The 70165-nt window shown below is 51.9% G+C and overlaps 1 protein-coding gene across 6 annotated transcripts; it reads left to right on the plus strand.

Moving 5' to 3' along the window:
* The first annotated feature begins 1609 nt into the window (after positions 1 to 1609).
* Positions 1610 to 54551, plus strand: Adcyap1r1 (ADCYAP receptor type I). 6 transcript variants are annotated; one of them, XM_071608361.1, is made up of 18 exons: positions 1610 to 1950; positions 11949 to 12069; positions 13571 to 13676; positions 26703 to 26810; positions 29092 to 29112; positions 30152 to 30193; positions 32537 to 32646; positions 33194 to 33291; positions 33704 to 33836; positions 34653 to 34806; positions 35160 to 35220; positions 35792 to 35861; positions 39321 to 39412; positions 42206 to 42289; positions 46513 to 46596; positions 49680 to 49809; positions 51411 to 51452; positions 52917 to 54551. In XM_071608361.1, the coding sequence occupies exons 2-18, from the start codon at positions 12019 to 12021 to the stop codon at positions 53103 to 53105; spliced, it is 1575 nt and encodes a 524-aa protein (XP_071464462.1). In that variant the 5' UTR covers positions 1610 to 1950; positions 11949 to 12018; the 3' UTR covers positions 53106 to 54551. The 6 variants fall into 6 exon arrangements, with proteins under 6 accessions (XP_071464462.1, XP_071464438.1, XP_027795452.1 ...); XM_071608337.1 differs by lacking the exon at positions 46513 to 46596; XM_027939651.2 differs by lacking the exons at positions 42206 to 42289; positions 46513 to 46596.
* Positions 54552 to 70165: the final 15614 nt, after the last annotated feature.

Consider the following 70165-nt stretch of genomic DNA (forward strand, 5'->3'; position numbering starts at 1 on the left):
CAGGGGCACTCAACTACTGAGCCACATCCCCAGCCCCCCCCCCCTTTTTTTTGGTATTTTATTTAGAGACAGGGTCTCACTGAGTTGCTTAGCATCTCAATTTTTCTTTGAACTCAATCTCCTGCTGTCAGTCTCCCGAGTCACTGGGATTACAGGTATGCACTACTGCGCCCAGCTGACCCATTGTTCCTCCAGGAAGCTTTCTTGGACTGAAGGGATATGAGACATGCAGACAGTGTGGTGTGGCATCCTGGGCCAGTGTTGATGGGGGTAAAGAAAAACCTTCAGCTTGCTGCCTGCACCTAGGAAACTCCATGCACCTTTCTGGGACCTCAGATTGTCCCCCTAGGTTTCTGTATGGGCTCATCTCCATTCTCCAGTCCTCTTCTGGGGCCCTTAAGGGAAATCTCAAGTGTCTTTTTCCTTCCTTGGGGTTTCCAGTTAGGTGGCCACACTCAGGACTTGGACCCACAGGGAGTCTGGCCAAGAACATACCTGAATGGGGTAAGGACAGACCTGGTTGCAGAACTGAGGTTTGGGGTATGGAGGAGGCTCTCAGGATGCATAGCCTAGGGTAGTGACCACAAACTGAGATCAGACCCAGGCAGCAACAACCTCGTGGGCCCACGGATGGAGCAGAGAGTAAGTAAGTACTCATTTGGGAGTATAATGGCTTTGTTAGGCTGTGGCTCCACTACCACTGGCTCTGCAAACTTGATCTGTTTAGTTCCCTGGATTAAGCCTCAGTTTGCTCATTCGTATTAGGAGACTGTGGAACAGGACTACAGTAACAGTAGCAATAGTAATTTATTCAGCATCAGTGAACCAATGAAAACTACTCTGCTATGCATATACTATTCTAATTTACTGCTGTTGTCATGAACTTGGGAATTGATACTAACATTCCCTTATGCATATGAAGAAGTTGGGTCTCTGAGAGGTCAAGCCACTTCCGCACGCTCACAAAGCTGGCCGGCAAGCAGATTAATTTAAATACACCTCTGTGATGTAAGCACCCCGACCCCTTTTCTGGCTATAGAAACTTTCTCCAGAGCATTACATTTGAGGGCATCCAGGTTGGTACCGCAAAACTAGCTAACTCCCCTCACTCCCTGTCATAACCGGGGATGTGAAGTGAGAAAAGAGCCCAAGGAGGATCTAAAACATGCCCAGGGGACACAGTAAGGAGAAAAGGGCTTTCCCCCGCTGGTGTCATGCAGAGGGTGGAAAGGAAGGAGGCGAGACAGGGAAAGGCCCCACTCAGCCCCGGAAGCTCCGAGGCAGTTTTTTTTTTTTTTTTTTTTTTGGGGGGGGGGTGGTGTAGATGGGAGAGGATGGTGGTGGGATGGAATGGAGGCTGTCACCTCTGCATTCGCGCCCAGGGCGGAGTGGTCCTGGCGCCACAGCTCCAGCTAGGTCTGTGCGGCCGGCAGGGTCCCCACCGCGCTCAGTACGGGCTCCCCTCGGCCTAACTCCGCCCCGGGCGCTCATTGGTCTGCACCCCATCCCCAGCCTGCGAGCTCCGTGGAGGGAGGCGGTGGCCGGTCGCCTCCCTCCGGTCCCCTGCCTGGCTTCGCGGCGGAGGCGGTGCCTCTCCCGCAAGACCGAGCCCCGCTGGGCGGCCGTGAGGCGCGGGGCCGGCGAAGGCAGGCGGGGGGCGCCGCGCTCCGGCACCGGGCGGTGACTAACGACCGCGGCGGCGGCGGCTCCAAGGAACGCGGTCTCCGCGTGCGCACACGCACACGTACCCGCGCAGGGACACACGGACCCCGGTCGCCCGCGGCCACACGGACGCGGCGACTCGGCTCCGCGCGCGCGCTCCTCGGCGCACACGCTCCGCATTCCCCGGCGGCGCCGGGCGCGGACTCGCCGGTTGCGCGTCCTCCTCGCGGAGCCTGCCCTGGAGGACCCGCAGCCCCCAGCCCCACGGCCAGGCCCCGCAGTGAGCAGGTAAGGACCGCCCCGCCGCCCCTGCCCCTCCACTCCCGGCAGCCCTCTCCCAGCTCCAGAACCTTCGCATAGCAGGGACCTGGGACCCCCTCCTCCAGCTCGGCGGTCTCCGCAAGTCGCGTCCTCCAGCGACAGAGAACTGGCGCGGGCCAGCGCGGGGCAAAGCTTCGGAATCGGTGAAGCTCTCCAGCCGCTGCTTGTTTCCTGCGCGTCAGTCTCACCCCTCTCCTAGTGTCTGGGGCCGTTGCTTGGGGGGCCCATTCCTGCAGCTCACTGGAGTGGGGGTCGGCCTAGCCATCGAGCGTCCATCCTGGTGCCAAGAAAGGACAGTGAGGGCAGGGATGACACAGAGGCCAGAGGGTCCCCAAGGGACCTGTCCCCCTAGCCCCAAGGCGGGCGGACGCGCCTACACGGATTCCAAAGGCCACGCTGAACTGTCCCCTGGGGCTAGGTGCCGCAGTCTGCACGGGGTTTGAGGGGTGGGCAGGTGGTGTGCTGGAAAGGGGTGGGGTGGAGGCCAGTGGAGAATGTCTCCCTACCGGGGTACATTCGGAATCATTCAAAAGAGCGTAGTAGTCTCCGGTTTCCCGCGGCACCAAAGGATGGGATTAGGAATGCCAGGGCTTTCGTGGTCCCGCAAGGAAACGCCCAAAGAGGCCTGTGGGACAAACGCGCGTGGCCCCCCGGGGCTGAAGTGGGCCCATTCAAGACCCTTGCCCGCAGTCTTAAAGGCCCAGGCTCCTGCGCCAGCTGCCGGAGTCGGGGGTACATCCTCATCTGGAACTGAGCGGGTTGGGGACTCAGAAAGGACCAGGGTGCCAAAGAATGGAGTTAAATCTTCAGGAAGAAGCCCCGGCGGGAAGGTGATGGCATTTCACACGTGGAGCTGAGGAGGGGGGGCCCTGAAAGGAGCTTAGGCCCCCTTCAGAAGATTCTGGGGGTGGGGGGTGGGAGCCCTGCTCATTTTTCAGACCATTTCCGTCTTTCAGTGCAGGTGCGTCAGATTCCCTTTCTTTACCTCCCCCAGCCTCCTGGTGTGTACCGCAAGCCCCCATCCTGGAACAAAGACAAAAACAAGACAGCATTTGGCTTTGCCTGTGAACAGCCCTGGGGTGGGGGGATTGTAAGGGACTAAGCACAGTATGTGGAGCGCAATTTGCCCAGACTGCAGTTGGCCAGAGGCACACTGGTACCCTGAAGGTCAGGCTAAAGGCTTTTGGTGGCTGTGGGCTTCTGAAGGGGATTGGGAATTGTGTTGGAGCCATGAGGGCCAGGGCAGTGACAGCACCAAGGTTTTCTCTGGAGCCACATCTGAGTTTGGTGCTACGTGCATCCAGGCAGTGGAATGCCCAGTCCCAAGCTGAGTCTGGGGTTCCTGCTCCTCACTGACCTTGGAGAAGGCAGGCAGGAGCATCAGTCTGGGCACAAGCAGGAATTTGAACAGTATAAACTAGACAGAACTCACTAGGGTGGGCCCTGAGCCAGATCCTCCAAAGAATTCATCAACAAGTGTGCGTGGTGTGACCAGGAGCCAGATGCTTCTTCTGCCATCAGAACTGGCTCATTGGTGGTGGGGTGTCTATGACAAGACCCCCAGGAGTCTGCCCTGAGTGTAGTGAGGACGGTGTCTGTGGGGAGCCTCTAGGACGCCCCTTTCCTGCATGTTAAAGACTGATCTGAGCAAGCACGCATTAAAGCCCTGCTTTGTGCAAGGTTTAGGCTGCCATGGGATTGACTGGAGAAAGACTTTGGGACCCACTCTTTTTCATATGGCCACCTCTCTTTGCCGTCCTCCTACTTTGGGACACTTCATTAATTCGTGTTGAATAAACAGATCCATACAACGAGTGTTTATAGGTCAGGGTATATGGGAGAGGCTGAGAAAGACAGCAGCTAAGGCCACAAGGTGGCTTTCCTCCTGGGGAGGCTTGAGTGCCCCACGTTGCTGGCCTCCCGGGATGGACATCTCCCTGAGCAAGGGCTGGCATTGTTTAAGTGGAAGACACACTGTGCTGCCTGCCAGAGGACAGGACCAAGGTGTGCCAAGTGCAGTGCGCCAGCTCTGCTTGTGCCAGGCTGGTTTTGCTTGCCTGACAGCCCCTCACTGTGGAGCTGATACCAGGGGTGACAGTGAATTTCCTGTCCTGAGGAGGCTTGTGATCAGAGATCAAATGCTCCAGATGGGGGCTACCCGGGGGCTTTCTACCCTGAAAGGCCTACAAGCCTCAGGAGCCCTCTGTCACCTCTGAATAGAAGAATCCAGGGGGTCTGAAGTGTGGTCCAGCTGCCCGGCAACATGGAGGCTGGAAACTCCTCAGCTGTGATGTGTTTGTACTGAGCTCTGGATGCCGTCAGAGGCACACAGTGACAGCCACCCCCACAGTGACACATAGAGAGGGAGTGACACACAGCCAGGGAGGCATGTGGGCTTCCCATGACACCTACCAAGGAGTCTGGACAAAATAGTAAGGGAGATGAACAGGGAGAGTCTTCACACAGACCTGGGCAAACCTGGGGACTCAGGCATTTGCCCAAAGACCACAAAGAAGGTCCAGATGCATGTTGAGCTGAGTGGAGAAAGTGTGTGTGTGTGTGTGTGTGTGTGTGTGTGTGTGTGTGTGTACACTCTGTGCTGTATGAACCTAGAACGAGGGTCAGCAGCTTTTTTTTTTTTTTGTAAATACAGTCAATATTTTAGATTTTGTGAACAATATTCCCTGTTGCAGTGATTTCTTTTGTCTGATGTAGCCTGAAAACAATCGTAGACAACCGTCGAAAGTATGTAAATAAAAACAAAGCCTCACAGGATATGTTCTGATAAACTTTATTTGTGGACACTGAATATTTTAATTTGGGGTCACTTGCATGTATCAGGAAGAATGCTTCTTTTAATTTTTTCCGGACCATTTAGAAACGTACAAACCATTCACTGGCTGGCTGTACAACAGCAGGTGACAGGCTGGATCCAACAGGCCTCAAGGGTTTGCGGACTCCCAGACCAACAGTTAGAAAAGAGAAGGCGTCCAGGAGAATGAGGAAGGCAGGCGATTGGTGCTGGGAACTCAGGACACCCGAGGGCACCGTGGTGCTTCACGCAGTGTACATGGAGCTCACAAGAGCCCGCCCCAGGGCAGGTCCTGCCTGGCCTCTGCCCTCTATCCCAGTCCAGCCCCCACGGCATCCACACAATAAATTTCTACTCTGAGGACACTGATGTCACCTGATCCCCAAGGGGCTCCTGAGCCCCTTTTCCTGTGTACCCTCTGTGCCCAGCTCTAGGTGCACCCCCACTGTGAGGGATACCACCCTCAAACCTGCAGGCTCCTTGTTTCCAGATACAACTTGAACCTCACCGTGAACATGATAAGACCCGAAGCAGCCTGGGCAGGAAGGAGAGAGTTTTCATCCCAGGATTGGGGGTTCTCGGAGGAGGATGAGGTCAGAGGGGGTGGGTGCAGCCCGGGCGGGCTTCCTGGAGGTGGTGTAGGAGGTTAGGTTGGCCTTGAGGCATGGCTGGGCATGCTCCTCCTGGCTCTCTAGACTCCATGCATGGCCCTGGCTGTCCTCACCTTTCCTCCTAACAAATGGGCGCTGCAGGGGGCTGGCAGAGAGTAAAGCACAGAGCTCCTGTGCAGGCCTCTCGGAGTCTCCCAGCTTCTGATTTATTAGTTTGTGGAGTGAACCTGCCCTGCCCTCTCTTTCTTCCTCCCCCTGCTGTCCCTTTGGGACATTTCTTTCCTGCCACCTCCCCCAAGATGAGCCAGGGAGACTTTCTGTTTTTCTGAGTCTCTGGATTCTGTCTCCCCATTCTGTTCCAGCTCCCCCTCAACTGATCCAGAGAGGGGCCTCGGGAGAGCGTCCCCCTGCACCTCCCCCTCTGCTCTGCTCACCAGCCTTTGGAGGGCTCTTCTCTAGGGGGCAAGCAGAGCCCCCCACTCCCCTGCTAGCCCTCTCCAGGGCCCATCCCTGCCTGTGTTCCAGCCCTCTAGTGTCCCAGCTGGTCACCTTCCCAGGCCATCCAGCAGGCACTCATGTGTGCACTCTGGGCACACACCTGTGTGTGCAGGGGCCAGGAGCGCCTGCACAACGGAGTTGGGGCTAAGGGAAAGTGCAGTCAGTGGGGCTGGTCACCACTCTCCTCCTGAGCCACGCCCCCTGCCTGGCGGGGAGCTCAGTGAGCATCCTCCAAAGCAGCGCCCGCCCCCCCCCCTTCCGGGGTTCCTGTTCCCCTCCCACTCCCGCCCACCCTTCCTTCACCTCTCAACGTCTTTCCGCTTTACCCCAGCTTTGGTCTTCTGCCTCCTCCTTTAGCCTGGCCTGGGAGCGGGCAGCTCCCCCTGACCCTGCAGGACAGGAGGCGCTCCTGCACTCTCTTTTGTGGAAGGGGTTCCTCACAGGACATGGTTTTTTTTGGCGGGGGGGGGGGGTAAAGGACTTCACAGTGTGACCTTGGAGAAACCTCTTGGGACCCCCCACCGTCATTGATGGAAGGGGTGATTCTGCCAGAGTGCACCCCAGCCCAGCCCTTCCCCGTCCTGAGCCCCAGTCCCCAGTCCAGCCCATGTGAAATGAAGGGTGTGGGTGGAATCATTCCTGGGGCCTGTCTGGTGACCTGGCTCCTGTGGCCGACTGTGGACAGAACCTGAGCAGCTCTGAAAGGATGGTTTGGTTTGATCACCAAAGAGGAGAATCAGTATGCATGATTGATCTTGTGATTGCTAGGAAGCTTCTCACCCAGGGCTCAGCCTTCATCAGCTCGGGCCTTACTAGGAGGAAAGAGGTGCTCGAACTCCTCCCTCTTCCCTGAAGCAGCTTCTGTCCCTTCTATTGAGGGGAATGGGTAGGAGGAAGTGTTTCCTCTTTCACCTTCCCTCTACGTTTCCAGTCCTAGGAGGCAGAGGAGCAAGTGGGGTGGGACCTGTTTTGGTCTCATTAACAAAGGCAGCATGTGGAGAGCAGGGGAGGTGAGTGATGCTCTTTTCCTGGCCGTCTTTGTCTGTCTGGTGTCTAAGCTTGACACTGCTGTATGAAAGGAAGGGCTTTCCTGTGGCCGGACGAGAGGGAGAGGATGGTGCAGTCCTCACACCGGCCTAGGGGCATCTGTAGGGCAGAAGACCCAGTGCTGCTTAGGGCTGGCTGCAAGGAGACCTGGAGACATCGGAGCTTCCCTCTGAGGTCCTGACCAGCTGCTAGAGAGGGACAAGAGACGCTGGCCAGGAGCCTGGCCCGCGGCTGGGGTGCTGCAGAAGGGCTCCCGCTGGATCTGGTGCAGCGAGGGGGCGGCTGGAGGGTCTCTGAATCTCCTCCCGCTCAGATGTGGAGAGCAGCGCCCCGTGAGTCACCGCCTGCTCCTGTGCTGACTGATGACGTGTCTTCCGTGTGCTGGGCCACCGCTGCCCGAGCCGCGACTCATAGGAGGACACGGCGGCTGCTGCTGCTGCCAGTTCCAGGCTTCATCACTGAGCTTAGGGGGCTGGAGGAGGTCAGGCTAACCCCAGTTAAAGGGGGGATGGTGTGCCACTGGGTCCCCTCAAACTCCTCTTGGCTCACTTATCTATTACGCATCCCATTCCTGCTAGGCTAACCTCCAGGGTACCACGCTGTGTGACCTTGGGAAGTGTCTCCCCTTCTCTGACCTCAGTTTCCCCAGCTGGACCATGGGGAGGTGGCCTTTCAGGTCTGCTTCAGGCCTGAGATGCGTGCCGATCACTGACTCTTCCTAAGGAGGGAAACAGATAGAGATGGGTGGGCAGGGGGTCACAGAGGGCCTGATCAGCCCTGAGGGTCAGGGTCACCCTGGGGCACCCGAAGGCTCTGAGCTGTCTTCCTTTGCCAGAAGCAGAGCAGCAGAAGCCCAGGATGCACAGACTTGGGAGCCAGACTGCTTGGGCTCACTTCCCTGGTCCGCCATGAATATGCAGTGTGACCTTGGGGGAGTCGCTTAGTCTCCCTTGGTCGCCTCCTCTGTAGAATGAGGAGGGTGCTAGGAACTACTTAAGAGGCTTCAGGAGGTTGGAGGAGTTATTGCACATTTATTACTTGGAAGACAGCCTGGCACAGACTGAGTGTTTGATAGATATTAGCCATTGGCCAATAACGGTTGGTTTAGAAGGCTGTTGGGGGTGGAGAGCCGCCAGGGTGCGCAAAGCCTGCCCAGGAAGCCGTGAGTCAACAGTACTGATAACACAGAGAGCCCCCACTGGGGGCCAGAACCCTCTGCAGTTTTTGTAAATCGTTGAGGCCTTGAAGTAATACCCAGGAGACAGGCACTACGGTTACTCCCATTTTACAGAGGTTACAATGGAGGCACAGAAGGCTCAAGCCACTTGCCTAAGATCCTGAGGCTAAAAACTCTAGCAAAAAGGATTCCTTTGTCTGCCATGTTAAATGTCCCGAGGCAGAGTTTGTCCTCAAAGCCCACTGCCCTGCAGAGCCTAGACCCAAGAGCAATGTCATGGGACATGGATAAACAAATCATCCTGAGACATTTTAAGTGGTTGGGTCCAGGAACCTGATGACCGTCCTCAGAGCTGTGGTGGCTTGGCCCTTATGGAGTGGGTCACCTGAGGAAGAGGCAGTGGAGATGGGGTGGAGGAGGAGCAGCTGATAGGGTGGCAGACTGGGGTCCTCAGAAGACTGTCCTTGGGCAGCGGAGCCACACAAGTACCTGGAAGAACACTGGTTTGGGGACAGGACAGGTGACCTAAGTTTGCAAATTCTGGGCTCTGCCCATCAGGTCCAGTGCAGGGTGTGGGCAGGGACAGAAGCGCCTGGAGGGACTGAGGGTATTAGCACCCTGGGGAGGCTATAGAAAGTGATCTGAGGTCCCCAGAGGTGTGTGATTGGGAAATCAAGGCCCTGGAGCCCCAAGTCCTCTCTCCCTGTCTTTGCTGGGGAGTGCCTGCCCGGTTGCACAGGGAATGGGCTGTGGCAGGGATGCAGGAGAGTGCAGCATTGGCGTCAAGAACTCTGGGTCTGGTTCCAGAGGAGGTGCTGTGTGGAGAGCCCCCAGCTCCCTTACCCCGTGCTACTGGACTGGGACATCTCTCTGCTGGCTCCTGTGGTAGCTTGAGCAGCCTGGTGGTGATGCAAATTGCCAGGAAGGGAAGGGAAGGGCTCTTCTCAGTCCACTGAAGCGGTGGTGGAGGAGCTGCCTGCAGAGCAGGGCGCGCACCCTGCCAGCCCAGGCCTTCCCACACTTGTGTGCACGTGCTCATGTGTGCCTGCACTCGTGCCCGTGCCTGCACCCAGGTCTGCATTCATGAGTATCTCGATGCCTTGATGTGTCTGGATGACTACAGACAGAGCATGTGCATCAACATACATGTCCTGTTTGATAGATGTGTCTGAATGTCCCAGTCTCGGCTGCTTGCTTCTGCACGTGACTTGGTTCTAAGAGTGTGTGTCTGTTACCATGAAGGAGTGTGTGTGTGTGTGTGGCGTTGTCTGCTTGGTCCTCAGGGGGTTCCTGAGGACCAGGAGCTCTGTTTCCCTGTTTTTGACCTGTTCCGCAGTGTGTATCCCATCTTGGGAGTTTGTACTGAGACTCTCAAGTGGGAGCCCTGGGGATCCGTGTCTCTTTTGTCTCTGTGAGGTTGACATGTCTTTATTGTCATCTCCGTGGACCTGTTTCTGTGTATTTGTGCGTGTGCGCACAGCGTGTGGATCAGAAAGAGAATTTGAAGATCAACCAGCCCTCACGTGCCCCTGCTGCCGTACTCCTCCTGCTGGAACCCTTCAAGCCACAGCTCTGTGTGCACACTTCCTGGCCTCTACTAAAGGTTAAGACAAACCCTTATAGTTCTAATTCTGCACGATGCCACCTGGGAACACAGAACAGGACTGAACCCGGAGAGGCTCTGATTTCTCTCACGGAGGTGTCCTTTGAAGCTCTGCAGGTGACTCCAGTGGGCAGCCCAGGCTGCACACAGACTGGGCTGAGCAGTCACGACTTGGGGAGGAGGCATGGGCCACCATGTGGGGGCAGCCCTGTCCTATAGTGGGCCGTGCTAGTGCCGGCTCAGGCGGTCCCTGAGGACAAGGAGCTCTGTTTTTCTGTTTTGACCTGAGGTTGTCCAAGGTCCAGGGCAGTCACCCCCTGATCTCAGAGGCTTCTGCTTTGCAGTATCTTCTCTCCCAGCTCTGCTGTCCTGGAGAGATGGCCTCCAGCCCCTGCTGAGGATCACTGGGACCAGGCACTGCTCTATCCCAGCAGGAAGGACAGGAGGCCATCTCTCTTTAAGCAGAATCTTGTACTTCCCAGGGCAGATGGAGGTGACTGAGTCCTTTGGGAACCCCCCAGGGCCATGTCAGAGGCAGCCTGTAGCCACCAGGGGTGTGTAGGAAGCTGGGAGAGGGTATAGGCCGTGGAAGCCTGGGTGTCTGGTGTAGCCTGTCCTTGGTGTCTGCAAGTGCTGGGGCCAGTGCTTTCCATCCTCCCTGACTCCCTCCGCAGTCAGCACTGGATTTCTCAGAGTGTCTCTTGGGGTATCCAAGGCCTGTCTCAGCATCTCTGAGTGAGCCCTGGGCTGGGGATGACATGGGGGCCCCTTTTGTTGAGCCTTCCTGCAGCAGCTTCTATTTCTCCTTTGGGTGCTTGCTCATCACCAGCTTGAGCTTGGAGAGGCTGTAGGGGAGGCCAGAAGAGATGGACGGAGACATGGTTAGGTTGAGAGCCAGGCACAGGGGACCAGGGGTCACAGCAGCTGTGCACACTGGGCATGCACTTGCAAGTCCTAGTGGTTGTGATGCAGGGGCAGCGCTTGCTCCAGCCCCTTTTGTCCCAAACCAGACACGTGCCAGGTAGCGGTGCCCCTAATTTGAGCCTACTCAACCTTTTCTATAGCAATTTAATAATAACAGTAATGACGATTTTAAGCTGAGTGTGTGGCATTCCATTGTGTGGCCCTGCAGAGCCTGTTTAGCAGTGAGTGCTGGGTGGCTGCTGCTCTGTCCCCCTTTTTTTTCTTTGTCGCAGATGCTATTTTAAATGATGCCGTAGTAAATAGCCTTGCATATCCTTCTTTTGATTCAACTGCAAAAATTTCCCAGATGTGGAGTTGCTGGGTTGCAGGGTATATGTATTCGTCATCAGTTTCAGAAGCAGAATGTCCTCTGCTGGGAGTGAGCTGGGTCCCTGCAGCTCCTCAGTTGACTCCCTGTAACCTCTCTGGTCCCTGCCAGGGTCCCAGTCTTTGCATATTTGTCTTCTTGGGGGGGGGGGGGTCCGGGTAGCTCTGAGGCTTGAGCACACCCTTTAGTAGTCACTGTGCTTTCTGTGTCACTTGTTTCTTGAGGACAAAGTGGGGTGAGGCAGGGCAAAAGGAAGGTATATTCTATAAGGTGCCAGCCTAAGTGGCTGGAACAAATGGGTCCTTAAGAGAGAGTAAGTTAGGTAGAAGTTTATTTCCCTTGCAGCGCAGTCTGGGGCGAGGTAGGCCGTCCAGACTGTTTAGCTGCACTCAGTGGTTTTGGCTCCTCTCAGAGCATTGCTCTCCCCGCCCACAGCTGGCATCCTTGTCCACACTCGGGAAGGGCAAGAAAATAGGAGAGGAGAGCATGCCAAGCCCTTGTGTACGGGATGCTGCCCACGAGGCTCTCCTGCTGCCAGTCGCATTCCTTAGATGCCAGCTTGATCACATGCTCAGGGAGACAGGGAAGTGTCACCTTTGGGTGGGCAAGGCGGTGCTAGGCAAAGCTGTCCATTTGTTGTGGAGGAAGGGGAGCATGCCAAGGTTGGGGAGACAACTGGTCTACGGCAGATGAGAAAGCCGTTCCAGACCGACCGTTCCAGTAGACTGTCGGGGCTGAGCCAGCCTGCACCCCACTCTATCCTCCGTATCTAGAGGATGTAGACCCTGGGCCTCACCTGTTTGTAGGAGTCGAAAGAATAGGATGGACGGCTGCAGGCCTGGAGGGAGTTTGCATTGGAGGCTGGGGACCATGTTGCAGGAGGGTGGGGGAACAACCCAGGACTCACGCCTTTCCTTTCTCCCTAGCCTGTGGACCTCTGGGGGCTGAGCAGCGGCTGCTGGCGTGGGAGGCCAGCAGTGCCGGCTGAGGAGCACCATGGCCAGTATCCTGCAGGTCCCCCTGGCTGCACTCCTCCTGCTGCCTGTGGTAAGGCCCAGAACCCTCCCCTCCATGAATCTGCAGCTCAGGCTCACCTGAGGCTTTCCCCAGAGAACCTGTGACTTTTCTGTGTCCTCACTCAAGCTGAGATACCTGACTGGTATCTCTGCCAACACCCCACTGGACCATCTAGCACCTTTGTGTGAATCAGAAGAATGCCCTTCCTTAGGATGCTGGACTGATTAGAGCAAATAAATTTGAAATTTCAAATTTATTATGATAGTGGCATGCGTGGCCACCTTTGGAGTTGTGCAGTACACAGCCTGCTCAGCCATATGCAGGCATCCTGGTTAGGGCTGCAGAAGGGTCTTTTGATCTTCTCGTCTCCAGCTTAGGAGGCCTGGCCAGATTTGAATCCAGGAGGCTGCTCTCTGCTCATGTCTTTTCCGAGCAAGGATGAGGACAGAGAGTGGAAGAGGAGGCTTCCCAAGTACTGGCCCCACTGCTCTGGACCAGCAGAGGTCCAGGTCTTTGTTCTGATTCCCTGTGTGATTACAGACAAGTGCGTCCCTCTCTGGGGGAGCTGCCTGCATATCTGTGAGCATTTGGGATTGGAAGTGTCCCTGAACATGGCCCTTGGCAGCTCCGATGTCTGGTGACTGCTTCTCCACGCATTGACAGTCCCCTGGGAAACCATCCTGCCTGGGAGTTGAGTTAAAGTGACAGCGTGCAGAGGCAGTTGTCATGATAGCATGCATGGCTGTGAAATTACTTGATCCCGAGCTAGAATCCAAAACTGCCAGCAACCACTGCCTGACCTTGGGCTGCGCTTCCTTAACTCCTCTGAGCCTCACTTTTCCCTCTCAGTCCAGGAAGAGTGGTGAGTGGGCCTCTTGGCCTGCAGCCGCTGCTCCTCCACCTGCAGCAGCTAGAGGGCGCCACTTCCTCACGAGCCCCCCTGGGGAAAGAGACCCTGAGCCCGCCCCCACCCCTTGCTTCCCCCTAAGTAGTTAGATCCTTGTGGTCTCTGGAGCCAGAACATCTGGGTTCAGATCCCGACTCTACGGTCTACTAAGCCATGTGACACTGAGCAAGTAACTTTATATCTCTTTACTTGTTTTCACATATGGAAAATGATAAAAAATAATACTTCCTAATACTTCTAAGATATATGCATACATATATGTGTGTCTGTGTGTGCGTGTGTGTGCACACACACACAACGCTCAGAATAAAGCATGAACTTAGTAAAGTGCTACATATGGGATTGCTAAAATTATTATAAGATGTGGCAACCGAGACCCAGGAGGGGAGTGGGATCTGCCCAAGGCCAGGCATTGAGCTGGTGACTGAGAAGAGCCCTCGTGGCCCTCATGACTAAGAGGATGTCCCCCTGCTGGCCCTGAGGTCTTTCTGCCACTCTCCTCTTCCTGGTTCTGCCCCCCCCCACACACACACACACACCATGTTCTCTAGGACACGCCCCTGGGATTAGGTGGGAAGCCTCATGGGTGGGCCTCCCACCATCCATACCATGTGTCCCCTGCAGGCCACCGCCATGCACTCCGACTGCATCTTCAAGAAGGAGCAGGCCCTGTGCCTGGAGAAGATCCAGAGGGCCAATGACCTGCTGGGCTTCAACGATTCCTCCCCAGGTGAGCCGGGTGGCTGGGAGGGCACGGTGTCCCCAGAACATGCAGGCTGGCCTTTAGCACCAGTTTCCTGGCCCCAGGTCCACCTTGGACGGGGTGGCAGAGGGTGCAGGTCTCTGGGAGATGGTGTCCTTCATCTGCTCTGAGCAGTGAGGCAGGGGTTGCCCTGCTTGGAGCTAGTCTGTCCTGGGTGGCTCAGGGCTGTCCTGGGTGGCTGGATGTGACCACCTTCTCTCACCTAGAGGCTATGATAGAGCTGGTGCTGGGCCGGGCAGTGGCTGTCAGAAAGCTTATTAGCAGGCCGCAGGGGCCTGGTGGCAGCAGGGACGCAGCTGTTGCTGGCAGCTGGGCTCTGGAGCACCTGGTCAGCTTAGGGCAGAGCATAGGGTCATTTCCTGTCTTCTCTGCTCATTCCATCAGAAGCCAGGGGGAAAAGCAGCAAGCTCCCAGTCTCAGAGACTGTCTGGTGCAGGGCTGGCCACATCTGTGGTGGGGGTACCATGCCCTGTGCTGGATGGAGCTACATACTACAGGACATTTAGCATCCTTAGCTTGTCCTCTTAAATGTCCATAACACCCCTGATCCCAAGGATAAACAAAAAGTGCCTCCCAACATTTCACATGTCCCCAGGGACTGATGCAGCCCTGATGAGCCCCAGTGGTCCCATGTCACCCTCCCCTCCCAACTCCCCTGCTTTGCAGATGGGATCCCAGGCCCAAAGAGGTGAAGACTCCCTCTGCCTTCTGTCTGAGGGCCTTTCAGGGGCTGGCTGGGGCATCCCAGCGGCCCTTCCAGCCTCGCTCCTGCCTCGGTTGCTGGAGGGCTGGCTGCGGGTCTACCCAAGGGTGAGGCTCTCTGCTCAGACCAGAAGGATGCGCTTTTCCCTCCAGATCCGCCCAGCTCTTCTGAGCACCATCTGTTTGAAGACTTTATTAATCTCTAGCCCAGTTAAATGTAGTGGTCCCACTGGGCCCAACTCCACAGCCAGCTGCTTCTCCATGCAGACTGGCTGGGAAGGCACTGCTCCCGGCTGGGCCTGCCTGCCCCACCGGCCAGTGGACACTGCTTAGCCCTGACTGACGGCAAAAGTGAATGCTGGGCCCCACCAACTAGGGACACTCAGGAAGGGAGCCCAGATGTGACCCTCTTCCAGATGGGTATAGATGGAGGAAACTCAAAGAAATGAGACTTTTCCCGTCCCAGGGTTTCATGGAGAAGTGGGCTGCTGAGGGCAGGCCATGTTCAGAGCACATATGTGGGTCTGGATTGCAGGTGTCCTGCCTCCCAGCCCAGAGCCATTGTTCCTGCATCCATGTCTCAGGGTGGAGCAGCACAGGAGTCCAGGAGGCAAGGGTAGAGGTTGGGGGTGGGGCCGGGGCAGGGACTGCAGGGAGAGCTGGATGCCATTAATTACACCCATCTATCGAGCCCTGGGCTGAGAGAGGACAAGACAGGCTTGCCCATAGTGGTGACCTGGCTGAAGCAAGAGAGAGACAGATGTGGGGACAGTCACCACTCTGGGACGGGCTGACTAGTGCTGGGGAGTGTGCTCAGGATGGGAAAGAGGTGAGTCCTCCGTGATGAGATGGGGAGGGGCTGCTGGGGAAGGTGGCATTGAACCAAGATCCTTGGCTTCCAAACCTGGCTGCACGTCAGGATTGCCAGGAGAGCTGTTAGAAGAAGGTGCTCAAACCACGATCCTGCAGCTTCAGTCAGAACCTCACACAGTTTCTGTCAGGTTCAGAAGCTCCCAGCAAGTTCAAGTGAGAAGCTAAAGCTGAGAACCCCTGAGCTGGCCCCCCAGGATGGGTGGCCATGTGACCGCAGCTGAGAACCGAGAGTGGGTGAATCAGGCTAAGGGAGTCATAGGAACAAGAGGCCAGGGGGCAGGTGCCTGACCTCTGGGGGGACGGAGTGCCCCTGTTTGTAGCCCCGTCTGGGGTGTGGGGATGAGCCATCCTGGGGGCTGGCTGTCCCAGGGAGTGAGTGTCTGCACATTTTAAGTCCATTTCCACAGGAGGTGGAGGTAGGGGAACAGCTGTGGCCAGTCCCCACTGGGCTAGAATCCTTGCAACTTCCCCAGGACCCCATCGGGCCCTCCTCAGGGACCCTGTGGAGCAGCAGTGACACAGGTCACTCCCAGACCTGAACTTGGGTGGGGGACCTGAAGCCCGTGGAGGACACTCACTCGCCCCCCAGCTCACTGGTTCATCCACTCCCTGGCCCCGCTCTGCTCTCTCACCTTCCCTGCACTCTTGGACTCACAGGAGAAGCTGAAATCTTAGGTATCTGGCCTGGGTGGAGTGAGGGCAAGGCCAGGGTCAGGGAATGCAGGCAGACACGAGAGCCCTGAAGTCAAGTTCAGAGAGGTCAGAGTCAGTGGGGAGAGCTGGAGCCCGTGTACTGGGGATTCAGGGGAGGAGAAGGCGCCTCTCACTGGGCAGGTGAAGGTAGGGATGGGCAGGCTAGGCCTAGAGGGGGCAGGGTATGAAGGGTTCTTCAAGAGTGAGGGCACAGGTCTCTTCTGAGGGAGGGAAGGAGGGATGGAGAAAGGGAGAGAGACAGAGAGAGAGAGAGGAATGAAGACTTTCCCCTCTCATGGCCTGTTAGAAGAGGGAAGAGGATCTCACATCTCTATCTTTGCCCTCCCTGAGTCAAGGGGTAGAGCTTTACTGGATAGGGCTGGCATTAAATTAAGCAGAAGGAAAGAAGAGCTATCAGGAAAGAGGAGGACACTGAGGGCCCAGCTAGACCACTGACTCTGTGGCTGTGGACCTTAAGATCTCCTTTTATAAAATGAGGATGGTGGAATGGGTCATGTTAATGGCCACATACTTTATATAGACTTCCTTTATTCCAGTCATTGTGTGTGTGTGTGTGTGTGTGTGTGTTTTATTCAATCATCAAAGCAACCTAGCAGGCTGGTCTATTACTGCTCCTATTTTATACATAAGGAAGCTGAAGCATAAGGAGGTTATGCAACTTGCTTAAGGTTGCAGTCCATTAAGAGGCAGAGGTGGACCTTGAACCCAGACAGCCACTGGGACACATAGCCTCAGAACCACATGCTTGGAACCTAGCACCGGTTCCCAGATCACCAACTGTGGGACCTTAGGAAAGTACATAACACCTTGATTTTCTTGTCTGCAAAATGGAGGAAAAAATAATACCTACCACATAGGAATATTGTGTTAAATGACAAAATCGGTGGGAAGGGCAGGGGATGGTGATGGGCTTTACTGAGCTCTCAGCAGAGACAATGGTTATTACGAGTAGTTATGTCACAACATGGGGGCCTCGAGGGTGACCCATCTTCCTCTAGGCCTGAGTTCTGGGGAGCGTAGAGACTCCTCTAGGCATGCCATTTGGAATAATCCACAAAGTCTTTCTGGAAGAGCAGGGAGGGGCTGGGGGACCAGCTTGGGCCTTGGAGGGAAGGAGGGAAGAAGGTAGGAATGTGAGCCAGGTGGGGATGGCCTGGGTGAAGGTGGGAAGGGAAAGAGGTGGGTGGCAGGTGGCAGGGAGCGTCACAGCCAGCACTTAGAAGCCAGTCCTTGGGTTCTCCATGTACACCGCCCCACGTCTGGGCAGTTTCTATCCCCTGCTTACAGATGAGGCTGTTCCCAAGAGCCTTCATTTCTTTGCCTGCTCACATCTAAGCCCACACAGAGAGGGTGGAGCTGCGGTGTGCATTCAGATGGTTCCAGAGCCACCTTTTCCGCCACTGCGCTGCACTGCAGCTCAGGAGTGAGGAGACACCCGCCCTTCTCTCCTTGTTGGAGGGAAAGGTCAGACAGCTGTGGAGGAAGTTGGAGCTGGAGAGTGGAGCTGGGAGAGGAGGGCCCTGGGTGTGTGCCCCAGGCCTGCCCTTTTCTTAGCTAGTGAAGGCTGGAGGGCGTTTGTTTTTGTAAGAGCCAGGTTCTCAGCCTCCAGTGACCTGCTTGGGAAGGAGATGGGCAGCGGGCAGGACAAGGGGAGGCCCACTGCGGAAGGCTGACCTCCAAGGGGCTTGCATCCGGCCTGTGGTCTGAAAAGCTTGTTTCCGCAGACTGAGGTTGGAGGACCCTCCTCAAGGGGCTTTAGAACAGGCAGCCTCTGGGTTCCTTTCCAGGGCTTAAGTTCAAGGACAGTGTTATCCCACTGTCAGCTGCCAAACAAGGGCCTTAATTTCCCCCGGGTCCCCATGGGAGCCTCAGGCCTGCTCCTAGGAGTGCCTTTGGCTGGAGCTGGACTTCTTCGTGGCTCCAAATTAAACACACTTGAGGAATATGAACTGCAACCCCTGTTCGTGGTTCAGCCCATTAAAGCTCCCTGGGAGATTGCAAGATGCGGATGTCCGGAACTACCCAGGCCCAGCCTCATCAGCATTTGTACGGGCTACTCCACGTTGGTATGTGTTAAGATCCTCTAAGTTAATTCTGAAGAGTACCCAGGTTGAGAACCACTGGTTTTATTTGAGAACAGCACCCTCCAGGGTGTGCTATAATGTGAAGCCCGAGAGCAGCTCCCATGGCACAGACTGGGCAGGGAGCCCATTCCCCGCAGAGACCAAACCCGAGAGTAACCATGATTGACAGCTGTGCACTAGGCTATTAACCTGGGCTGGGGATGAATTGAGAGAGGCCAGCCCTCCTGCTGCTGCACTGTCCCTGAGCAAGCACACCTGCAGAGAGGCTGGCCCAAGGGCAGCCGATGCCCTTGAAACACAACTGAACATGGAAAAACAAAGCCTGATGGCTTGTTCTGGTGTCTATGAGTGTGAACTCAGGGCAGTGCTTTTACGCATGTGAGCACACACACATCTACCGGCATTGCTCGCTTGGTGGCAGTGAGACCCTCTGAGATATGCCTTGTCTGTGATTTGGTGGTGGTGTGATGTGGGTGCCATAGGGCAATCACTCCACTTGGCCCCTTGGCTCCACCAGGAGATGCTGTAACTACAGGATGTATGAGGCTGCAGAGCGGGGCATACAGTTTTGCAGTAAACTTTGATAAGTAGAAGAATAGTCTATAATGGTGACACCGATTATAGTATAACAAATACGAAAAGGAGTAGCACAGCTGTCTATCATCAGGTACTGTGTACTGTATATCATTGCCTGTGCTATGCCTTTAAATGACTGGCAGTGCAGGTTTGTTCCCACCACAAATGCAGGAGTCGTGCACTGTGTTACAGTGCAGCAGTACAGTGACTGTGATATTACTGAGCTTTGGGAGTTTTCAGCTCTGTTGTAATCTTATGGAACCACCGTGGTGTGTGTGTGTGTAGCCCATCACTGACTTAAACGTCATTATGGCATGTGACTGTACATGACCTTTATATGCTTATCTACATTGAGTTTCTCCCTATAATCCTTTAGATCTAGTAAAGTGGGTCAGTTGGTCCTGGTGTGGTAGAGGTGAGGGGCAGGCATGTGGCACTGTGTGTGTGGTGGGGGCTGAGGGGCTCCCGGGAAGCCACCTGCATTCCCTCAAGCTCTGGTTCTTCACTCGTTCTGGGACCACTGTCCCAGAGAGAACATGGGATGGTCATGCCGATGGTGGTCTTCAGAGTGGAGGCAGCTGGGAGAGGCTGAAGATACCGGCGGGGAGGTGGCCACGGACAGTAGCAGCAACTTGCTTTCTGGCTGGTTTTTTGAACACCCTCTACGTGTCTTAAAGGAGTTTCTGGAGAAGAAGAGGAAGAGGTCTGGAGATGCGTTTAGCGGTTTTCATCTCACTCCAAACCCCTAAATGCTGAATGAGTCTGGAACCAACCCCAGTCCAGCTCTCACATGACACAGAGCCGCTGAGGTCAGAGGTGGTGGTCACTGGCGAGTCTCACCCAGGGTGAGAGCCAGCTCCGGGCCAGTGCCCAGGTCTGCCATCCCAGCCAGGGGCTGCCATTCTGCTGCAGGACTCTTGTGGCCAGAAGAGGTGGAGAAAAGACAGCTCTGCGTGGGAACTGCTGCTCCACCACACAGTGCCCGGTGCCCCTGCGGCCCTCAGGGAGCACCTGCTGGGAGACGCTTTGTTCCCTCTGCTGTCCTGGGGCAGCCTGCCAGCCCAGGGCCAGCCAGCACCTCCTCTTCCCAGGGCTGCTGACTCCCCTCAGCCTGGAAGCCATGCCCGCCTCCTGGCAGGGTTGTTCAGGTGTGGTTCTCCATGGGGTCCCACGTGCTGGGGGACAAGGAAGAGGGAGGTCTTCTGAATCCTGTCCAGATGGCCAGGTACCTCAGCTTCTCCACCCTCCTCCGAAGGGGAGAGGCCCCCAGGAAGGAACCACTTCGGGGCCAGGCTGGGGCTCCCCAACCTTTGAAGCAGGATGAGCTTGTTGTCTGGTCCCCTCGGCTGCTCAAGGGTGAGCAGGCCCTAGGCGTGGGGAAACAGGTGTCTGCAGGGCCTCTCGCTCTGCTCAGAGGAAAGTATTCCCTGTAGGCCTGGATGCCAAATCTGACAAAGGGCTCCATTTCTGTGTCTTCCTAGCTGGGTCATTCTGGAACTGAAGCATATAACAGACTCTCCTGGAGGCTTGTCAAATGCAGGTCACTGACGCCCATCCCCAGGGTTTCTGATTCCCAGACCTGGTTCTCAAGTGGTGTTGCTGGCCTGGGGCCCACACTTTGGGGACCCCTGGCTTCGAAGGAGGAGGGCTGTGTCTCTGGTTCTTCCTCTCCCCTCCAGCACTCACCTCGGGTTGAGGTGGGGGTCCTCACTGTTTGAACAGAAGCCTTGGCTGTTGAGTGAATTTCAGTAAATTGAATCATTTTTTAATATTTGAATTATATGCTCAGATAGGGGGCCTTGTTCTCACAATACCTGAAACTCTGGGGTGGCTTTTGGAGGGAACGACCACCGCTTTGTCTGTCGCTCTGGTGTCCCTGGTCTAGGGGTTCTGAACACTGTGTGGAACTGGACAAAATCATCACCATGACAACCTAAGATTAGCTCTGTATTTTGTTCCAGCCGAAGGCTAATAGCTCTTGTACTCTCCCTCATTCTGACCTGCCTAAGTGGTCTCTATCTTTCCTGTTGTCACAACTCGCTACCGTCCCTTGGCTACTAGGTGGGAATAGTCCAGAGAGTGTGCAAAGTATCCCCAGCTGCTCACTGCCCAGATTCCTCTGACCAAGTTCCACAGCGGGGTCTGTGCAGACCAGCCCAGGAGGCGTGGGGCAGGGGTGGCACAGAGCTGAGGGATGATAGGAGGTGGGAAGGGACTCTGGGGCGGTGGGGCTGCCGAGAGCTGAGCGTTCTCTTGAGGGATGGAGACCTGTTCTGATGTTTGGCCTCTTTGGAGGAGGAAACGGTGGGGTACTTGATGCTGGCTGCACTTGACTGTCTGTCTCCTCCCTGAGACATGCTTTCCTGGCTGGCGTGCTGCTTTCCTGTCCTGGTGTCCCTCCTCCGTCTTCCCTGCCAGCTCCTCTTCTAAACGTTGGCACCCTCTCTTCTGTCAGCACCAGGCTATTCTTCTTTCTGCTCTGAGCTCTGCTCTCTTGCTGGACCATCCAGTCCATGGCCCAAATAGCATCCCTGCTGACCCCACCCACTCCAGTTCTGACTTCTGTGGATCCCAGACATTTATTTTTTCTTTGTACCAGGGATTGAACCTAGGGGCTCTTTTAAGCACTGAGCCACATCCCCGGCCTTTTAAAATATTTTATTTAGAGATAGGGTCTTGCTAAATTGCTTAGGGCTTTGCTAAGTTTGCTGAGGCTGGCTTTGAACTTGGGATCCTCCTGCCTCAGCCTCCTGAGCTACTGAGATTCCAGGCATGAGACACCACAACCACACCACACCCCAGACTTTTTAGCTGCCTGTTTGATACCTGTCTCCACTCTGTTCTTAGCGCCTCTCAAACTAAACGTGTACCAGACCAAAGTCTTGATTTCCAACTTGCCGAATTCCTTCTCCAGCCAGGCATGGTGGTGTAGGCCTGTAATTGCAGCTACTTGGAAGGCTGAGGCAGGAGGATTGCAAGTTTGAGCAGCCTAAGCAATTCAGGAAGACCCTGTCTCAAAATTAAAAAAAGAAAAAAATCCCCTCTATCTGCTGCTCACCTAGCCCTTCCTACTATAGTAAATAGCATAGTTCATTCATCTGTTCATCTGTCTGTCAGTCCATCCATTCATTCATTCATCCATCCATCCAGACGCCCAAGCCAGAAATCTGGGTGACATCATGGTACCTCTCTGCCCTTCCTTGTGTGACTCAAGATAGTCTAGACCACGCAGCAGTGACAAATCAACCGTATACTCTCAGAGATGTAGCACAGTGACATTTCTTGCTTGCCTATGTTACGGGCCAGTGTGGTCAGCAGAGGTGGAGGCAGAGTCCCACTTCACACAGTTTATTCAGGCACCTCCCAAACGGGAACGCTGCCACCCCCATGTGAACTCTGCATGTGACATGCAAGGGTCCTACAGAGAGGGAAGAGAGGTAAAGGCTCTGGAATCCTGTGAGGGGCGTTTTAGAGACTAGTCCATCATTTCTACCCTCTTGCTGTGGCTAAGAACTCGGGATGTGATGATAAGTCACGTGAGATGGGTGAGCACTAACCACCTCTGGCACTCTGGCCAGCCATGTCCAGCTGGTCTGTCTCCAAGCCCTGTCATCCCTGTCTCCACACTGTCCTGTACAGGACTCTTCTCCATCTCTGCGGCCATTGCTCCCTGTCAGACTCCTTCATCCCTCCCCAGGGTGTTAGCGGTGCCTTGACAAGTCTTTCATGTCTGCTTTCAGCTCTTGAAATATATTGTCTTCACCCACTACTGAATGAGATCAAAACCCCTTTGGTAGGCAGAAAAAGGACCCTTGCCACTGTCCAGAGATAGAAGATACATCCTATTCCCTGGAACGGTGTGGATGTGACCTTACATGACAGAGGGATGCAGATTTGCATAGGCAGTTATGTTGAGGGTCTCGAGATGGGGAGATTCTCCCAGGTTGCTTGAGCAGACACAGTGTAAGCACGAAAGTCCTTATAAGTGAAAGAAGAGGGGAGAGTCAGAAAGAGAGAGTTGAGAAGGCTAAGCTTCTGACTTTGAAGACAGGGGAAGGGGACCATAGGCCAAGAAGAGTAGGTGGCCTCTAGAATCTGGAAAAGATAGGAGACAGGACTCTTTGGGGACCTCTAAAAGCACAGCCCTGCTAACACCTTGACTTCAGCACAGTGAGACCCATTTCAGACCTCTTACACCGAGAACTAATAATTTGTGCCATTTGAAGACAGTAAGTTGCTTACAAACTTTTAGCAGTAACAGGAAACTAAGACACCACCATCTGGCGGCATCTGAGCATTTAGCATAACATCCAAAATCATTAGCATGATCTGGCAGACTGTAAGTTCTGTGAAGCAGAGACAGGGTCCTTTCTCTTCACTCCTGTACCATTCTGCAGGGTCTGACTCGTATTTCTTGAGTATGGATCATAAGGGGGAGGGGGAGGGGGAGGGGAACAAGACAGGGAGAAGAGAGAAAAAGAATAAAAGGAGGAGGGAGAGGAGAAAGGAGAAAAGGCATCCTTGAGCTTCCAATCTCGCCAAAACTAAGGTGTGTTGAGACTGGAATGTGAAATGAATGGGAATGTGGAAACAGGTCGCATTTTACCTGAGTGGCAGGAAGATATCTTGCTGTCCTTAGCTAGAGAAACCTAAGGCCCTCTCAAGAGCCCCCTCCTGCTCTCCTCGGCTCCAAGGCTGTGAGCTCCCCATGCTCAAGGATGTCCACTAAACCAGACACTGGGATTAGGACATGGGGTGACCAGGTCTCATTTTAGGTTTACAGTCTACTCCGATGCCACAGGAGCTGCCCTTAGGACTCTGGAGGGGACCCAGGATGGGGACAGAAGAAGGCACCAGGAGCACTTTGAGAGTTGTGCTAGAGGGTCCTTAGCCTTTCCAGGTCATGGGGTGGGGTTGGGTTGGGTGCCTTGTCCAGTGCTCCTTGGAGGGCAGCTCCTGCTTGTCCCAGCCTTCCCTGAGGCACCAGCAAGTCCCTGGGGGAATCTCTGTTCCAGATTTGAGCTCTGGTCACTCAGAGTTGGACGTCCCAAGAGACACAAGGCCCTTGATGGGCACCTCGGGAACGTGAGCCATGGCAGAGGAGGCCAGAACACAAGTCTGGGGCTTCCAGTGCAGATGCCGAGGAAAGACCCCACCCTCCCTGGCTCTGCCCTCCACTGTGAGCTTTGTAGCTTTGTCTGTTTCCTCCAGTCCCGTATCCTGGTGCCTAGAGGGTCCCTGGCACATGGCAGACACTCTATTGGTCATGAGGAGAATGCACTTCTTGCCTGCCACCACCCCTTTACCCACCATTCCGGGAGCCCCTGTCACCCCTCGTGCCACCTACTTGGCTCCTGCATCCCCTCTGCCTCTCAGCCCTCACATCTCTGCTTGCTATCTTGAAGTCGTGTCCTCCACCCTGCTGGCAGCAGCAGCTGGCTATGCCAGGGCCTAATGCTCCGCATAACAGGAACATCTGTTGGCTGGGGTCCCTGGAGTGTGGGCCAGACACGGTCACGCTCCATGGCTGCTTCACGGTCAACCCAAACTGTGGCGGCCAGAGATGTGCTGTTGGGTCTCTTTCAAGGACATAATGTCACAGCCAACCACATGCTGGCTAGATGTCTTGCTGTAGTGGATAGACAGGTATCCCTGACAGTGGCCTATTGCTGGGACCCATGGCTGGCACCCCTCATATGATCCTCAGTGTCTTTGACTTATTGGTGTGCTGACTCAGAGTATTGCAGAGTACTGCATTATTCCCAGCTCCCAAATTCTGACATTCCAAGAGCAGAATGCTATAGGTCAGGGTGTGGATTCTAAAATGGCAGGGTCTGCATTCTGGGAGAAGAGGTCTTCTACATCCAGAAGCTATAGATATCTCCTGGTCCTAACAGCACCCAATAGTGTGGACCCTGACAGAGACCATGGCCTCATGAGGCCTGCCCCTGCCTGGCACCTGACTAAAACAGTGAAATTGATGCTAATGACAACAGTGCGTCTGCATAGAGGGAGCCTGGTGCTATTTGGAGAACTTTCCATGGAGGAACTCATTAGTGCTCCTAGCAGCCCTGTGAGGTGGAGTGCAGAGGTCACTTGCTTTCCTGCTGTGATGTGGGAGCCATCTCCATGGCCCATGGTCTCTCTGCAAACCAGGCTCCTTTCCCGAAGCTACTCTGCAGTCTGACGTGCTGTGCTTTGGCCACCCCACTGCACCTCTGCACGCTGTCTAACTGCGTGCGTCTTTGTGTGTACTTCGTTGGCTTACCCCATAGATACCAGTGAGGGTCCCCGGGCTTTGCTCCTCCATGATCTTCTCACTTGACATCCTTTTCTCATCATTTCCCTTATGCTGGAGTTAAGGATGGCAGGGGGACTGTGGGACTCTGTTGAAGAATTGGGATGCTAAGAGCACGGAAAGCTTTTAACTGCTCGTAGGGTGGGTGTGACCCAGTCGGATACTCATTTTGAAAAACAGTCATAGCTGTGTGGGGTTGATGGAGATTCAAGAGGAGGCAGTAACGGTGGTCCCAGGGAAGAGTAAAGGATTCCACGATCATCTGGAGGGAAATCCAGCAGGATTCGACATGGAGCACAGAGGAGGAGAGAGAACAAGGTGGGGTGTGGCTTCCTATACTTCTGGGGCTGGGAGAGATGAGGGTTTAGTGGGTGATGCTGAGTAGAGGCAAGAACTGCTTCGTCTGCTTCTGATTGGTCTTGGGTCCCCCAAGGTGGGAATGTCCAGCAAGGACTGGCCCTAGGGGAGTGGCTGGAAACAGAGGGCTGGGCATATCAAGTACCCGAGTGGGGGGAGCTCATTCCGGGTGCGTGGCAGGTGGCCCAGGGCAGGGCAGCTGGCAAAGGGCTGAAATCGTCCTTTGAATTCGGCAGCAAAGAGGTCAGCATTGACATTGGTGAGATCAGTTCAGTATAGAGGAGGGACAGAGGTGATAAACAGAAGACTGGCTGTGGCTGGAAGGATAGAGTACAGCAGAGAGGGCAGGGGGCCTCTGAGCTCCCCAAATTCAAAAATCTGGCTCTTCTTCCTCGCAACTCATGTCCAGGGAGTCGCCAGATCCTCAGGATTCCTAGGCACTTCTCAGTGCATCCTTGCCATCCTCTCCGTCAGCCTGACCCCGTGACACCAGGCTGGCCTCCCCCATGGTCCCTGCCTCCTTCATCTCATCCCACTCCAAGACTCCAAGTCCTTTCCCAGTTCCAGCCGTGGCACACGCAGCCTCCTGCCTGGATGGCCTTCCCTTCTCATCTGATCAATCTCTGCTCCTCCTCCAAGGGCCAGCTGGGGGCCAACCGTGGGCTCCATCCAGGCCTGCCCTGCGAGGCAGGTGGGGGCCAGGCAGCAGCCTCAGACCAGCCACTTCCGGCCCCCAACCCTGGGGTGAGCGACCACTGACCACCACTGAGGAGGTAGAGCTGAGGCCAGACCACACGGAGCTGGCCCTGCAGAAGAGGCTACTGCCAAGGCAGGACATCTGGAGCAGGTCGTGTGGGAGGGGCTGCTGGGTGCCCCTTTCTGAAGGGCCCTGCCCTAGCCTGGTGATTTTCTCTTCCCCACAACCCTACAGGACTCAGGGGCTGTGGGCCAGGTAACATCAGGTGAGGCCCCCTTTCTGCCTCAGGACCACCTGCAGAGAGGCTCATGCCTCACCCCCTCTTTGAGAGGCTTTTCAGGTGAAGGCCTGGCCTTCCCTCAGACAGGAAGTCCACTTTCCTCTTCAGCTGCTCCCACCTGCTCCGCATGAGCCTGGCTTGTGAGCGGTCCACCCTGCCTCTGTGTGGAGGGTGGTGGGAGAATACAGGTGTGAGCATCCAAGTGTGGCGTGTATGCTGTACGTGTGGGCATCCACAGTGTAGCGTGTGTTGTGGGATGTGTGCATGCACGTGTTTGTGACTGGTTCTGTGTGGTGTGGTGTGTGTGCACTAACGTGGTATTTGTGTGAGATTATGGGCGTGTGTGCATGTGTGCGTGCGTGTGTGTGTGTGTGTGTGTAGACCCATGCTCACCATGGCTCTCTTCCCCCAGGCTGCCCTGGCATGTGGGACAATATAACCTGCTGGAAGCCGGCCCATGTAGGGGAGATGGTCCTCGTTAGCTGCCCCGATGTCTTCCGGATCTTCAACCCGGACCAAGGTGGGTAGAGCCCAGTCTTTAGGCCACACTGATCTAACCTGCTCCCTGGGCTCAGCCCAGGCTCCCAAAGACAAGCACTAAGGACTGGCTCCCTGTGAACAGATGGTCTTTGCTCCAGAGCACTTGTAGGGGTGCACAAGCCTTCCTTCAACATGGCACGCAGTCCTCAGTGCACACCTGGGTGTGCCCTGGTGTGGGGTTGATACCAGCTCTGTCTCTCACCCTCCTAAGGACCTTGAGCAAAGCAGTTCACTCCTCCCAGCTAAGGCCCTGGTCTGCCAGGTGAGAATGTGGCATGGTGGCTCCCTCATGGGGTGTCTCTGAGGATAAAGTGAGGATGATCATGCATGTGGGTCATCGTGTAGTGCAGGACTTGGCACATCTTGAATGTTCAGTGGTCAGTGGTAGCTGATGTTGTCATTGCTGTCACTCACACAGCCACAGAGATCCTCAGAGGCCCAGAGGAATGCATGGACAGGGAACCCAGCAGTTAGACACCCTCAGGCAGAGTGGGAGTGTGAAGGGTGCAGTTGGGCTCATGACGCTCACCCACATCCACACTCATGGACCACTTGATGTGGGCATGGTGCCCAGGCCTCACAGCAGGCAGGCCCTCACTGCCCTTAGGTAGCTATGAGGGCTCAGGAGAAGAGAAGCTGGGGGTCCTGGCCTCCAGGAGCTCCTGGATTGCCTAGGAGAGGACACTATCCACAGTGGAAACAGTGTAGTCTGTAACGTATGGACGCTGGTTCTGGGGTGAGTGTATGATGGCACCCTTCCTGCCAGGGAGCGTTGGCTGAGTGGGGGTCACAAGGACTCAATTTTGGGCATGTCTGAGTTCGAGATCTCTGGGGGCCATTGAAATTCTGTGGAGAGTTCTGGGGGCCCCAGATTGATTTAGGAGCCTGTGGGATAGACATGGTGGCTGAGCTCTGTGATGCAGGACACAAAGATATGGGGCGGGGTGGTGGGGCAAGACAAAGTCCAAATGGCTCCGGAGGCTAAGGCAGGAGGATCGCCAGTTCAAAGCCAGCTTCAGCAACTTAGCAAGGCTCTAAGCAACTTAGCTGGGGATGAAGCTCAGTAGTTGAGCGTTCAATCTCTGGTATCAGAAAAAAAAATATATATATATATATATTTTTTTTTTACTTTATATATATATATAAAGTAAACTCTAAATGGCTGCATCTCCACTGGGGGGTTCCTCTTCTGAGAGGTAAAAGGCAAATTCACTTTCAAAAAGGCAAATTCACTTTCAAACCTCACGTTCCAGCAATATCATAAAGCAAGGGATTTGCAGGAGGTGGCCGAGAGAGGTAGTGACACATGTTGGAGTCCCAGGTCCCATCTCTGGCTCCCATTCCAAGAAGGTGGAGCCTGTCTCCCACACTCCCCACCTTGTTTTGTCCACATCCCTCACACCTCCAGACCTCTGCCAGCCCAGAAGGAGGGTGGCAACTGAACTCCCCACCCCAAGGGCTTGGGGACTTTGAGTGAGTGACCCAGAACAGGCTAGAGAGTGAATTCTGGCCGAGGAGACTGGCAGGGAAGTGCTGGAGCGAGGAGCACAGTGAATGGAGGGCTGTGAGGCACAGTGACAGCCTGTGATTCAGCCCCGTTCCTCATTCATTCCTCTAGAAACCAACTTAGTCACTTCCCTCATGAATGTATGGCTCTCATTCAGTCATTTATTTAAAGTTTACTGAACATCTTCTCTGGGTCAGATTCCATGCCAAGAATGCTTCTTGCCACAAAAGGCAAAAAGATTCTGCAGTCAAGTGAGATTTCCTGGAGATGCACATCCCTCCAGCTTCCCTCCCTCAGCAGCAGGCGGGCGGTGAGGTGACACCCCATTCCTAATGGTTCATTAAGGCGGGGACTTCAGCACCTCTGTTCACAGGCTTTGTTGGTGGGCTTGCCTTTCCACTTAGACGTGTGGGTTGGATGTCTCCTTTGCTTTCTCAGCTCTCAGGAAACTCCAGGGGTAGTGCAGCCGTGCAGGACCTTGGAGATGTTGGAGGTGTGGGAGTTCCACCCTCTCTCCTCCTCCCAGATGCCTCTGTGCATTTCTGTTCTAGAGGTGGAGGTCGAAGTCTCTCATGCCTGATGGTGCCCAGCGTGTAGTCCTGCTTTCTGCGCCCCCTGCAGAACTCTCTCCGAAGTTTGGGGGTGGGGAGGAGGAGGAAGTGGTCAGTGAGAGCAGACCCCCCACTGCACACCCCTGCTTACCTCTGCATTTTCTCTCTTTCTCTCTCTCTCTCTCTCTCTCTTTCTGTTGCAGTCTGGGAGACGGAAACCATCGGTAAGAGGAACCTTGGTGAGGACAGACCGCTGTCCATCTGTCCATCTCTGTATGTAGCAGGAGCCTAGCCTCAGGAGATCCCAGGCTCTGACTGCCGGGATCAGCATTTGGTTGGGTGGAATGGCAGGCTCTTCAGGGACCAGGTTCTTCTCTCCTTCTCCCTTCCCCACACCTCTGTTCAGCCACCCTGAAGGTGAGAGCAATGGAGGACACAGCCTTTGGCTTCCAGGCCATCATGAGCTTGTTTGGAAAGACAAGACTCACCAATGGAGGAGTCAGAAAGCAAGCCCATGTGTGTGCATAGGCATGTGCGCATGCACACGCAGGCCTGACCTGTGAGTGAGTCCGTACAGATGCTCACATCCCCAGTTGCTGAGAAGGTGGAATGTACGGGAAGCCAGAGAATAGAAGAGAGCTGATGATGCAGCATATGGGCAGAGCAGTGAGGTCATGGGAGGCTTTCTGGAGGAGGTGGCATGTCAGCTTGGAAACTGGATTTTTGAGAAATGGCGATGCAATGTGGGTCCATTGCTAGGCTAGCATGGGATTTGGGCATAGGAGAGTATGGGAAGGGGAATAAAGAGTAAAGAAAGAAGGATAAAATTCTGGGGATGAAGTCTTTGAAGTTTTGGGTTCCCTTTGATGAAGAGTGGGTCTGGAGACCAAGATGAGCACCAAAGGAACCCCAAGTCCTAGACCCCTGTTGCTGTTCTTTGCTGTTTTCCATTCCTTCCCCTTCCTCTCTACTCGGCAGAAGGCCCTCCCGCCCTCCTGACAGTGCCTATTTCCTGTTTCCTGGGGGGTGGGGTGGGTGGTTGAGTCATACATCATCCTTAGCATCCAAGAAATGCAACCCAAGGAGATGGGTGTCAGAAGGTGCTGTGAGTCAGAAGGGTGTGCAGCCACTGTGTGTGAGGCTGTCTGGTGACCCTGTCCCCAGGCCCTCCAGACCCAGGCACATCAGGGAAAGTAAGCAGTGGTAACGCATCAAGTTGATAAACCAGGCATTTTGACACATGCCCACATCTGTGTTTTACAGGAGAGTTTGATTTTGCTGGCAGTAACTCCTTGGGTCTCTCAGGTAAGGGACAGGCTGGGACCCACCATGGACTGGCTGACCGGAGGGCGTCTGCTGACATGGGAGCTTTGAGAGCCCCATTGCAGGCTGAGCTCTGCCCTCTGTGGCTTTGAGATCTGAGACTGGTTGGTAACTTTCGAGGTACAGGTACAGCTTGTCTCCGTGGCAAATGGCAGTTAGGTGCAAAGGCAGAACATGGTACCTACAATTTCATAGGAGCTGGAGATCTCTTGAAGCCCCTATGTGGATTCTAAGCAAAGAACCCCTGTTTTATATGGTTCCTAATAGTTCTGAACTCCGATACATAGGCTAGAGGTTTTCAAACCAAATTTAAACTTGCACATCACAGTCCTCTCCTGGGCTTATTAAAACACAGATTCAAGGGCTTCACCCTCAGAGTCTTCTGATTTCCTCGGCCTTGGCCTCAGGATGAACATGCGCATTGCTAGCCGGATGCCCAGGTCTTCTATGGTCTAATATGGGCAGACACTCATTCAGGAACCTCTGCCCTAAAATTCCGGGCTTCTATGAAACTGCTGGGGCAAAGCAGCCTGGTGATGTGGGCGCAGTCGCTGCAGGATTCTGACAATCTGGAGAACGCTCTTCCGGAGATTTCTATCAGAACAATATTCAAGGAACAGTTCTGGAACAAAAAGGTTTATACTTTTCTGTGCCTACATTAGGCTATAAAAAGAAAAAGAAAGAAAGAAAGAAAAGAAAAGAGAGGAAATGGCTTTTCTCTCCAGGACAGTTTTATAAAAAAAAAAATTGTTTTTCAAAACAACTTCCCTTTCCTCTTCTCACCACCTTGAGAAGGGCAGAATAGGGAGGAGGTGAAGCCCTGATGGGGGAGGGGCTTGGGCAAGACGCTGCCTCCCCTGGGACAGTCAGACTTTCTGAAGAAGTATTTAGAGGGACTTGGAAGGAGATTGCCAGAGATTGCCAGGGGCAGCCTGAGCAGATTTTCTGGAAGGAGGAGCAGCTTGGCACCACACTGTGGGATTGAAGTGAGCTCTTTGGCTTTGCCCCAGCTTGTCCACAGAACTCAGCACTGGAGAAATGATAGAGGTGACAGAGACCAGACTCTCCCTCCCCGCTGCTGGGCAGAACTCTCCTTCCCTGCAGGCCCATGTCTCCAAGTCCCAGGAAAGATGTTTCTGACTCTCCTAGGTGAAGAGAACTGGCCTTCTATCTTCCAGGTCAACCAGCAAGGATGTGGGCTGGAAGAGAAAGAGTCTCTCCTCTTGGCCTCTGCATCCTGCCATGTGTCTCCCTGAACCACTGCCCACCCGCCTTGGTGGCCTGGGTCACAGAGGGGAAAATTCTATCCAGCAATATGTGCCCTGTGCCCCTTGTCACTGAGTCCTATGAGGGGAAGAACCATCCCCATGTGTCCTAAGAGGCCAGGTAACTCCCAAGAAGCCATTCTGAGGACTGACGTCTCTCCGGGGCCACATCGAGGTGTTCGCTGGAGGAAAGGGGACTGCTTACCTCCCCTAATCATTTGTGGCTGTTCCTTACAGACCATCTGGTGATGGGAGAGAGAAATGAACCAAGCAACCATGGGAGGCAAAAAAACAGCCCAACGAATAGTGAAAACCAGGCTGAATGCTTTTTTGTAGCTGGCAAATGGCTCAATGGCTGTGTCTTACCCTGGCCTCCCCTGGGTATCGCACAAGATGGCCTTTTAAGGCCATCAGAAGAAAAACTAAAGTACATTAGTAACAGGAAATAGACCAGCAAACCCTGAAAGGCAAAACTTAACCAAAAACCAAATTGGAGTATATGTCTTAAAAAAGGTCCTAACCTAGTTCAGTGTCCTTGTTAATTAAGCAAGGTGTCTCATTGGTGCAGAATGTCAGCTGCTAGGGTAAAGTTCACCTGTAGAGTGGGCTCAAGACACACCTTTGGTCACCTGAGGCAATTCCTGGACACACTCAGATGTCCTGCTGAGAATCCCTGGGGCTGCAGGGACTGGAATCTGCATTTGTGATCAGTCTCAGGATGGTTCTCCTACACATGGACCTTTGAGAAGCATTGATCCAGAGCCTTGAGCATTTCCTGGCAGGTATTTGGGAATATTCCAGAAGGAGAACTGCAGGGCTGCTGGACTCACAGGCTCAGTCCCCTTACCCCTGGCTAAGAGATGGCTTGCCCCAGCCCCATGGTTCTTAGTAAAGACTGAGCTACAGGCCATCAGCTGTCACTGACTCCTTGGACCTCTGTCCCATGTCTTCCAGCGGACACACGGGTTTCTGGTTCCTACTTAAGCAGTAATGTTTGCATCTGCATCTCGGGGCTCTCTGAAGTCATTCTGTGCCTCACTGAGTGTTCTCTTCTCTGCAGACATGGGTGTGGTGAGCCGGAACTGCACGGAGTATGGCTGGTCGGAGCCCTTCCCTCATTACTTCGACGCTTGTGGCTTTGACGACTATGACACTGAGACTGGGGACCAGGTGAGTGTCTGTGCCCTGTTCCCCAGAAGTGGTGGGACAGCGGAGGAGACAGGTCTCTAGATGACATTCATGAGCACCTACTGTGTATCCAAGCCAGCTGCTGTGGTGGAGAAGCAGCTGTCATGCTGCCTTATCCTCCAGCCCCCACCTCCTGTCCCTTCTGGGGACACTGTCTTGCCTAGGATCCAGAACCTGAGGAATTAATTCTGGGCCTCACATGGGGGCTCCCCCTCCTACCTCCCACATCTAACTAAAGGATGCTGTCTATACTGACTGGTTAGTGCTCTTCCTTTGAGCAGATGCTGGGGATGGAACCCAGGGCCTGGTGCATGCTGGGTAAGGGCTCCATCTCTGCACCACACCCCCAGCCACATCTGCAGAAGGTAACCCTGCAGAGTGGAGCAAGCAGCTTAGGAGGGAGTAGGGGAGTGGAGGTAAGATCCTAGGAGAGACAGGGAGAAGCTAGACCCAGAGGGTGCAGGTCTGGGGGTGGGGGTGGGAGGGCCTGCCCCATGTGGATCTCTGCATATCCTGTGTCCTGCTCTAGGATTATTACTACCTGTCGGTGAAGGCCCTCTACACTGTTGGCTACAGCACCTCCCTCGTCACGCTCACCACTGCCATGGTCATCCTGTGTCGCTTCCGGTGAGACTCCAGTGACACTGGAGCCCACACAACCCACCTCTGCTGAGAGTAGTCCCCTCTTTGTGGATGTCAGCCCTCACCCCTGGGGTAGCAGATGGGAAACCTGACCCCAGAGAGGGCAGCCTACTTGATCAGGGCCACACAGCCAGGCAGAAGCTGGGCAAGAGACCTGCATTGCTCACTTTCATCTTCCTAGTCTAGATAGAGAGGCCACAGGAGGGAGAAGGGGCACAGGTTACAGGGGCCTGGAAGCCAGGATCAGAGAGGTGGGTAGAAGCTGGTAGACTCGGTGGCAGCCCCCTCTGAGACAATGGCAAGAGCAGGTCCAGGGCAGAGCCCAGGCTGGAGGGTGTGAGTGCTTTGGGGTTGCTTGCTTGGGGTCAAGTCCTCCTCCCCTGGCCTGCTCCTGCAGGAAGCTGCACTGCACCCGAAACTTCATCCACATGAACCTGTTTGTGTCCTTCATGCTGAGGGCAATTTCTGTCTTCATCAAAGACTGGATCCTCTATGCCGAGCAGGACAGCAACCACTGCTTCATCTCCACTGTGAGTGAGCTCAGAGGGCCCGAGGCCACTGCTGCCAGGAAGTCCCCCTCCCCGCACCGCCTGGGACTTGTTTCTCAGCCTGAGGCCCTCGAGTGTGTTCCTGGGGTGAAGGCGTTGTCCCCCATTCACTTGGAAGCCCAGGAATCAACATGTCACTAGTGTCACTTCTGGCCAAATTGTCTTCAGTCCCTCAGAGTACTTGAGGAGGGTCAGCCGACTCTGGAGGCAACTGAGGCTCCCAGAGGGCTGGTGTGGGCCCTGGTCCCTTAACCAGCTGAGCCAGAGCCCACGTGCTGGTTTTCTAGGGGTCTTTCCATGTGTCTCCTCATGCCCCCCGGTATTTGGAGGAGGCGCCAGGTGGGAAGAATGGTCTGGAGTCCAGCCCTTGACTGAGAGGGCTCACTTGAAGGTTTTCAGTGAGAAGGGATCTCTGGGGCCAGGGTGAGCATTCCCTCCATCTGGGAGGGATCCAGGTCCCTGTTTTACCAGGAGCTCCCTGTGGGGGACCTCTGGCTACTTCTCCCTGCTCATCTTCCCTGTGGGAGCTGAAGAGGGGGCAGGTGGGCCTGGTGGGCTCCACGCCTGTCTACCTGTCCCTCTCCTGCCAGCGCAGGCCTTTTGGACTGAGACCCATAGGATGCTGCAGATCTCAGCACCACAGTTCAGGAGTGTTGACTGTCCCGGATCCTGGGCGTGTTTGGGCCCTACCCAGCATAACTAGAGCTGAAGGTCCTCAGGACTCCCCTGGGCTTTAGGGGTTCGCCTGGGGTCAGGAGAGGGAGTACGACCTTCCTCGCCTGGTGGCTGTCCCTGTAGGTGGCATGCAAGGCTGTCATGGTTTTCTTCCACTACTGTGTTGTGTCCAACTACTTCTGGCTGTTCATCGAGGGCTTGTACCTCTTCACGCTGCTGGTGGAGACCTTCTTCCCTGAGAGGAGATACTTCTACTGGTACACCATCATTGGCTGGGGTAGGTCCCTGGCTGGGCCTGCACGCACTCGGGCCTCCTAGTCGGGTGTGACCTTGGTACTGCCCCAGGCAGGCGCTGACTGCTCATGCTTGGACCCCGCCTTTCTCTTCCTGCCTGTGGGAAATTCCCTGTCTGAGGGAGAAGTACTGCCCAGGCGTCCTCCTGAGAGACAAGGTGGTCTGAGGTCTGGGGGAGATGTTGCCCTCCCAGGAAGCCTGGGTGTGAGGGACAGTAAGAGTCCCCAGGAACTCCAAGTGTGAGGGGTGTGGTGGCCTCTGGGAGCCCCAAGTCTGAGGGAACAGTGGACATGCTGGTTTTCCTCTATTAGGGGCCTCTTTTTCTTGTTCTCCTAGGGACCCCAACTGTGTGTGTGACCGTGTGGGCTACACTGAGGATCTACTTCGATAACACAGGGTGAGTACATGCCCAAGAGTCAGGGCCAGAACAGAATAGATTCCTACAGATGGGTTCTCAGTGGCTGTCGACTTTCTCAGCAAACCATCCAACACTGGGCCCAGACTGAAGCCCAGCGCCAGAGGCCACCTGAGCCCAGACCCCACGCAGGTCTGGGAGCCAGCAGCCCAGGAAGAGAATAGGAAAGGTTTCTGAACCCTGTTTGCTCTGGGCCCAGTTCTGGGCCCTCCCTTTGGGGAGGGTAGGAAGATGGTGATGGTGAGCTTATGCCTCAAGAGCTCTGGGTCTAAAAGGGACACAGGGACCTTTCCCAGGAGCCCACTGGTGACCACGACTCTTTGACCCCAAACCCTGTCTTGACAGGGATGCAGAGGGAAAGAGCAAGGCTCAAAAGAAGGGCATTCCTATAACCAGGGCCTGGCTTCTGCAACTTCTCCTTCTGGCTGACCCCTCTTCAGGAGCTCCAGGGGAAGAAAGGACCAGACCCTCAGCTAGCCAGGGCAGTGTCCTGTAGGCATCTGGGCTCACCCCTGGATGTGATTTCTCTTCTCTCTGTCTGCCCATCTTTCAGCTGCTGGGATATGAATGACAGCACAGCTCTGTGGTGGGTGATCAAAGGCCCTGTGGTTGGCTCGATAATGGTGAGTGTCCTTGGGACAAAGAGGAAGAGAAGAGACAGGGCCTGGGCGGAATGGCACATGAACAAGAAGGGGACATGAAAGAGTCACTGAACAAACTGGCCTTCTTCTTTGTTGTGACTGTATTATATTCCATAGCACAGACACACAAATTATTTAGCTGTTCCCCTAGGGGTGGATGTGTATCTTACTACGTTTTCTTCATTATGAAAGATGCTACTAGAATAGTTTTGTGCATAATTTTAAACATTTGCAAATATTTCTTTAGAATACATCTCTAAACATGGGAGGAATAGGTCAAAAAGGGTATACATCTAAAATTTTTAGGTCCCAAATTGTTTTGCAAAATTCCTTTAGCAATTCACACTTCCTCTGGAAGGGTGGTGCATTTCCCCAATATCAATCGTCTAAATTTTTACATATTCTTATGGAGGATAATAGTAATTTCACAAACATTTCTCCATATTGTTAGCTAATTGACCAGTTTTTCTGAACATTTAATCATATTTTTTTTCAATTCTGAATATTCCCATCTATCTCTTTTGCCCAGTTTTCTATCAGATTATATTTATTACAGTGAAGGATAATAACCCTTCATTTGTTATATGTATTGTGTTTCTAAGACAGCATAGCTGTTCTGCAGTGGAATCCCCCGGCTTTATAAATTCTGAGCCCTACTTCTTGTTTATAGAGTTCTTTCCTAACCTAAGATATAAAAATACGCCTCTTCCTTGTTTCGTAATACTTTTGTGAATTGTACTGTTATGTATACACCTTTAATCCAGCTGAAATTTAATTTTTTGTCTGGCCTGAAATGATATTTAATTTTATCTTTCTAATGGATGTACATTCCACATTCTCAATTCTTTTTATTGCATCCTTTTTATTGAAATGTTATTTTTGGATCCAGACTTTCACTTTTATGCTGCTAATCTATTTGTCTATTCCCTAGGCAGATTCCCCATTTTCCTAGTTATTGAGACCTTGTAGCATGCTTTGGCATTTGATGTGCAGATTTCTCCTCTTATTTTGTTTTTCTTCAAAAATTCCTTGCCCATTTACTCTTCAGGTGGACTTTTGAATATCCTTGTCAAGTTGCAAAATTGTAAAATAAAAAAAAAGTATGTTTGAGATCGTGTAGGAATCATACTGAATTTATAGGCTAATTTGGAGAACTGGTTTGCTTAAATGGTGGAGTCTTTCTCTCCAAGAGTGTGACATGATTCTCCACCTATTCAGTCCTTGTTACAGAGTTATTCTGGTAAACTTTTTTAGATTTCTTTCTTGTTGTAATGTTCACCTCTAAGGTGTTTCCCATTTGGGCCTTTTATTGGATCTAGGAATCATTCTTTCTTTCTACTTTCTGATGGGTTACTGGTGGAGTGTAGGGAAGCTCTTGTCTTTTGTGCATTTTTTTTTTAGTTACATTTATGAACTCTTTTATTAGTTCTTGTCCCTTTTCTGTTGGTTCACGTGAATTTTCTAGGTAGAAATTACATGATCTGCAAATGAAAATAGTCTTTGTCCTTCTTTTTCAGTATGTGTCCCTTTTATTCCTTGTTTCTGTACAGGGTGATGTTTTCTCTAGCTTTTGGCAATTACCCTGCATGGAACTGGAGAAGTTTCTCTTCCTGGCTTGTTTTAGTATGAATATCTTGTTTTAATATCTCAAGCATGGATATTGAATTTTATCAAATGCATTTTGGAGATATTGAAGTGATCACAATCTAACTTCGTTATGAACAAGGAATATATATTTGTGCCTTTCTTTGAACATATGTGAATATTTCTTCAGAGTAAATCTCTAGGAGAGAATTCCTGGGACAAAGATATGTGCATTGTACATTTTCATAGATAGCAAAAATTGCCCTCTATGAGCAAGGTATCATTTCTGATATTTCCCCTATCTTTGCTGATGTTTCTGTGACCAACTCATTCACCAGTCTTTAGGGATTTAATGGAAGCTTATTGCAATCTGTTGTCATAACAAATATTAGGTTTATTTTTGCATTTCTAGTTTGAAACCTTTGTGGTCATGATCAGTTTGTTCGTTGAATACACTGCTAAATTCTCTTTATTAATATTTGTTTAAACTTTTTGCCTTGCTCTCTGTGGTCTTCTATGTCTATGTGCCTGTGAAAGTGTTTTCTGTATTCGCCTGGCTTTTGTAGCAGGATTTTGTTAACTTCGTAGGTAATCTATGAGGTTTTATTTGCTTTAAAACAATAAAATAGCATGTCAATTACATGCTCCTTAGAAGTTCATAAAAATCATCTGGGCCTAATGTCTTTGATTGCAGACACCTTGACTACTTTTTAAATTTCTTCTGAGATGATTACTCAGATTTCTCTACCTCTTCTTGAGTTGTGTTTGTTAATTTTTATTTTCCCATTTTGTTGGGTATTCTCTCACGATTTAAAATATTCTGCCCATCTTGTCTTGTCCTGTTTCTCACGCCTAAATTGGTCTAACTGTAGTTTCTCCTTTTGGATTGATGAACACATGCAGTTAGAGGTGTTTGCTGAGCTAATTCCAGGCACTGATTAGACAGCAGGCATGGAGCAGAGAACAAGGTGGACAGAGTGTGGTGTGTGCTTCGTCATTCCAGTTGATCTATAAAAACAAAGAAGACAAAAACAAAAATAAATTGTCATTTTTGTAGATCAAATCTCCTATTTTTTTTTCTATTTTCTTTCTTATGTCTTTTGCCTATATAAAATTCCTTCTTCTATAAGTTCCATTTGAGGTAATCTTTTCTTAGTTTTTTTTTTTTTTTGATTTGAAGGCCTAATTAGTTTTCAGTAATTATGATTTTTTTTTTAAATAGACTAACTTGAGGCTCTCTGTTTTTTCTTCCAAGGCTGCTTTGGCTATCTCCAAGACATCCCTGAACAGTTCTCATTTATTTATTTGCTCTCCTTCCTCCTCCTTTCTCACATACACACAGCTTCCCACTTTGTTTAGAAAGCATCTGTCAAAGATCTTTATCTGATGGCAAATACTGCTATTGCTGTTCCCAGGCAGTCCTGTAATTAGCAAGGCTTGTGGCCACACAGATTCCCCATATTCCATGACGCTCATCTTGGAGTTTTACCAGGGAAGAGCGCTCACCTCTGCAGTTGACTCTTCTCTCTTAAGTTGTAGCTTTCCCACCAGCCTGGTCCTACTTTCTTTTTCTCTTCTAGAGATGACTCATTTTCTCCACTTACTCATGATACTCTTCCCTATTTTCCGGGACTCCTATGGAATTCTGTTTCTCACATCTCTTCTTCCAATACAGTGATACTGTGGTGGGTAGGAGCTACATTAGCGCTCTCCTACCGCCATCTTGGATTAGAAGTCTAGAGGGGATCTCGACTAGCTGGGGAAGGTACCCGTGGGGAACAGGAGCCTTTACAGGGGCAGGAGTGCACTAAGTCTTTGCCCAGAGTCATGTCTGTCTGCCTTTTCTTTGGCCCTCAGGTTAACTTTGTGCTTTTCATCGGCATCATCGTCATCCTGGTGCAGAAGCTGCAATCTCCAGACATGGGAGGCAACGAGTCCAGCATCTACTTGTAAGTACCACCATGTGGATGCCACGGCCATTTGCAACAGCCACACAGGCCCGGCGCTCAGGTCACCAGCAGGAGAAGGCTTGGGCTTTGCTGATAGGGTTATATGATAATGGGCATTGGCAAAATTTCTTCCTGAATGAAATATAGCCTTTAAAACATAGTTGTCCTCCCTCCTGGGCTTCAGCCAACCCAGGAGCTCCTAACTTGCATGCCATTACACATAAGGAAAAAAAAAAAAGAGAGTGACAGAACCTATGTGACACTAGAAAAATCAAAGTGGAGAACACCAGATTCCCTAAGGTAGTTCAGGACTTGGTTGTTCAGAAGCTGGGTTTCCCGTGGGGATGCTGGTTCTGTGGGAAACCTGTGAGCGCATTGGATAGGCCCAACCCCCAGGACAACATGTAGAACTTGCTCAGCGTGCCTGGTGACACAGGTGGTCATTCTCACTGGCCTGGGTGTGGGAAGGGGGGTTCTTTCTCTCAGGGCAGCTCTGCCTCTGCATCTCCCTGATCCTTCTTCCTCAGTTCCCTCCTTCCTGAGAAGAGGAACGTCTGATTGCTTTCTGTGTTTGGGGTTCACGAACTACCTCTTTCCATTGAGTCCAAGACTTGCTCTACTTTCATGGCCGTTTGGCTTCCTACAGCTATTTTTGTGTCATGTCCCTGAGAGCATCTTCCCGCTGGCTCTCCCAGCCTTGCTCTATCTGAACTCAGACTCGGCATCTGCCCCCTCACCCTTCTGGCCTTGTGAATGGAGCGGGACCAGCTGGGGCTCTGAGGTGGGTGGGTGGGTGGGGCATTTCCATGCTGAAGAGAAAGGTTGGTGATCCCCTGCGGTTGACTGGGGGACACAGTTGAGGCCAAGAGTGTTGCTTCCTCAGTTCCTTTCAAAAAGAGCAGGTTAGAAAGAGCTGCGGCCATCATTGGTCCTACCTTCACCAGAGACCCCAGCCTCAGATCACAACCTTGACCCCGCACAGGGGAAAGAGAGGAGCAGGGAGGGCTCAGCAGGGGGCTCCATAGCACCCGCATTCTCCTGGAGAGAGGCAGAGGGAGGGACTGCTCAGAGGCCAAGTCCCAGATCCTTCTTGAAGGTTCCTTGGGGGCTTCGTGGGAGGCTTGTTCTTGGCTTGTGTGTCTATCCACCCTGGTATTTCACCTTGGAGAAGCCCTTTCCATGGGGGCTGGGGACTAGCCCAGGGCCTGGGTGATTTACCATATTTTCTTTGCCGGTATGATGATCACATCACATTGGAAAAGAAACTTTTATTTTCCTGTCCATTTACTGTCAGTTTTTTTTATAAGCTTTTGCCAGCTCTTACTTACATGTGTCTATTATATAGTGGAAAATTATTCATTGATAAAAGCCATAAAGTCTGCTAGGGCCAGCCCTCTGCCACTACCCAACCTGCCCTAGAGACATCCTTCCGACTTTTATCTTAGGAGTCTCAAAATAGGGCCCTGCTCCTCCCCTCACCTCCCTGTGGTGTTGGAAACCATGCCCTTGTGTGGCCTCAGTTTCTCCTGCTTGGTTGGGAATTGGTTCACCTACTAACATTTACGTCTGGTATTTGAAACCCAAAGTAGCTGGGCCGGTAGTTAAGTTAGCTTCATTCCCATTTGAGCAAGAGCAGCTTCATCACTTCCCCTTTCTGGTAGGATCTGTTTCTTCTTCTAAGGCCCCTGGGACCTCTTCTTTGCAGGCCAGGGGTGGGGGTCCTTCCAGCTTCCCCTCACTCTGCCCGTGCAGGGATACCCACAGAGGCTGCTTGGTTCCAGCTGCTCAGCCTAAGCAAGGATGCTCCAAACCCTGGCTGACTCAGACATCCTGCCCCAGGCAACAAGAGCCCCCAGGGTCAGATGGGAAAGAATCGTGGGCCTGGGTTTCAAATTGTCCACACTGTAGGCGCTGTGGAGCCCTGTCCTAGCACAAATGCATAGGTGAGAACCACTTGTCATTAGCACACGGCTTATCCATTTAAGTGTTGATCCAAGACATTTGAAGAGACAGCTAGTTGGTTTCCTTCTCTAAAAGCATTTCCTTGCCTACTCAATAAATCCTTTTTTTAGAGAAAGCCAAACCTCTGCTAGTTTCAAGCCCGGAAGATGAAAACCTCAGGGCTGTGAACCAGGTGGGTGGGCTGATGGTAGACAAGGAATCTGTTTGATCCCATTGACATCAGCCACGTGTTGGAGTGTTCCCAGGGTCGAGGACACCCTTTCCATGAACATGAGCAATAACCCAGTGACAATGCTGCTAAGAACTGCAGAGCACTTAAAGCACTTGCAGGTTGGCCTGTGCACATTTCATGCTCACAAACACCCAGCGCATCTGGCGGGCTAGGTAAGCAATTCCCCACCTTAGAGCTGAGGGGATTAGTTCCCAGTGCGATGAGTCCTGCAGGATAGAGCCAAGGTGTAGCTACAGTGCAGGGGGTGGGGGGCGTTCCTCCAGGCTATTCTTATCCTTGATTGGCAGCCGGCAGGTGGTGTCCAACTAACTGATAGAATGAGGTTTCCTGGATGAAGTGGCTCCTAATGGGCTCCAGCCTTGCGTAAAACTGTCCCCAGCCTAGAGGGTGTGGAAGAGGGGCTGGCTGTGAGCAGGGAGGTGTGTGCATGGGGAGGAGGGGAAAAGCTTGGGGGGAAGGTGGAGAAGACCGGGCTTGGTGGGAGAGGGAGAGGCCAGGACTGTGCCCCATCCTCTGGGGCACCAGAAGTATATGCTGGGCTGCAAAGCCTCTTCATATCTGCCCACAACAGCTCTCTGGTTTTTTTCCTCTGTTTCCAGAACAAATTTAAGCCTGGGAGTCCCCAAGAAAACCCGAGAGGACCCCCTGCCTGTGCCCTCAGACCAGCATTCACTCCCTTTCCTGTAGGTTGGTTCCAGCTGCTCAGATGATAAAGGGTTTTCCTACGTAGACCAAGACGGCGCTCCTGACCCAGCCTCAGAAGGACCTGTTGGGGTGTGGGGCCCCTGCAGGGGCCAGTGGCGCTGAGCCACCCACACTCCTACCTGATGCTCCTGGTAGAATGAATGGCTGGAATCAGAGTTTGGCAATGGCCAGGGATGGAGTCAGGGCCTGGGTCAGGGCTCAGCATGGGTCCGCAATTGGCTTGGTCTCAGACCGGAGTTAGGGCTGAGCATTCCGCCAGCAGGGTCAGCCTGCCTTTGGCTGCAGATCTGAGTTTACCTGGTTCCAGAAAGGGAGGGGTGAGGTTTCCAAGGCAGACACCTTCTGTACAGAAAGAGCCTCAGGACCCCGCTCTGGCATGGCTTGGCTTCATTCCCAGTCACCTCTAGCCAGAAGATGGGGACTGGAAGCTGCATTTTGGGTGTAGGGTAGGGTGGGAAAGCTTATGTGCACCCCTCTTGGGGCTTCCTCAGCCCCATCAGGGCAGACGGTGTGCCCCTCCCAAGATCGGTCCTGCTGTGTCAAGGCCGCTGTGCAGCCAGGGGCTCAGCCCAGGGCCTTAGCCACAGCCAGAGGCTTCTGGTTCACGTGGGGCTCCATCTTCCACTCCAGAGTGCCCCTGCCCTGCCCTGCCTGGGAGTGTCCCCTCCTCACCGTTCTGCTAGAGGCTGATCAGCAGGGAATTGTTACCCTCATTTTGCAGAAACTGATTCCTTAAGAAGGAATATGATATAACTTGAGTCACCCAACACATCAGTGGCTGAACAAAGCTTTGAGCTTGAGTGCCCGACTCCTCATCTAACACTTCTCCATGCTGGCAGGGAGCACAGAGAAAAGGGGAGACATGGTGTTGAACAGGAAAGCTTCCAAAATCTGCAGAGCTGGGGTGCTGGTGTGCTGGGGAGCACTTCCTTGGGCATGGGCAGGGTGCTGGTGTACATAGCACCTTAGCATCAGAAGAGACCCACTGAGGCACGTCTGGCTCAGACCACCACATTCCGAAGCCTCCCAAGGGCCCAGCACCACATTGATCTCTAGGACCACAGAGGTGAAGAAGATGGGGGTTCTGCCTGCAAAGGTTCTCCACAGACGTCTCTGTCTAGCAACCTGGGTGTTTTCTGGGGCTGCAGTCCAACCAGCCTCTAAACAAAGACCGTTGAAATGCTCTTGGAGTTTGGCTACTGTAGACACCTTTTGCTGGATCCTTGAGTTCTGAGACCAGAGATGGCTTTGACCTTTCAGAGACACAGCAAAGCCATGGCAGAGTCGGGTCCGGAAGCCAAGGGCCCCCTGACTTGCAGAGTGGGTCCTGTACCTGCAGCCGGGGCCTCCTGCCTTCTGATTCGGGCAGCTGTTGCTCTCCAGGCAGCCCCATCCAGCACCCTCATCTGAGTTTCTGGTCCTCCCTTGGAGCCAACTTGGAACTGATCTCATCAGTCCGCCTAGCCTTATCTCTTCCTTCTAATGAAATTCCTTTTCCCTTTTTACTAATTGTCCTGAGATTCTGCCTTCTCTTTCTTTCTCACGCTCCTAACTCTGGCCAGCCTGCCGCAGTCTTGTTTTTCTTCTTTTCAGTAAGTTCGTTTGCACAGTCCTTGAAGGTCTGGGGAAGGACATATTTGGGGAAAGGGGCCTTTCCCCTTTTTCCTAGATCCATCTCCCCTGAGATGCCTCCAACCCCCCTTTACTGCTCATCCATCTGTCCTCCTCTTCCCCCATCACACGCTGTGTCCCAGCTAACTTGTCACATAATAGTCTTTAGATTACATTTTAAAAATCTTGGAAATAATCAGAGGATGCCATGTTTACTGTAGAAATATCTGGAGTCCAGGAAGATCAGGGACACTTTGGAGCTAAACATAGAGGGATCTCAGAGAACGGCCAAAGCTTAGAATTCAGGGTGATGGCGTTGGCGCAGGCTCTGCTGCTGTGGGTAGGTCTCTGGCTTCTGACCTTGGTTTCTGGGCCATTTAGGGGAGACCAGGCCATCTAGGGGAGATCAGTCAGCCTTTCAGTCCATGCAAGGGAGATAATAAGGATAGAATGAATAACTACCATTCCTGTATGACCTAATGAGCCCTTTTAATTATTGAGAAAAAAAGTCCTTATTTACATCTGTGTGTCTTCTTGTATATTTGTAATGGAGACTTTGGGCATTCATTGAGGACACATGAAAAACTTAGATGCATGAATAGCTGGGAACTCTAATTAAAAAGCAGATCCTGAGTCAAGCAGGCCAGGGTGGCCCCAAGAGTCTGCCATTTCTAAGAAGTTCTTAGGTGGATCCTGTTGCTGCTGGTCTGGGGAAAGCAAAGCATCAAACCATACCACACATTTCTCTTCTGCAAAAATGGGCTCACAGTACCCACCTTGCAAGTAATGAGAACAGAAAGGGGCCATTTATAAAATGAGAACCACAAACCCACAGAGGCACAGCACAGATGCTGGGCAGGCTGGGGTTGGTCTCATCTTTGAAGCATATGATACACATTTTTTTAAAAAATTTGTTCTTTTTAGATACACATGACAGTAGAGTATATTTTAACATGTTACACATACATGGAGTATAACTCATTATACTAATTAGTATCCCATTCTTGTGGTTGTACAAGGTGTGGAGTTATACTGGTTGTATATTCATTTATGAATAGAGGAAAGTTATGTCTGATTCATTCTACCATCTTTCCTATTACCATCCTCCCCGCTTCCCTTCATTCCCCTTTGTCTAATCCAATGAACTTCTACCCCCCACCCCATTGTGTGTTAGCATCCGCATATTGGAGAGAACATTTGGCCTTTGGTTTTTTGGGGATTAGCTTACTTAGCATGATAGTCTCCAGTTCCTTCTACTTACCAGCAAATGCCATAATTTCATTTTTCTTTATGGCTGAGTAATATTCCATCAGAAGTGCATGATACACATTCTTCCCTCAGCAGAATGACATGTCCCCACATGTCATGTGCCTTCGGACTTATACTCAAAGAGGTGGAGTCAAAAAGAGCATATCTATGAATGCCAAGGATCTAACCTCTCCCAAATATCTGTCTTCATGGACATCTGATTCATGTTTAATATATCAGTTCACCAGCCAGTACTAGGAGTCTCAAGGCCACATGTGTGGCCCCTGAGAAGGGCTTTGAAGGAGCTGCTCCTATGTGTGAGATGATGCAGCTGTTGACCCATCTTGAGAGGAGAACAAATGTCCACAGCTTGTGCCCACTCAAGCATGAACAGGAAGGAATGAAAGAGATGGAGTATGTATACCCTGAGGCTTGTGCCTACCCAGCAGGCTATAGAGCTAGACTTCTTAAAGTCGCCTGTTTCTGCAGGACATGGGGCAGTGCTCCAAAGCTATTCTCTCAGTCTTCAGCACCTGCCCACTGAATTCACTATCCAGAACTCTCCACAGCAAGGGAAATGCCTGGCACCTATGCTGTTTGCATGGTCACCCCTGGCTACATGTGGCCCTTGAGCTTTTATGATATGGCTAGGACAACTGAGGAGGTAGATTTTTAATTTGATTTCATTTTAATTGATTTTAATCCAAATAGCCGCATATGGGTAGTGACTCTCAGAGTGGACAGTGCAAGTCCAGACTAGACCGATGAGCGGTGCTTTCAGACTGACCATGGTCTTCTGTAGATAGTACTCTTGACACTGAGAGAAAGGCCAGCCTGGGCTGGAGGAGAGAGGGATAGAGGGGATGACCAGAGGACACCTAAAGTGACACACACAACCGAGCTCAGAGCTCACTCTGCCCAGACCAGGCAGCGTGTGATGAGGTCTGTGGTGTGAGTTTCCAGCTGTCTGTCTCACTGAGTGACCTGCAGCAAGACAGTGTGCTGAGCTTGGAGGTGAGCCTTGGGCTCCCTGCCTCGGCCCCAGCCCACGTCCCACCTTCTGAACACACACCTTCCCCCTAATATCATCGACCCAGTGGTGGTCCTAGTGAGTGCTTACGGGTGTGTGTGCAACTAAGCACACACCTGCACATGTGGGCATGCCTTTCTTTGTCCAGAGCCGACTGAGTCTTGGCCCTCAGCCTCCTTGTTCTCCTCCTCATGAATGTCCTGGCCCTGTCTCCACTCCCCTGTTCCTCTGCCCACCCTCCTTAAGTCCTGCCTCAGTTTCTTCCTTGCCCATGTCCCCAGCTGACAGAAGTGCTAATCTTGTCACACCCAGCAGCTGCGTGCAGAAATGCTACTGCAAGCCACAGCGGGCTCAGCAGCACTCTTGCAAGATGTCAGAACTGTCCACCATTACTCTGTAAGTGTGCGTGGCCGTGGCTGTGGCCAGGTGTCCTGGAGGGGAGGGGGACGCATGCCGCCACTGCCTCGAGCTTGCGTCTTAGCGGGCTGGAGAGTGGAGAGCCACCTTGTGCTTCCCAGCCTGGCCCTGATCCCCGGCTGTTGCATGTTGACGTCTGTCCCCGTGTCTTGTGAGTTCTCTGTACTCTTGTGGTCCTGGGGCGGGAAGGCAAGGTGTGGGGATGGAGCTGCAGTATGGTAGCAGCATCCTGGGGGCTTGGCTGGTGCTGAGGAGGAAGCTCTGCAGTCTTGGTTGCTGCCTTGAGTGTGACCTTTCCCCAAATCCCCCACTTCTCTGGGCTTCAGTCTTTGCAATTGCAAAATTATTTCTAATAAGGGTGAGAAATTTAGTTTATCGAGGCCAAACTCCTGCACACAGGAGGGGACCCTCACTCCAATATTCAGAGCACTCGATGTACAAGTTGGTAGCAAGTCATTTGTTTCAGCAGCCACTCTATGAGGTGGGTCCTTGTATTGTCCCCATTTTACAGATGAGAAAACTGAAGCACAGAGAGGTGAAGTGACTCACTCGAGGCCACTTTATTGGCAGGGTGAGGATTTGAACCCAGGATTTGAACACCGTGCTTAGGTTGACTCTGACCAGGTCAGCCTCAATTTGGATGTCCACGTGGACTAGGGGTGTCACTGCCTCCTTGGCAGCCCCTTGTCGTTGATGCAGCTCCAATTACTGGAGGCTCTTCTTGGCATTTTAGGATTCTTCTGACTATTGAAGTCTTCTCAGGGCAGTAGGACAGAGGGCTACACCCTGTGTCACTGTCTCTCTGGGTGATCAGATCATAGTGTGAGGCTCACATCCTAAGTTCCCATTGTAGGGCCTCCAGGCAGGTCAGAGGTCCACAAGCCCCACCTCCCTGACCTTTAGAGGTCTTCTCCTCTGTCCTCAGTGCCCTGTCCGCCAAAGGGGCCCCTGCAGCCACCTGGGTCCCTACCTAAAGTCCCTGACTTTGCTGAGGCTGCTGCAGGGTGCTGGGGAGGGAAGCTGCCCATGGCCTATCCATGGGATACCCTTGGTGCAGCCACCACTTCTGTTCTGGGCCTGGGAGGAGCCTGAGCCCCTGCATGAAATATTGCTGTTTCTCCCACTATGAACCCAACACATCTCATGCCACCATTGACACTGGAGAGGTTTGACGTCTTGGTTTCCAGGGCTCTTTTCAGACGACAAAGCCAAGTTCCTGGAAACTGTCCATTTGCAGGACAGGAAGACAGGAGGGAGGGAGGCAGGCACCCGAGTCCTGTTTCAGGGCAGCCTCCCTTCTTGAGCTCCTTCAACAGGCGTGTGCTTTAAAGTGAGCTTGTTAGGCAGGACCAGAGTGAAGCCCCCGGGGGGGCCTCACATTGCATTTCCAGCCCCTTTCCTTGGCTCTTCTTAATCTGTCACCCTCTGCTGCCTTCTGGTTCCAGACTCTGGGCACCCAGAGATGAGCAGCACCCACGTGCCCAGATGTCTCACTTTAAGGACTCCGGGCTCTTGTGCCTGTGTGGTCCATGGATTCCTCCTTGGAGCAGGCATTTCTGGGCATCAGGTCCAAGCCCAGAGGTGCTTGCTGCAGGATATAACAAACGAGCCTCTCTCCCTTCTTCAGTGGGCACCATCGGAGATGGGCAAATAAGAGGAAGGCTGAGAGACCAGGCTACTCAGGGCTGCATCTGGACTCCCAGCAGGGACTGCTCAGCTCCTGTTGGCCCTGCTCTGGTCTAAGGACCCTCAGGGCCTGCAGAAAAGGCTGTGAGCAGGGAGGAGGTTGGCCACACTCTAGCGGCCTCTTCCCCTCTGGGCTGAGTTTCCTCTTCCTGTAGGTCTTCTCAGGCTGCTCCTCCTCCTCCCTCCCTCTGTCTCTTCCTCTTCCTTGCCTGCTTTCTCCCTCCTGCCTTCTCCAAGATACCAAGACCTTGCACAGATCTCCTGGTTTCAATTTTCTAGAAGTTTGGAGCCTCCACATTCAATAAAATGTTCTTTCCTACAAAGTCTGGGATGTGGAGAAAGGAGAAGCACAGAGTACAATCGCCCCATATCAAATAGGCACCCTAAACTTCATGTCCACTTTTGTGAACCATTCTCTGTGGGGAGAGCATGGTCTGACCCTCCAGAGAGCCAGGTTGGGTACAGCTGAGGGACAGAACACATCTGCAGGACAGGACTGGGCTCTTTGGGGAGGCCCACAGGGAGCCAGTAATCTGGAGCAGGTGGAGATGGGGTCCTGGGAGCTCCTGGGAGAGTTTCCTCCCTAGAGAACACAGCTGCCTGGTGTCCCCATCCTGGGTCTCTAAGCCTCTGCACCCTTAGAACAGGGCACCACCCCACTCTTGACCTGAGAGCCAGTGGGGGGCTGAGAGTCAGAGAGAGAGTAGGCCACACATCTGGTGGCTCCCCTGTCTGTCCCACGTTGGAGCCAATCGTTCTCTCCCCTTTACCCAGTTTCCTGGGCAGAAGCTTCTTCCTGCCTGGGTAGAGATGGTTTATGCCCAGAGTCTGTAGGTCCTTCCTAGAATCCAGCCGTGGTCCAGCCAGTGCCCTCCCTCCCTGTGTTCAGCAATCCTGTTACTTTCTGGGAATGTCCTCCACTCACCTCAGACTCAGAAACACAGAAACTCTGTGGCCTTCAGGAGCAACTTTTGTGGCACATAGAATTTCCTTCCAGAACAGGAGAAGCTTTGCTTTGCCTCCAGCCTCCTGAATACCAGTCCTGTGTTTTGCTCTGAATTTATTTACCCCCAAGGGTTTTACACATTGCTCAGGGGGGTCCTATAAATAGCATGTACATTTTTAGTGGCTCTGCAGGATGCTGACTGGGTGCCTTGCAGACTGGGGAAGCCCCGCCCCACAATAGCTCAGGGAGTCCTGGAAGCCTGGGCCCTGGTCAGTTCCCTTCTTTCCCAGGTCCCTTGCACTGACGTAATGTTGAGCAGAACTGTTGACAGGGACCTGGGGGAGAGCCAGGGGCTGGGACTGGATCCTCTGTGGCTCTGGTCCCAAGACCTGGCAGCCTCTGGAGCACATGTGCTACTTTCTCTCTACAGACGGCTGGCCCGGTCCACCCTGCTGCTCATCCCGCTGTTTGGAATCCACTACACTGTATTCGCCTTCTCCCCAGAGAACGTCAGCAAGAGGGAAAGACTCGTGTTTGAGCTGGGGCTGGGCTCCTTCCAGGTAAGGCATGGCACAATTGGAGGGAAGAATTCCCCAGAACCAGGGGTAGTTCTGGAACCTCTTTACCTCACTCCAGGTCTCAGTGTTTCTGTCTCTGAAATAAGTACTAGAAGAGAAGCACTCTGTGAAAGCTCCGTCGGTCGTCTGCTCTAGGAAGACACACCAATATCTATGCATCACTATGACTGAGCTTCCTGTGCCACGCCCCTTGGGCAATCTGAGATGACAGTTGTCCATCAGCCTGGGCTGCAGGGTGGATGGCTTTGAGAGCCCTGTGTGTCCACATACTGATTTCAGCCTTCTAATCCTGCACCCCTGCAGGGCTGGAGTTCTGTCTTACTCGAGTCAGGGTCCCTGGCACAGGAGTCCCCAGCATAGGACCTGGCCTCAGGAGCTGAGTGAGCTTGGCAAGGACATGAGCAAATAGATGCATACCCAAATAAGCCAGGAGATGCGGGGAGCCGTGGAGTAATGAGTCCACATGGGGAGGGATGAATGATGGGACTGTGAGTCCTGGTGTGTGTGGGCAGTAACAGTGGGTTCATAGGGGAGAGATGGCTCCCTGGGGTGTGCTGGGTAGAGTGTCTGTCCCTGAGCCATCTGCTTAATATAGCATTTGAGCTTGATGGTCAGGACATTATTCTGGAAATCTGACTGGTGTCTTGCATTCTAATTCAAGGCCACTTTACCTGGCTCAGCTTCTGAACCTGCTCAGACTGGGAAAGATTTTTATAGAGCAAGTTCTGAACCAGGAATTAGAACCCAGGGCTCCCATGTTTGGACTTGCTGATGTATTCCAGTCATTATTCTGCTGACACTTTCAAATTACAACCTAGGGCACAGGGATTGCAAGAAATTTGTTGGCAGCATTCAGGAGAATGTTCTCACTTTGTTTGGTGTACATGTAGAGTGGCTAAACCCATGCTCCATGCCAAGGACTGACTTTACATGGTATTTGGCTTCGCTGTGATAAGGGTGGAGGGTGGAGGGAGAGTGGGGAGACAATAATAGTTAAAGAAAACATGCTTCTGTTGAATCCTGGAGGGCTCCTGTCTCAGGAGCCTGCCATCCAGTTGGAGAGCCCAGGGAACATTCTGGGGCATTCAGGGAAGTGGGATACAGCCTGTAATCACAGTGGCTCAAGAGGCAGAGGCAGGAAGATTGCAGGTTCAAAGCCAGCCTCAGCCACTTAGTGAGGCCCTAAGCAATTTGGCAAGACCCTGTCCTGTCTCAAAAGAAAAAATTTAAAAAAAGGGATGGGGATGCAGCTCATTGATAACTCATCCCTTGGTTCAATCCCCGGTCCCACCAAAAAAAAAAAAAAAAAAAAAAAGACAAAAAGGCATTGGGAAGGGTTTTACCAAGGGCACATGGGATTCGAGGCCTGGGTGTATTGGTGGGTTCTGGCCCACCAGCCACCTGGCTTCCTGACTGCCCATCTTGGTGGAGCAGAACACATCTGTCTCATCCCAGAGCCTTGGGCAGGGTCCCCTATCCAGATTTTGGCATTTTTCTCCTTCCTGTTGTCATGCTCTCACCTCTGCCCTCCCCCACACCCCCTGCATATGGCATTCTGAGGTTTATTTCTCCTCTTTCCCCAGGGCTTTGTGGTGGCCATTCTCTACTGTTTTCTGAATGGAGAGGTAAGACCCTGGCCATTTGGCTTCTCACTAGTGGAAGTGGAGTTTGCTGGGGAGCAAACACCAGGATAGATTCCCCCTGACAAGAGTTTTGTTAGGCTCTCAGCACCTAGGGGAGGAGCTGGTCACACAGCTGCAAGTGTCCTGTCTTGTCAGGGTCTCCTGACAGCTTCCACCTGGGCCAGGATCTTTCCTACTTTGCTGCTGAGGCCCACCCTGAGCACAGAGCTCCACCCAAAGGAAGACAGCAGCTCTGCTGAGTCCAGAGCTCCTGCACGTGCACTCGTGAGAGGAAGCTCAGTGAGGAGGAGGTGACAGCGAGGCAGGGCAGGGCACAGGCCCAGGAACCACAGGTCAGGAGGCTGTGATGGGCAAGACTGCTAGACCAGGAGCTGTCCAGCATTCAGCGCTGCCCCCAGCAGGCTCCCCTGCTTCACCCAAATCCATCCCCTGGTAGAGCAAGGAATGTGAGGATTTGGAAGAGACCTCAGGGAGAGACCTGGAACCTTCCAGTAATGCTCCACTTGCAGAGCTCACCTGTGGGGTGATGCTTTTGAGGAGAGCCCAGACAGGTGCTGGGATGGGGCCGGGGCTGGATGCGTGGGATGGGTTTGGAGAGGGAGCAACAGTGCTCTCTGTGAGACCGTGACCTCAGCAGGCTCTTCCCCTATTTGCATCTGAGAAACAAAAAGATTGGGCTCAGCCATCACTGGAATGACCTAGAGCAAGGGTCAGATTAGAACAGATGAGGAGCAACAGAGAGGGTCCTGAGGAGTGACTGGGAGGGCAGAGACATGGGAGTAGGTGTAGCTTGTCAAGAGCCTGTGGTGGAAGGGGAGCTGAACATGGAGAGCGGGTGTGTGGGTGCTGCTTCAGTTGGTGCACTGCACAGAGATAACTTGACTGAAGGGCAGGTGGAAGCTGAGACTCACTGGCATGACCCCGCCCCCCCCCCCCCCCCCCCCCCGCCCAGTAAGGGATACTTAAGTAAGCCATACTAAGTAAGGGATACATGGGAGTGCATTTGCCAGAGGACTGCTTAGTGGTTCGCAGCCATGCCTGCACACTGCAATCACCTAGGTTGTTGTAAAAGCTACTGCCATCTGGATCTTAGCCAGAGATTGGGATGTAATTATCCATATGGTCTGGGATCTGAGACTTTGAAAACTCCCTAGGTGATTCTCAGGCAGCCCAGTGTGAATGGTCAGCAAGAGTGGGCATCCTTACCCTGATCCATGTGCCCTGAGGGACTGCTTGTTAAAGACCCACCCAGCTCTTTTTGGAGTGGCCCAGAGACAATAGGAAGCTGTCTGAAGGCCTTCTCCAGGCAGTGACTAGGGGGAGGTCTGCAGCGGGTACCAGGAGGAGTGCTGGAGGTGACAGCCTCGGAAGGCCTGCGGTCAGGGTGGGTCCTGGTGCCAGGAGAGGATGTTGCCCAGAGGTAACAGCCCCAGTTGCTCCCTGCAGGTGCAGGCAGAGATCAAGCGGAAATGGCGGAGCTGGAAGGTGAACCGTTACTTCACCATGGACTTCAAGCACAGGCACCCATCCCTGGCCAGCAGTGGAGTGAACGGGGGCACCCAGCTCTCCATCCTGAGCAAGAGCAGCTCCCAGCTCCGCATGTCCAGCCTTCCGGCCGACAACCTGGCCACCTGAGTCCCCCTCCCCTCTTCCTCTCCTCATACACAGGCTGGGGCTGCGGGCAGGGGCTGTGCACGTTCGCGCCTCTTCCCTCCCTTTGGGCAGGCCCTGGGCTGGCAGCTTGGCTCCTCCCCAAGTGGGGAGAAGGTGGCGGGGCGCAGATTGTTATTGCCCCTCCTGTTTTGGTACTGGTCCTGCCCACCATGGTCCCTTGGTCCCTGATTGGACATGTAAATACTCCTTGAATTTGGAAAGTTGTCCCATCTCTTCCCTTCCACCCATGTCCCCGCTCACTTCAGCCAGCCCAGTTCCATTGCACTGCGTCTTGGCCAGCCTCGGTGATGGCCTGAGCCCAGGCACGAGGCCTCGTGAGCTGAGGCTGAAGAGACCCTGCTCTGGAGTGGCTGGTCTGATGCCTGCCTCAATAACCCCCTCAGTTTTGACTTCAGATATGGGACCTTTTCTTGTCTGAGCCTAGTCCCTGAGGCTAGCCAGAGGTCCAGCTGGGGTGGCCGGATCCTTCCATGCAGGCCAGCCCCAAGGCTTCCTCATGCTCACCTGGCATCTTGGTGTCCAGGTCCCCAACCTCTGGGTATCAGGGTTGTGGGAAATCTCCACACTCTTTCAATCAGAGACTTCAGTTGGGGGTGGGGTTTGAGGGTCAGGAAAAGTTCTGGTGCTTTTCATTTGATCCAAGAAGAGCTGAGAGCCAGAAATGTGAATATGACTGAAAAGGAGATAGAATGGTTTGGAAGACCCATTCAAGAAGCCTTCCTCCATCTCCATTGTTGGACCCCGACATGAGATAGGCAGGGTTCATCTGGTAGCTCCCCTTCTGCCCTTCATGTCCCCAGTAGATGTCCCAGAGTCCCTAAGCCCTCCTCCTTCCTTCCCCTTAAGTCAAAGCCCTCCTCCCTACTTTCCCTTAAGTCAAAGCCATGACTAGGTTGAACCAGCCGACTTCCTGTGATGTCAGCAAATCCTGGAGCACCTCACACCTCCAATGTGCCCAAGTCCTGGGCCCAGGGCTCCCCCAGGCCCTGGCTCCATGGGTGACGAAGAGCCCCAGTCACCAGGTCCTCAGACCTGGACTCAACTACTGAACTTTATCTGAGACCTCTGTACTACATCCCCCTATGTGCCCTTGACATTGAATCACTGTGGGCTGCTAGGGAGCTTGAGGGGACACCATGCCTACACACCCATTAGCAGAAGCTATTGGTGGGAGGAGCTGATGCCCCCCTGCCTCCCCGCTCCCCCCACCCCAGTGCTCATTCTGGCTTCCCAGCTGCAAATGGCACAGCCACCACCTACGAATTTCAAATAGGGCAGGACCAGGTTCAGAAAAGGTTGAGGAAAGTGCTAGAGTGCCATGGCCCCGGGGCCCAGTTCATTCCACCTCAGCTCTTGGTCTTGTTCCTGTCTCTGTGTTTGTGGACTTGCTTCCTGACCGTGTTCTGAAATGCTTGGGGGTTTGGGTGGGGGTGGGTGTTGCTTTGTCTTGGTTTCACAAAGAGGAAGGAACCCTGGGGGCCTTGGCAGTGCTTCTGGAGACACTTTCAGAGGGACTGGAGAAGGCTCTAGTTGCTCTAATTTGGAGATGAGTCTTGTGTCCTCCACAGGGAAGTAAGTCCCCGGGTCTTTGTCAACCACCCGGAAAGGAACTCTCTGCCCTTTCTCAGCATGTTGAATGACTTGGACTTGCCGTGAGGTGTGCAGTGGTCTCTTCTACCCTGAGCGAGACCTCCGGATCCCCTCACCCTGCTTGGGGAGGCAGGTGCATTGCCCAAGAAGTGTCTACTGATCACCCTGCACTTGGGTCACTGCTGGAGTCCCTGAGTTGCTTGGAAGAAGCCACTGCCTGGGATTCAGAGACCAGGATTCTGCCCCAGCTGGGTTCTCATGGCTGTGACTGTGGACGCAATCCTCCCTATTCTGGGCCTCAGTTTCCCCATTCATGAAATGAGGTGGCATCTAATGTTTCTCTGGGCCCTGTACTGTTCAGTTTTCCAGTTCAAAACTAAGGCAGGTAAAAGGGCATGCATGCATGATGTGTGTATCATCTGAGGTTTTAAGGAGCGGGGTCTGTAGGTGAGGGAAGAATGCTCCTTTCCCTTCCTTTTGGACACCATGATGGAAGCCAGTAGAATGGAAGGGAGGCTCAGGTCACGGACATTTGAACAGGTGCCTTGGGTGTGATGTGCAGACCAGCGCTCCACCTGGCTTGGGCAGGGTGCTGTGACTAGGTGGCAACCAGATCCAAGGAGCAGTTATATGGACCTCATTCATTTGTCACCACCCTCACCAGCAGCGCTGTGTCACTGTGGAAGAAGAAACTGACTTTATAGCTACATCATTGCGAAACAGCAAAAGCAAGTCAGCCCCGTGTCCCTTGTCCTGCACTACTGCTGAGCCCTGGGCCTCTGTCCTCCTAGAAGTTCCAGGTCCTCTCGGTTTGTTTTCTGTTTGAATGGATTTTTGCCAGTCTTGTGAGAAGATGTACCTGCTATGTTCTGAAAGTTCCAGAAGTTTCTGGTTTAGGGTCATGGGCAGTGGGAGGGTGGCATGAGGCCTGGGACCAGATCTTCTGTTTTCAAATCAGTGGCATGGGCAATAAGACTAGATGATTCTTACGTAGCCCGACACATCCTGGAATTCTCTCTAAATACTAGCCATCTCCTTGGAAGGGGCCCCAAGTAAGGATTGTGTCATTGCCTGGACTCCCAAAAGATAAGGAATCCTGCTGTGTGAAGAGGGGTGGGGACACTTGGGAAATGTTCACCTGGAGAGGAACAGAGTTGTCGGGCTCCATGCCTGCGGGGGTTCATTCCTGGGAAGGGGTTTTTTGTTCTATGCAATTCTAAACCTCACCCATGGGTGTCCAGATTCTTCTCGGGATAGGGAAATCTCACCCCTGACATGACTGTCCAGGTGTGGGACAGGCAGGCAGTGTCAGGAGAGGCACAAATTAGGGAAGCTGAGGCTGCCGTGGTGCCAGTGAAGAGCCAGAGAGTGGAATTTAGGGGTTCCGCAGCCTTGTCACGGTCCCCAGCACTGTGAGCCTTAGGACTCCCATCATACTTGGGGCCAAAATACATTCTCTGTTTCAGTAGGCAGCCCTGTGACCATCTGTGGCATGTCTGTCCTTCTCTAACCCCATCTTCTGTGAGCTGGGTCCTTGGGAAATAAGGCTGGGGAGCCACAGCCTGGCCTGAGGCTGGAAATAGACCTGCATCTGTTATCATATGTCAAGGCCTCTGCTCCTTGATCAGTCCCTCTCTTTTCCTGGAAGAGACTCTCTCTTTAATTCTTTGAGTACCCTTATCCCTTTCAGGGCCACTCCAGAGTGAAAGTAGTGAGCATTGTGTCGTATGAATCACTTGAGCCCAGGCAGCATGGAAACCAGCTGGAAGAGCCCCAAGCAGGGAGCAGGGACCTGGGCTTCTCCCTGCTTTGCCACTGACCTGCTATTTGACCTTGACTCATTCCCTTGTGGCTTTGGGGAGACACAAAAGACTAGAGCCCGGAGAAACTTGGAGATCTACACATCAGCTGTCACCTTCGGACTGATGAGGAAACAAGTGGGCCAGGAATAAATCTGAACGAGGAAATGGCCCCACCAGTACGTACACCTCCCTGCGCATGAGCCAGGACGTGGTGCTCAAAGCATCTACATCTAATAAACACTTGGCCTTGTGTAGCAGAGGGGCTCTGGCTACTGAAAGCCACTTAGGACTCCAGACTGCAGGAGAAGCAGTGGAGCTGACCTGCTGGGCTTCACCACCTGCTCTGTGAGACCATCTCCAAGCCTCTGCCCTCTAATCTGAGAAATGGACGGTTGTGATCGGATCATCTGCTGCACAGGCCAGGGATGAGGTTGAAGTGAGAGACCCTCTGCGTGCGAAGGGACTTTGGAAATGACACAAATTTGGTCTCATTACTGGAGTGAGGCCCCCTGAAAGGGGCTCTTTGCTGTCTGTTTACTGCATTGAGTCCTCCTGAGTTGACTTTAACCCCATTTGTAAAACCACCAGCACTGGGGATGAGGAGGAAGCCAGAGGGCGCTGGCAGACACAGAGTCTTAGCTTTATCTTCAACTGGTTCTGTTTGCACTTGGGATTAGGATGCGGAGAGGACCACGTGGGTGTTTTGAGCCTTTCGATGCTACCCCTCCTGGGAATCCTTCAAGGATGTGGGAAAGTTCTCCAGTGGGCCATATGCCCATCCCTTCTCCTTCCCCTGAACTCCAGGTCTGGGAATCTGTCTGCAGTCAGCCATGTGTGTCTTGTCTGATGTCTGTGTTCTGTCGCTTTGCACCTGCCAGGGTTGGAGTGGTGCAGTCCCTGGCATCCCAGATGCAACTCCAGGCTCCCTTGTGGGAACTGTGGATCGGCCTGGGTTTCATCTCCCATGATATAGATGAGCCCCATGACCTTATTGCTACTGCTGCTGCCATTAATGCTGTGCTCACAACCTTGTCCGGGAATTTAAGGATGTCAAAATGCTGTAGATGACTCAATAAATGTCTTATCATTTTTTTTTCCTGGTGGCTGTAATTGATCGAAAAGGAGGTCATGGAGAAGAGGAGGTGGAAGGGGAGGACTGATCACCTTAGAATAATCTAGTCTATAAAACCCTGGGTCTTTTGGGATTCCAAGCGAGTAGTGATATGGGAATGGGGCTCAATGAGCTGAGATTGGTCTTGGAAAGCAAAAGGAAAAGTCTTGGCCTCAAAAGAATCTTCATGCAACTTGAGTGGAACCAGGATAACTTGGATATATTGAGTTCCTGGAAATGGAAGCAGCTTACTCTGTAATCTGATGCTTTATGTCCTTCATATTGGCCACCAGGTACCCCTAAACGTCTTGTGTACAGGGAGGCATTTCATCCCAGGTAGCCACAGGTGTGCCCTTGGCTCCAGGAGTCCCATCCCCTAACCCTCTGCAGAGTCAGAGCCATCAGTCCCTGCCCGACTAGGTGGCTAATCCCATTTCCTAGAGGCTCTGTTGATGGTCACAACTGTGGTGCCCACTTTTATATTAGTCATATGAGTTTTAGTTGCTAGCAGATAATTTGGGCTGATAAATCAGGAAAGGAATTTGTGAAAAGAAAAAAAGTTGGGCAGGTCTTAGAATTCTTGTAAGACTGGAGACACCAAAAATGTTATCTAAAACCACATATTATGTTCCCAAACTGATGGTGAAACTTGACTGCCACTGTTACTGCCACCAGCCAGCCCAGTGATGTATCTTTCATGCTGGGGACTAGGTGTCCCCAGTTACCACTATCTTGAAGCACATAGCATTGCTTCCATTCTCACCAACAAATCAGATCCAGATCCCACGGTCTCCATGACTCCCTTGGATTCCCTGGGTTTCACCCAGGGGAGACTGGAAACTATACTTCTCTGGATTCTACCTTGGGGAGGTCCAGCTCACAAGTCTGGAGATTTTCTAAATATTCTAATGGTGTTCAAAAGTCCTGTGAATAATTAATGACCACATGATTGAAGTCTATGGAAAAAGTGACAAAGCTAGCTTCCTCTGGTGGCCAGATGGGCCACTGCAGAATTGGGTCAACTGGATAGGCCGGAGAGGCCATTCACCAATGCACCCGGGCATCTAGTGGGGATGTCCCAAGCTGGTAACCTGGGAGGTGCTGCTCCCTGAGGCTGAACCTGCTACTACTTCCTTTAGAGATATTATCAGGCTATGTCCTATGGCTCATTTAGCAGACAACTTCAGATGCTTCGAAAATGCAACTATGAATTAGAGGCTGTGAATCCTGGGTGTTAGACTCTGCTGGCTGCTTTCACAGGAGAATTCCTTAGAGTATGGACAAACATTATTTTCACTGATGTGACCGTGACAGATTGAGGTCCCATGTATTTCATTCTTAGAAAGAGGTCACATTCAAGAAGTAAAGGCAAAGAGTCAAAAGAAAGTCGAGAAGCTGGAATTACATATTAAGCTTGAGTTTCTTGGTGACTGTGAAGATCAAGCTACTGAGTGCGTATGAATTCAGTCCTGATTCATACATCTGCTCCTCAACATCGAGTCCTCTTTTTTCCTAACCCCCCTTAAAAGAATGTCTTGAATCCTGGTAACTGTTCCTAGGTAACAATTCCTGGGTATTTGTGGGTACTAACACTAAGTGTAATTCCTCTTGGGAACTCAGTAGTTCTCCAGCTTTAGCCTGTATCAGAACCCCTTGAGGGTGTTTCATGGAACTTGAGTGGAATCAGGATCCCATCTATGTTTTGGGTCCTGGAAATGGAAGCAACTCACTCTATAGTCTTTGATGCTTTATGTATTTCATATTCTATGGGAGTGATCACTACATACCCCAAAAGCTTGCCTAGAGGGAGCATCTGTTAAAATACAGATTGCTGGACCCTCTCCCATAATTTCTGATCCCAGCCTCTTGGACCTGGCCAGTGATTTGCTCCCTAGGAGGCTGACAACATATACAGACATTAGCAGCTTGGGATTTAATTTAATTTCCCTTCAGGCTCATGTCTTAAGATCATGAGGCAAAAGGGTTCAAGGGACAATCAGCTTATAGATGTTCAAAGATGGCCCAAGAATCCAGGTCCAAGAATTCAAATCATCTTGAATCTCTGAATCCTTGGACCATCTCTGAATCAATCAGGATCAAATTCAGTGAGCTATGACAGGAAAATCCCACTAAAAATGGCTTAAAGAAGACAAGTTTAGTTTTTCTCATACTAAGTCCAAAAACAGAAAATTCAGAACTGGTATTGTATTTATGGTCTCTCTAGGGACTCAAATTTCTTTCTTTCCACATCCTTTGCATGTGAGTCTTAGGGACACTTTATGGTCCAAGGTGGCTCCTGGAGCTCTGGGTGCCAATGAACTCAAGTGGGAGAAGGGTAAAGCTCTCTCCTCCTTCTTCTGTCATCATCTCTTAAGAAGCCTTGTATCTCCTTCATGACTTGGCCAATGTTTAGTCTCATGGCCATAACTCACTGCAAGGCAGACAGTGTAATCCCCCCTTAATAAAACTGAAAGGAGAAAGTGGATATTGACTGCTAAAGAGTGGTTTGTGTCATAATCTCAACCCCCTAATCATTGGGCAATCTCGTGGTGGTCACTGGGCTCATCTCACATCTGTGCAAAAAGAGAGAGGTATATGTATGCTCCACTCTATTGAAAATGACAAACGAGGGGGTGCAGTCTCCAATCTGACCATAGAATGACTTTGAAGGATCCCTGGATCAGAACTGGGGAAACTTGTTATATTACCACCTAGTGGTGCTAGGTTCACTGTCTCTATTCAGCAAAGAATTGGAGAACAAGACCCAGAGACAGCAAGTAAGAAGTAGGTTTATTGTAAAAGTGATAGAGATACAGAGGTGGACTTTTCCCAAGAGAAGGGGTCCCGAGCTGGGAATCTAGTGGGAGAGTTTTGGCTTGTTCTTTTTATGGTCTCTGGAATTTCCTCTTTTTTTTTTTTTTTTAAAATCTCTGCCCCTGTCTACATGCTCCTCACTATTGTTGATTGGGGCCCTCCTGGGTCCACAGTCTGTTTTAGTTTTTCTAATGGATTCCCCTGCTTAGGAGCATGAGCACAGAAGTGTCTGTCTGATTGTATCTGTCTGATTGGGTCCCCCACTTGTGTCCACAAGCACTTTCGTCAAGCAGGAAGTTGACCTCATCAGAAGACCCTCTCTATGCTCCTTTGTTCTGGCCCTGCCCCCAACCTCCTCACTCGCCATCTTGCCCTGACTGCCTAAGCCCCTCTACGTCTGCCTCAGTTATTCCCACCACTGAAACCGCGTCTGGTTTCCAGGGGTGAGAATGTGATCATGTCCTTTCTGATTTCCTTCATCCTTTGAACTTTTCCTCACAGCTGCACTTCTTGAGTGGGTTCTGTGCTCCAGAAACTTCCATATGAATTCATCTCTCTTTAATTTGGGGGTTTCTTTGAGATAGTTTTTTTAGGGGGCAGAATGAGGGTCCTCTAATTCATGATCATCAGTTACCCCCAAGTGAACTCAATTTGGATGCTTCTGAGCCTCGCAGGTTTGTTAGCCTCCCTCTCGTTGGACAACCTGTTGCAGTGGCTCTGATGTGAACATGGAGATGGCTCTTCCTTTCCAGATCTTAGATGCAAGGTTAGGATTCCAGATCCCAGACAGAGATGGCCTGGGATGCAGACATATGTGCGCTTGAACACTCCGAGACTCCCAGCCTTATTAATAAGACCACTTCCTGTGGGCCTCTGCAAAAGCCTATGGTGAGAACATCCCAGGCAGAGAAACCACCAGGAGTAAACGCACTTGAACATGAAATGAACTAGCATGCAATCTGTGTTAGTTTCCAAGGGCTGCCTTAACAAACCATAACAAACTGGGTGGCTTGAGACAACTGAAACTTGTTGTCTCACAACTCTGAGGCTAGAAATTTGAAATGAAGATGTTGCCAGGGCCATGCTGCCTTTAAAGGTGAGGGAGAAGTTTCCATGCTTTTCTTCTAGCTTCTAGGCTTGCTGGCAGGCCACTCTTGTCATGCCTTGGCTTATAGAGGCCCCACTCTGATCTTTTCCTCTGTTAGCACAAGACTTTCTCCATGTGTGTCTTTTTCTGTATTTCTATTCTTCTTTATAAGGACAATAGTCACATTTGATTTTGGACCTACTGTAATCCAATACAGCATCAACTAATTCATTATATCTGCAAAGACCCTATTTCCAAATGTGGTCCCATTCATAGGCAGTTAGGGCATCAGTATGTCATTGGGGGAGACATAACTCAATCTATAGTAAAGGGCAAGGAGGTTTGGAGCATCACTGACTGAGCAGGCACACTCGTGTTTACTTGAGATTATTTATTTGGAAGAGATGGAGGGTTGGTGTGAATATGTGGGATGAGTCACGATCGATCAGTCATCCATAGTCACCATCAATGCAGTTAAGTAAAGTCCAAAATAAAGTGCAACAACCTGATCCCAAACCCTATTATCCTGGCTCTCACATGGTCCTTTCTAAACATTTTTCACATTTCTTGTGTAAACTTGTAGTGCCTGAGTTGTCACCTACCCCATCACAGCAGCATGTAGACCCTCAGGGGACCCAGGCTCAGCTGTGAAGTCAGATGAAATTCTTAAACTCTTTCAAGTGGCTGGACACTGACTTTTTCTTACTGCCCCAGCAAGCCTAATTTTCAAAGGAATTGAGTGTCTCTTTCCAAACAAAAAAATAAAAGCTGACCAACATTCACGAAAGACAGGAACACTCATGAGAGGCAGGAGCCTTGGACAAAGCCATCGTGTGAATCTGTTCTGACTCATGCAGACTCTTGAGTGGATGGGTATTTGGGGGTGAAACCTCAGCTTCAGGGGGCTCATCTTCCACCAACTCAACAAGAAGTGTCTTGGTTCTGTCCCTCAGGGTTCTCTCGGGGCCACTCCTCTCAGTCACACTCCTCCCTTCCAGACAGCCCCACCCCAACCCATGGTATTCTAGCTACTTCCTTTGCCTCACATAAGGTTCACCTCCTCTCTGTCCCTGCCCTAGACTTGTGCATGGCTTATGGTCAGTGTTTTCCTTGAGCTGACACTCTTGTGCCCCTCTTCTTGGGGGTTCCCTGATACTTGGGAGTCACATGTGGTTCTCTTTTACCCTCTTCTCTTTAGACCCTCTCTCCATGGGCAAAAGCATCCATTGCTATGGTATTAACCATGCCTCGGCTGATAAACTCCCCTCTTTGTCTCCAGGCACAATCTACCCGCCTGGCCAAGGGCTTGTGCAGTAAGTACCATGGAGAGAGCCCCGCAAGCTTCGGGTCCAGCACCACAGACAGTTCTGAGATACCCCACCTTCTGGGGCATCTATGAGGCCTATTTATCTGACATGAACAAGTGCCAATGTCGGTTTTAGGCTTGAAACTCATGTAATTTGGGGAACCCTCTTTAATATAAAAATACAAAATTTAATATAAAAATACAAAAAAGGGCTTTTTAATAGTAAGAAATGCTGAAAATTATCATAAGCATCACAAAATCCAGAAAAGCAACATGATTTGTATTGATTAATTCATGATAGTTTTTGCCTGTATTTTTTTCACCACGTAAGTTGGACAACAATTTTAGCAGACAACAATTTTCTACCAGTTTCTATGTAGAGCATTGGAATATAATTTTGGTGAATTTTGGTGAATCAAAATCTGTGCTTTCTGGCAACGTGGGTGGCTTCTGAGAGCTCATCTGAAATTGAATCCCAACCTCACGGGACCCATGGAGACCCTGCAGACCATCTCTGCCTACAGCACTAGGACTGTGCTTCCCAAGAACCACCAGTCTCCTCCCTATTTGCTGGTGCCCATCAACTCACCCTAGGCCCTTCCTGCGGGATCACCCCTCCAGCCCCAAGGTCCACCTGCTTTCCACCTTTTGGCCTTGCCATCTGCAGTCCCCAGCACATGCAGGGTAGAGGGAAATAAGCAAAATAAAGGACAGGAGTGTAGGAGGACAAAAGAAGACCTTAGATATAAAAGGGATAAAACCTCCCTGTCAGATCAGGTGAGGCGGGCAGCGACCAAAGGAGGCACATTTAAAAGGGCCTCTGAGCGAGGCTTTATTGAGATATCACTCCCGGGCAGAACTCGATCAGACCCATAGAGGGGACAGGGGAAGGGTCTGAGGAGAAACCGCGTGGAAGCTAAACCGGACTGGACTTTTATGGGGCTTACAGCAGGAAGGGAAGGGCTTGGGACAGGAAAAGGTGTTTTTAGGCTCCCTTGTCCCATTAGAGTTGGTCAGGGGAGTTGGCTGAACTCCAGGATTGGCCAGGGGGTCCTGCTGATTGACAGGCGTTAGTCAGGAGATCTGGCTGATTGACAGGCATTTCCCCGGCATCTGATTGATGTTCTTTTACTGCTTTGTTCTAAGTCGCCACTAAGTCGTCACCAAGTCACCACCACCGACCTAACATTCCCCATCCCAGGGATTCTGGCTTTTGGATTCCCTTCTTCCTGGGGGTGGGGTGGGGGCCGGAGGCTTCTCTGCGATGGTTAATAGTTTCTTTCCACTCTACACTTGCCTCATTGTGCTTCTCTGGTGTTACACTTCAGCCTTCGGGGAAGCAAGGACTCGTCATGGTAACCGACGGTATCACCACTGTACCCGGTGGTTTGGCCACTTTGTAGTCCTCATTATTTCAGCTGTTTGGGGACAGACTCCAGCACATTTAAGAGACATGGGCCTCTCTTACTAAAGCCCAGGTCTTGACCAGCCTGCCTTGTGGCTCCAGTGAGAAACTGATGTGACTCCATTTTTGAGAAACCAGCTTCTACCTCAAGGCCTGTCCAGAGGGAGGGGGCGTGACCCTTGTCTTTGGAAAAACCCACAGAGCACTCCTAAGCACATACCCATCCTCCTGAGTTGTTTGTCTGTAAATAACAGGAGAGGTCTGTGCCAGGTGTCCCTGGCTAGGTGAGGACCCATGGCAACCCCTAGCAACCACCAATCAGCATAAGACAGGGAAAATATCTGAAATGCCAGGTGACCTTCCCAGTAGTTTCAGTGATTGATAACATGATTAGGCCACCCTGCAGTTTAGCCTATACACTCTTGCAACCCTTTGAGGCCTAAACCAATCAGTTCAAATGTATCCACCACTTGAACTAACCTAACCCATCACCCTTACCCAGCTTGTTCCCACCAGTGAATGTGCTAATCAATGTTAAGAGTTGTTGTGTTGATTTTCCTGTGGTATGAAATGATTTGTTGTGTGATATTGTGACCCATAGAGCATCCCTCCCACCCCCAAAACCTAAAAATCTTCACTGAACTAAGAATCAGGACTCACTCCTTGGGACCGCTGAGCTGGAAACGGTTGTGAGTCCAGGCTCGAGCTTGCAATAAAGACTCTTGTGTGATTGCATCGGATTCGGCTCCTGGAGGTCTACTGGGGTCCCACGAATCTGGCATTATACCAGAACTGAGAACCAAGCTACAGAACTGGCCACAGGAAAGAACTGCAGCTGGCTTGGAGTGGGTGGCTTATTTGGGAGCATCCTCTTACCTCCAAGATTGGCTGGGTTCGTAGAAACTATAGGACTTCTCCCAAGAGAACCCAGTTCTCATCCCTGCCCTTGGAGGATGGAGGGGGCAGCTTTCAGGCCTCTGAATCATGCCCTCAAACAAGGAAGGCTTCTGCCTGGAAAGGGATCCATCATACCCCCCAAGAATAACTTTTGCTGGAAAGGAGCCCTTCCACTGGAGTCAAAGAGGCAGAAGATGCAGTGATTTCTGTCTTTCAGCAAGTTCAAGGAAATCCTGACTTTTGTGGTCCACTTCTCCCATTGAGCTAACAGACCTGCCCCAGCTGGCCACCCTGTTGGAACCCCACACTCAGTTCTGAAGGGTCTGCATGCTCCTTGGGCCTGTATGACACACAGGCTGCACACAGCCTCCTGGTGACACCAAGGCCTGAGGCCCATGGGCAGCAAACATGGAGGTAACAGGGTGCAGAGGACAGCCTGGTGGGCTCTGCGAGTGGCCTGGGGAGAGTCCTGCCTCTTCATTCTGTTATCCTTTACATGACAGACAGAGGAAGTCTTCAAGCAGACCAGGACACAACCACAGGCATTAAATCTGAAAGGCAGACAAGGGAGACAGCAGCCAATATAATATACCTGGGAAGTGACAGCCATTTCCTCCACCAGCAAGTTCCCTGACCTTTATTTCTTCAGGGCAAAAATCAGAGCACAGGTCTGCAGTGCCCTCTGCTGGCCACTCAGTTGAGGACAACAGTGGCATGGGCGCTCCCTTCTGGAAGTCACTCCCAGCCCATCATCAGGCTTGTTTCCACACAGTGACTCATAAATGAGATAACGAGGGGCAAGAACTAGCTAAAATATTTACTATAATTAACATCAGGAGGAGAAACATATCTTGAGTTGCTTAAGAAAGAATGTGACCCACAGGGGATTTTGCAGTGATTCAACCCTACACATTTCCTGTTGATAAAACTTAACAATGGCACTTTTGTCTGACCTTATAGAAACCTTAGATCTGGAAACCGAGCAAATGCAAGAAGCATGTCATTTAGGAAGTTCATACGCGTCTAAGAATTTTCACACTTAATTGTAAACACCAATATACTAATATTCACCAGTTTGTTCACTCCTTAGATTTTTCACTGAGATAATCAGCTAAGTCCTCATTCCAGTGAGGATACCTATTCAATGTGGATACAAAAGTAAGAGACAAGAGCCTCTCTCCAGGAGCTTATTGCTTGTGGAGAAATGAGTGAATGCACTTGACCCTTCATATCTGTGGGTTCTGTAGAAACTGTGGACTCAGCCAACCTCAGATGGAAATTATTGCAGAGAAAGAATGTGCCCGTACTCAACATGTACAGACTTTTTCTTGTCATTTATTATCAGTGTAACAACTATACACACACACACACACACATCACATCACATCACATTGTATTAGGTATTGCAAGTAATCTAGGAGATTTAAAGTATAAAGGGGGATGTGTGTAGGTTCTATGCAAATAATACACCATTTTATAAAAAGGACTTGAGCATCAGTAGTTTGATATCTATAGGAGTTCCAGAACCAGTGCCCCATGGATTTGCAGATACAGGGGAGGACTTTAGACTAAGGTAAATGGGGAGGCATAGCAGCAGATGCTGTTGGTGCCACCCAGCTCCCTTCTCCATCTCGTCATCTGGTTGCTGCAGGTGTAGGCTGCAATGGCTTTCACACCCCCCTCCCACCCAGACAATTGCTGACCGAAGACTGAGGAGTAACACAGCCCTCCTGCCTCCCTGACCACTCAGCATGTCCTGTACAAATGACTGATGGGATTGGTCTGGACTGATGGGTAGGATGACCCTGACCTCTGGGAAGGGCAGCCTCTGTGGTCCAGTGCACACACACCAGCTCTCCGTGTAGGGCCAGGATGTTTAGACAGCTCCACCTGCTCCTTCTTTTGCCCTCTCTGTCTCCACAGCACCACCAAAAGGCATTCCCTCTCTAAGTGATGTGCTTAAGAATCTTCCTGCCAGGCTCTGCTGCTTGGGAATCCAGATACAAACAAGTGCCATTGAGGAAGCCCAGACAAGATGATGTCCGGCTTGAGAATCAGGGACAACCTGCCAGATTCAGGCACTTTAGAAATACTCATTCTTTCCACACAGCCTTCCGGAAATCATGTGTTCTCTCAAGCCTTGGGGACACAGCAGCAAATGTGACAAAATCTTGTTATCCCTGGCACTTGTATTCCAGTGGAGAGAGAAAGGAAAAGAAAACAAATAATGCCCACTCCAAAGAGCTTCGTTGGGCTCTTGAGTATAAATAAAATATTGCAACAAGTTAATGTCGTCAGTTCTCTTTCTTACAGTTCTCCAAACACTTGCCCTTGGGGAAAAGGGTGATTTAGTCCAGCCTTTCTCCCGGGAGTAAGACTGTAATAATTCTTTACCTCTAAGGATTACAACTTCAGTCAATGCCAACTTCTATTGAGTTTCTGTTGTGGACGCTCATTTTCAACCACGGCGTTGACAGCAAACATTTTTTAGACACTTTCAAAGACTGCATTTAGGATCTTGGAACGTTTTCCAGTCTTTCCAAATTACATGAAAAGCATTGAAGTATTTCGTTTAGGCTCTGGGTTCAGAGCAGAGAGGCTGTGTAAAGGACAGGACAGGAGGCAGATGCCAGCCCTGTTGTCAGCACACACCTGTGGCTGGGGTCAGGGGAAGCAGGCCTTTGAGGGAGCCTAGGGTGCACTCTTCCTGCACAGCTGTGAGTTCTGTTCTTCGAGGGTGTATTAGTTACGGTTTTCTAGAGGAACAGAATGAAATGGAAGTACGATTATAACAAGGGATTTTTTAGATTGGCTTATACGACCAGAACTGGATAGTCCACAATGGCTGTCTGCAGGCTGGAGAGCTGGAAGAACAAGGAGCTGTGCAGTCCAAGAGGCTGGAGCCTCAGAACAAGAGGGATCCATGGTGCTACCTGAGACCAGAGGCTTCTGGAAACTCCCTGGAGAATCACTGGCAGAGTCGGCTTTGGAAGACTGAAGAAGCAAGAGTCTGATATCCTCAGACAATTAAAGCAGCAATCAAGAACCAGTTCAAGAAGAATGGAGCTTGCATCTGCTCATCAGCTGCTGCTTCCTTGTTCTTCCAAATTTTATTCCATCCAAGCCTCCAGCCTATTGGACAGCGCTACTCATGCTTAGGTAAGGTCTCCAGTTGGCTCTTCCATATGCCAATCACTCTTAGATACACCTTCACTGACACATCCAGAAACCTCTTAATCATTGTCATCTCTTAATCCAATCAAGTTGACGATTTTAAATTCACCATTACAGAGTGGTTGTCCTGGATTCCACACAGTCTTCCGTCTTAGAAGCTGAAGTCTCCTCTCTCTGGTCAGTAAGCTCCCCATAGTAGGACATGTTCCATTCATCTTCCTATGCCGGGTGGGCCCACACACATATCACACAGGTGTTCGCCAGAGAGGTTTGAGGAAACAAGTGAGTTGCAGGCCCTTTAAAATGCAACCTGCCCCTATTTCTCATGTTGCCCTCTGGCCAGGCCTGAGTCCTCTCTCCATTCCAGAAGCCTCCCTGCTTTCCAGCTGTGGTGCTGCTGCTCAGCCTCTTCCCCAGCTTAGTGGCTGTCTGGTGTCACTGAAGGAGCCCCTGGGCTTTCAGGGTAGTCAGACCCATACTGGAGCCCCAAAGGGTCTAAATCGGGGCAAGTGGCTTCCACGTAGGAATCCTGACTCGGTGCCTAGCTCCTGCCTACGCATAGTAGGCTATAAATATATTGCATGCTCCAGCTCTCCTGCTGCAGTAGGCCAGGTGTTTGTGATCCTAAGAATTGATGTTGAGACCTATTCTCCAGGTGATGTCATTAGGAGGTGATCATGTCACGAAGGAACCCTCATGAATGGGATTCGTGCCTTTGTAAGAGGCCAGAGACAGAGAGCTGTCTCACCTCTCCCCATGGGAGGGCACAGAAAGAAGATACAAACCAGGACGTGGATCTTCATCAGGCTCTGAATCTGCCGAGGCCTTCCTTTTGGATTGCCCAGACTCCAGAACTGAGAATCAATTTTATCAGTTAGTAGCCACCACTCTCTGGGTTCTGTTACAAAGTCCTGAATGGACCAAGACACCTGTCTTCCTGCTGGTCCACTTTTGAAAACTGTCCTCTGTTCCTGTAATTCAATAGCACCCACTCCTCATTCACCTGGCCCACAGCGCCTCCCACAGCAACCCTGCTGCAGACTGACCTGGTAGTCCCAGTTAGCTCTAATCTGTGAGGGATGCCATCTTCCTAAGGCAAGAATTAACACTTCTAGGAAATTCTCCTTCCTTCCTTTCCTTCTCTTTGCCCTTCCTTCCTTCCTTCCTTCCTTCCTTCCTTCCTTCCTTCCTTCCTTCCTCCCTCCCTCCCTCCCTCCCTCCCTTCCTTCCTTCCTTCCTTCCTTTATTTCTTTCTCTTTCTTTCAATACTGATTTGTCATTAGGGCCTTTCCAAATATTCTGCTCTTTCTCTTTCTAGGAACAGGGTGGGATGGCATTCACCCAAGGTCCCTGAAGTCAGGCATGGCCCTGTGACAGGCACTGGCCACTGCACTGTGAACAGCAGTGAGCCAGCCACTTTGCCATTGAGATGTTAAAAAGCTTGCAAAGGTTTGTCATGCTCTAGTTCCCTCTGCTGGAGCAAAGTGCAATGTACACAGGTAATTTGAGCCAGAAAGATTTTTTTTGTTGTTTTCCATCACAGGGACTAAGGCAGGGGTGGGGATTTCTGCTTTGCAATGTAGCTCCTTGTGACTAATGTGTCCATTTTACTCTCTGCTATGGTTTGTCTCCCAAAGTGTCCTGTGTTGGAAGCTTGGTTCCCTGTGTGGTGAGGTGAGAAAGGTTGGAAACTTTGCTATGGAGTCTAGAGGGAAGTCACCAGGGGTACTGCCCTTGGAAAGGATTAATATAGTTCTCGTGGGATTCCCCAGTTATTTCTCACAAGAGAGAGTTGTTATAAAAGACCAAGACGGGCTTCTCCCCATTCTCTCTGG

This window comes from Marmota flaviventris, chromosome 1 (assembly GCF_047511675.1).
Source record: "Marmota flaviventris isolate mMarFla1 chromosome 1, mMarFla1.hap1, whole genome shotgun sequence".
NCBI lineage: Eukaryota > Metazoa > Chordata > Mammalia > Rodentia > Sciuridae > Marmota > Marmota flaviventris.

Coding starts and splice junctions, on each gene's coding strand:
- Adcyap1r1 (XM_071608361.1), top strand. CDS start 12,019: ATGGCCAGTATCCTGCAGGTCCCCCTGGCTGCACTCCTCCTGCTGCCT. Junction 32,647..33,193: donor ACACTGAGACTGGGGACCAG/GTGAGTGTCTGT, acceptor GTCCTGCTCTAG/GATTATTACTACCTGTCGGT. Junction 49,810..51,410: donor TGGGGCTGGGCTCCTTCCAG/GTAAGGCATGGC, acceptor CTCTTTCCCCAG/GGCTTTGTGGTGGCCATTCT.